At 41.6% G+C, this 71,710-nt stretch overlaps 2 protein-coding genes across 7 annotated transcripts; one reads left to right on the top strand and one right to left on the bottom strand.

Annotated features, from left to right (window-relative positions):
* The first annotated feature begins 24,918 nt into the window (after positions 1-24,918).
* On the top strand, positions 24,919-34,353 carry HNRNPA3 (heterogeneous nuclear ribonucleoprotein A3). 3 transcript variants are annotated; one of them, XM_020871002.2, is made up of 11 exons: positions 24,919-25,063; positions 27,053-27,175; positions 27,267-27,413; positions 27,494-27,704; positions 28,034-28,123; positions 28,206-28,301; positions 28,402-28,482; positions 28,919-29,062; positions 29,651-29,773; positions 29,892-29,961; positions 32,760-34,353. In XM_020871002.2, exons 1-10 carry the CDS (start codon positions 24,992-24,994, stop codon positions 29,942-29,944), a joined length of 1,140 nt encoding a protein of 379 aa, XP_020726661.1. In that variant the 5' UTR covers positions 24,919-24,991; the 3' UTR covers positions 29,945-29,961; positions 32,760-34,353. The 3 variants fall into 3 exon arrangements, with proteins under 3 accessions (XP_020726661.1, XP_020726660.1, XP_020726662.1); XM_020871001.2 differs by having other exon boundaries at positions 30,058-34,353; XM_020871003.2 differs by having other exon boundaries at positions 24,920-25,063; positions 28,919-29,059; positions 30,058-34,353.
* Positions 34,354-38,389: 4,036 nt separating this feature from the next.
* On the bottom strand, positions 38,390-71,410 carry NFE2L2 (NFE2 like bZIP transcription factor 2). 4 transcript variants are annotated; one of them, XM_020870995.2, is made up of 5 exons: positions 71,245-71,409; positions 42,239-42,505; positions 41,562-41,651; positions 40,528-40,719; positions 38,390-40,113 (listed from the first exon to the last, which is right to left on the bottom strand). In XM_020870995.2, the coding sequence occupies exons 1-5, from the start codon at positions 71,287-71,289 to the stop codon at positions 38,884-38,886; spliced, it is 1,824 nt and encodes a 607-aa protein (XP_020726654.1). In that variant the 5' UTR covers positions 71,290-71,409; the 3' UTR covers positions 38,390-38,883. The 4 variants fall into 4 exon arrangements, with proteins under 4 accessions (XP_020726654.1, XP_020726657.1, XP_020726658.1 ...); XM_020870998.2 differs by lacking the exon at positions 71,245-71,409 and adding an exon at positions 70,093-70,186; XM_020870999.2 differs by lacking the exon at positions 71,245-71,409 and adding an exon at positions 57,644-62,892.
* Between the last annotated feature and the right edge of the window lie 300 nt (positions 71,411-71,710).

Genomic DNA, 71,710 nt, shown 5'->3' with positions numbered 1-71,710 from the left:
TATAAGTTTCCAGCCACCTCTGAGCTTTTAAATATAGGTAGAAATGAGAAAGCACCCTGTTCCTACCTTGTTATCTTTATTGCCTAGAAATTTAAGCTCATAGTACAGGAAGTGGAATAGAGTCTAAGGCTGAAACTGAGAGCCAGGAATGGGGGAGACGGTTTTCTTACCTGAGAATTACTTAACTCTAGTGATATAGGTTCTCAAAGAAATGAGCAAAGCTTTTTTAAATTTTAGATATCTATTGTTAATTTTTTTTTTTTTACTATTAGGAATTTGACTTCATGAACACATTTTAAAAACAATCTTTCTCCACACATTAAGGGATACTTCAGTAACACCCTCAGACTTGGCTCATACTATCATGTGAAAAAAATGTGTTGGCTAGAATATGATGTTCTTGGCAACTAAAAATAGCCTGGTGGTTGTCCTTTCCATCACTGTGCTAAAAGACTCTCTTCAGTTCTCAAAGGTGTACCATCACTAAAACATGAAGAAAACTGAAGTATTTAACATGGAACCCTAGCTTGAGGACTTCAGAACACACATTCCTTTTAGCTGAGATGGTGTCTTGTCCATCAGAGAACTGCAGTATTACAAATTATATTATAGAAACATGCTTCTTATTATCAAAGAGCATAAAGAATGTTCAAAAATTATAGTAAGACTTAAGCAAGCTTTTCATATTTATCTCCATAAAGATACTCCAAATCAATGATATATTTAATATCTATGTATATTCAAGGCTCAACCAATTATAGAGGTAAATTTTATTTGCTGCAATAGAAACTATAAGCATAACCATCTTCTTATTTCAGATCTGTGAGTAGTATGATTTGAGTAATACAAATTAAAACAAAACTCTTTCATGTATAAATATTTGGTTAATAATTATGGTGCAAATGAATAAAGTTTGATCAATAAAATGAGGCCTCACTTGAGTTTCATTCCTTCTCCAAAAAATGCCTCATTTTACATAGTCCCTGATTTTTCCTGTTCCTTTTTTGCCACCACCGTAGGATGTTCTATCAATAATCAGAACAAAATATGGTATAAGTTAATACAGGAGTTGGAAATTTTTCTAATATTTTTCCAGACTCAATATTCTAAATTCTACTATAATAAAATTTCATAAATAATAGAGGAGAAAAATTTCATAGCGACAATGAACTAATTGAAACACCTAAGGTATAGAATCTTTTCTATAATCCAATCAGGCAGTTCTTTTTGGGTGGGTTTGAATATACATGGAATTTCATTATTACAAAGTGAATTATAGTAACTCCAAAGAACTGAGGTCCCTAGAGAGTAAGTAATACACTCCTGGCTACATGTGAATCCAATGCAAATTTGTTTAAATCATCAAATATCAAGAGAGAGAAACTCTCTGGTAAAGAATCCACCTGCAATGCAGGAGACCTGGATTTGATCCCTGGGTTGAGAAGGTCCCCTGGAGAAGGGAAAATCCACCCACTCTAGTATTCTAGCCTGGAGAATTCCATAGACTATGAAGCCCATGGCTCACAAAGAGTCGGACACGACTGAGTGACTTTTAATAACATTATTAACATTCAGGTTGCTATGTCAAACACCAGAGACTGGTGAGGCTTAGAGCAGGTTGCCCCAAAATATGCCAATGTGGCATACTGGCTGCACTATTTTTGGCTGCACTAGATCTTACTTTCGGCATGCAGGATCTTCATTGTGGCATGTGGGAATCTTTAACTGTGGCACGTGGGATCTAGTTCCTGACCAGGGATCAAACCTAGGCCCTCTGCATTGAGAGCACAGAGTCTTAACCACTGGACCACCCCATACTGGTTATTTTGAATTAAAGTTACTTAAGCAACAGCCAATACCAGAAGGACATCTTGACTCTCTGAAACTGATAATAAATCTCCCGTGTGAAAGGTTCACTCCCTGCATCTGGAGGTAGAGAGACATCCTTATCACCAGAGACAGGGAATTCAGGCCAAGAAGCCTGTATAAACAAACCTTGTATCTTCTTTACTAATTTACTACCCCAAGCCCAAACTCAAATTCTTCACTAATTAAACATTCAGCCTACATCTCTTTGACTTGTCAATTCTTTACAAATTTATTGCCTCTTTACTGAATAAGCTGCCTGTTTTTATACTTTTTGGGGATCCTATTTCTATGAGACCTCCATACATACACATTAATTTTTTTTCCTCCTGTCAATCAGTCTTGTGTCAATTTAATTATTAGACCAGCCAAAAAAACTCAAGAAGGGTAAGGCTGAGGATAAAATCACCGGGAATATACCCCAATGACTTTCTGTAGGGCTGGCTTGATCTATGACAGGAGGTCAGTAGGACTGACCCCCAGGACCAGTCCAGCAGGACTGGAAAGGACTTCATGGGCCACCCAAGGTCTTGGTTTACAAGGCTCTAGGGTGCAAGTTTACTGGAAACAATGAATAAGTACCTAGCCTGGTGTTAATTAACCCAAAGTGCTTCCTAAAAGCAGACTGGAGACCCAGGGAGACTGGGGGTCTGATTCAGTGGAGCAGGGAGCACCCACCAGAGAGATGTGATTACCAACCCCCATCAGCTCTACCATATAACACTGTTTTATCTGTCAGTAAATAGCAAAACTCACTGAAGGAGAGTCAGTTTTTTACATTTTAGAAACTTAAGTTAGATTAATTACCTGATAACGATTCTAACTTTAGTACTGATACCAGTATGTGCCCAGTTTGTCTGTTGCTTATTATAAGGTCTAGACTAAGGAATGTATAATTTCAAGATTGAGAAACCAAGGTCATTTTTTAGTCAAAAGGAGAAAATTTCAAAATTATTTCAAATTGGAGGATCAAAATTTGTGATAATTCTTCCTCAGATACATGGAATCAAGTGTTCTGAACATGTTAGCACATTTTGAGGTGTTTAATGCTAAATGATTTTTTTTAATTAGGCTGTTTGAGTCACTGCTTAGGTGTATTTGAACCTTCCCTCCTCCCTTACTCCCAAATATTTTTATTGCTCTATTATTTAAAAACAATACTTTCTACTTTTTAAATTGTCTTATAACTAATAGTATTGGTTAATACTTAAGATAAAATTCAAACTTAAAATAATATTACTGAAGTAATAAATTTTATTTCCAGAACTCATTAAAAACTGCTTTAAAGTTTAATCACAATATGTTATAATTTACAATTATTTATAATTATTCTTATATATTTATAATTATTTATAATTTATAATTATTTATAATTCATTTTATATATGTTTATAATTATAATTATTTATAATTATCCTTTTATAATTTATAATTATTTATAATTATTCTTTTCATATGATTCATATGATATTACCTGATTTAAGGGACATCCCACCAAAACATAATTAACCTGTTGAAAAAACAGAAAATAGGAACATAATTATAACATGTAGATAATTAAAGTAATAAAAATTGAAGAAATCGGAGATAAACATTGAAACAGATTTGGCTTTATTAGTATATCTAACAGATAGTGCTTAAAATACTCTAAATACAACTTCTTAAGATCATGGTAATATTTGGACTGAACAGAATTCACAGTTGGATTTATAAGCATGAAGTAAACACACGGCAAATACTCAGCACACTCTATGAGTAAGTTACAGGAGGTAAACGAGGTCGAAGATGTGCTATCACTGTGGGTTCAAGATGGCTGGCCCCACCCAATGGAGACTGCCTGCATCTTGCAAAAAGCAAACGAGAGAGAGACAGAGATAATTCAGGGTTCCTCTACTTGGTCCCAATAGTTCTTGACATTGTCTCTTTTACTGTGTCAGATTTCTCCTTAGTGGTCTTGCTTTGTTCTCCTACATCTACTCCCAAGAAGAATCTGAAATGCACTTTATCTACTTGTAGTTTTCATGGTTGTCCTAATTGCTGCAATGGACTAACCAAAAGCATAGATCTGTTATATAAACAGCAGAAGAACATTGCTTGGATTTAATATTGCTCAACTGTAAAAAGAATTCATTGACTCAGCTTTCATCCCATTTGTCTGTCATTTTCTATGGCTTTAAGATTGTTTCCTTTGTATGAACTGATAACCACAACTGAAAGTGTATTTATTCGTCAATTAACTTTTGAAAGGACTGTATAAGTTATCACCATCTACATCATGCTACATCAACATCTATGAAGAATCAATAAACACCTATTTTCTATGCCCAATCAGACTCCTTAGATTTTCATTTTTTTCAGCCATTTTCCATTTTGTCCTATGAGTCATAATATATACTAACTTTTTAGTTTTTTCTATATCATGTTTTAATTAATTTAATCCTTATTTTAAAACCTTGGAAAAAAAACACAAAACAAGACTATTAGTAAGAAATCTGACATAATAGGAGACATGTTACTCAAAGCTGTAGGGACAAAGTAGATAGAATCCCAAAAGTCTTCTTTTTTTTTTTTTGTAAGATACAGGCAAACAACTCCATTTGGTAGGACCAACCATACTAAACTTTATAATACAAAATTTATTTCTGGTCTTGTTTACATCCTATCATCATGGAGTATGAGGCAGGTACATATTATTATTTTCTCTTTTCATGTTAAGCGTGATAAAGTAACCTGTCCCAGGTTACAGAGATAGTAAGGGGTTGTGTTAGGGTTCAAATCTGGACAGTCTGACTCACATGTGTCATAAATTGAAGGCCTGAGCAAAGCAGAGTCTCCTCTGAAACTGAAGTCATCAGAAGTAACACATCTCAAAGGACAAACCTTCACCTGCTGCTGCTCCCAAGAGACAGATTGCTCAGCAGGCCACAGGGTCACGTCCTGAATCAGAGGATCTGGTGAAGGCCCTTCTACTCCCTTATTTATCCCTGTCTCCAGGCTCTTCAGGCAGCATGATGAAGAGACATCCATCATGCTCCCTCCTGGGACTCCTTTTCTGAAGGAAGAAGTCATTTTACACATAGTGGTAAAGACAGGATAGGGCCAGTCTTAGCCAAGATTATAAGATCAAGGATACTTCTCTGTTACATTTTCAGCTAGCAAGACCTATTTCCAGCCTCTTTACACACTCAGAACTAACCTTCCTTCTCCTGACATCCAGTAACCCACCATGGAATTGCCCTTGGGCTGTCCAGAGCCCTTAGCTATGACATTCTACTCAGTACTCCCCTCCATCTTAAAGTCTCATTCTTCAAAACACCTCTCTTTCTGTGGTAGAAAGTGCTAATTATCTCAATACCTGAATGTCCCTCTTTCCATAATGACAGAGCTCCCATATTCTGGCCCTCTTGCAGTTAGTTATGTCCATGTGACTAAGTTTTGCCCATGGAATATGAACACACATTGTGTGTGAAACTTATGGGAAGTATCTTGAAAGGAAAGTGATGTATCCTTCTTTCCCCACTTTCTTCCTGCCTGCTGGCTGCAGTGCAGATTTATTTTCTGACATGAAGCATAGAAATGGCTAGACAGAGCAGACTAAGTCTGCATGGAATGCCATGCCAGACTTGCACTGACAGTCTTGTGAACTAAAAAGACTTTGGGAATATTATAAAGAAACAGAATTCTCCCTTGTCTACTATTATCTGAAGTATTTTTGTTAACTTGTGGCAACCCTTAACCTAGCTATTCCCCCTCTTTCAGGTACTGAGCAGCAAGACTTGTGGATTTGTTAATACAAACAGAAGAGTATCCTCTCTATACTCCAGAACTTTGAGCGGGTCCCTTCTGGTTTGGTGAATATTGAAGAAATATGGAAAAATCCTCTCTTAGGATAAAAATTTCAGCTTGCAAATCTACAGACAAGCATAATACTATTTTTGCTTTCAAAGGCTTTAAGAAGTGACTATCATGTTGCTTTTTCTTTATGTGTCCTTTCCATCTCAAACCCTCTCAGTTCTGCCAGCTAGATCAACACCTCTGCCAAGTAGAGCAAAGAATATGTCCTGAGAAAAGCAAAAGAGAAAGTAACAATAATGGTTTTCAAAATATCCCATTAAATTACCTGAAGAAAAAGAGCTAATTCTTCTTCTTGTGCTTCCTTAAGCCATTTCCAATCTACATAGTCACAAAAGTTCATCTTTTTAAAATGACAAATAAATTCATAGAGATAAAAAATAGATTAGAGGTTACCAGGGCTGAGAGGAGAAGGAAGGGGGAGTCATTGTTTGGTTGGTACAGAGTTCTGCCTGCAGTAATAGAAACTTTTTGGAAATAGAGCAGTGACGTACACAACATTGTGAACATAAGTAATGTCACTGACTTGTATTTTGAAAACAGTTAAAATGGCCTATTTTGTGTTATATATACTTTATCACAATAAAAATAAACTAATAAATAAATAAAATGCCATAAAAGTGTCCATTAAGGGAGTAGAGCGTCATCAGTTCAATTCAGTTGCTCAGTCACGTCTGACTCTTTGAGACCTCATGGACTGCAGCATGCCAGGCCTCCCTGTCCATCACCAACCCATAGAGCCTACTCAAACTTAAGTCCATCGCATTGGTGATGCCATCCAACCATCTGATCCTCTGTCGTCCCCTTCTCCTCCCGCCTTTAATCTTTCCCAGCATCAGGGTCTTTTCAAATGAGTCAGTTCTTCACATCAGGTGGCCAAAGTATTGGCATTTCAACTTCAGCAACAGTCCTTCCAATGAATATTCAGGACTGATGTCCTTTAGGATGGACTGGTTGGATCTCCTTGCAGTCCAAGGGACTCCCAAAAGTCTTCTCCAACACTACAGTCCAAAAGCATCAATTCTTCGGTGCTTAGCTTTCTTTATAGTCCAACTCTCACATCCATACATGACTACTGGAAAAAAACCATAGCTTTGACTAGATGGACCTTTGTTGGCAAAGTAATGTCTCTGCTTTGTATTCTGCTGTCTAGGTTGGTCATAGCTTTTCTTCCAAGGAGCAAGCGTATTTTAATTTCATGGCTGCACTCACCATCTGTAGTAATTTGGGAGCCCAAAAAATTAAAGTCTCTCACTGTTTCCATTGTTTCCCCATCTATTTGCCATGAAGTGATGGGACCGGATGCCATGATCTTAGTTTTCTGAAAGTTGAGTTTTCAGTTTTTCTGTCTCCTCTTTCACTTTCATCAAGAGGCTCTGTAGTTCTTCACTTTCTGCCATAAGGGTGGTGTTACCTGCTTATCTGAGGCTAATGATATTTCTCCCAGCAATCTTGATTCCAGCTTGTGCTTCATCCAGCCTGGCATGTCTCATGATGTATGTATTCTGTGTATAAGTTAAATAAGCAGGGTGACAATATACAGCCTTGATGTACTCTTTTTCCTATTTGGAACCAGTCTATTGTTCCATGTCCAGTTCTAACTGTTGCCTCTTGACCTACATACAGATTTCTCAGGAGGCAAATCAGGTGGTCTGGTATTTCCATCTCTTTACGAATTTTCTGTCATACCCACCCCTAAAGCCTCATTTGTCTCTTCTTACACTACTTCTTTTGTTCTCTAATTTTTCAGTATGCTTTTGGAGGTTAAAGAATGTGTCTCAGACATGCTGCAGTGGTAACCAGCATGTTCTGTTTGCTTAGCTGAATAATTGCAAATAAAAGCACTTTTCTTAGTACATGGTTTCTTCCATTTATATTTAATAACCCAGGGGCAGGAGAAGTGACTTAGCCACTCACACCAAGATCCCTTTTACAGAGAGGGACTTTATTTGAGCAGAGCCCTGAGATGAAAGAGAACCTGAGCTGAGAAAGGCACCATTTCAGCAACTCCATACAGCAAAGGAGAGAGAGGGAACACCTGAACTACATTTAAACCTGTCAAACCCACCCCCTTGGTTAATTTACAAAGTATTTTCCTCTAAGATGTATATAATTTTACATAGTTGTAGGATTAGCAGAATCTAATCTTCTTCATATTTTTGTTTCCTGGAAAGACTTATCTCAATCAGGAGACCCAAAGCTCTTTATTTAGGAGAACTAAAGAATGTTTTTTAAAAGTTCATGATGGTGTCGACTATAAAATACAGTCACAACCTGAAAGCAATCACAGTAGGGGGTGGCAACATCCACTGGATCACAGTTTTGGGGGCCCTCATTCACATCTGGAGGCCAGACATCACTTATGGCTGTGATATTTTTTGTCTATTGAAATGGCCAGAGATCTTTTCATTTTACAATGGTAAGCAAATGACAATTATATCCCAAGATATTAACTAAGGCAACGATGGTAGAAGGACCAAGTAAACCAGAAGAAAGGGAAATAATAGGAAATTAAAAGCAACAAATAAAGTAAACATATTCTAAAATCGAAGTGTGGGTCTAAGCAAATAGAATGTAAAGAGGTTGGGGACTATTGAAAAACAACTGCTAATCCTTAACGACTTTTCTATTCTTTAAGTATTCAGAGAGAGTCATTTAAATATCCTAACAACAGTGTCTTGAGCTTTACTATATTCACAGCAACATGAAATTATTTGTCCTTGCTTCTACAAGAAAGGATATTTCATAACTGCCACTCTGGGTAATTGAATATTCTCTACCTTTTACATGTTCAGCACACATAAGTGACAAGTGTAAGACATAAGTGATAAGTGGTAGGACTATAGCCAGGGCGAGAGATAGGTAGCAGGATGCTCAGTAGCTCAGTCGTGTCTGACTCTTTGTAACCCTATAGACTGAAAGCCCACCAGGCTCCTTTGTCCATGGGCCTTTCCCAGCAAGAATGCTGGAGTGGGTTGCCATGCCCTCCTCCAGCGGATCTTCCCGATCCAGGGATTGAACCTGCTTCTCCCAAGTCTCCTGAATAGCAGGCAGATTCTTTTACTGCTGAGCCACTGGGGAATCCTTTTGATACTTGAATGGAGTATAACCTTTAAAAATTGTGAATCACTATATTGCACATCTGTAATGTACATAATATTGTCATCAACCATACTTCAATAAAAAATAAAATAAAAATAAATAAATAAATTGCCCCCAATTTGGCAACTATGTGTTTTTTGTCATGCTCCCATTAGTCTTAAAGAGCTTACTCTCTCTCAAGTACATTTGAATTTTATTAATCAAAGCAAACTCTATAATGGAATTTTAGCCAATAAGTGGAAGAGATTTGGGGAAGAGGAGAGGAAGTGGCCTCTATGTAGGTAGACCAGTAGGATTGTCCTTTAAGTCAGTCAGCCTAGGCTTATCTTGAGCCAGGCAGTCTTCTCTTTCTTACACCAGAGCCCAAGATTCACCAAAAGCTCCACAGTTTTTCAGAATTTATTGGCAGTGAGAGGCCGAAATTACTATATGAATGTTTTGCTTGTTTGTAAATTAAGGGAGAAGTATCATGATATTTGCAATGTATTTCCATACAGATACATAAATAATAAATGACAAATGGTTACCAATTGTGGAACCTAGTTGCTGGGTATAAAGGTGAATCCTGTAAAATTCTTTCAACTTCTCTGTATTTTTCTATTAAAAAAAAAATTGAGGGAAAGTAGCCCTGAGAAAAATTAAAGGTCTTTGTAGTGAAAAGGAAAGAAAGTGAAAGTGGTAGTTACTTAGCCCTGTGTGACTCTTTGCAACCCCATGACTGTAGCCTGCCAGGCTCCTCTCTGTCCAAAAAATTCTCCAGGCAAGAATACTGGAGTGGGTTGCCATTCCCTTCTCCAGGGGATCTTTCTGACCCAGGGATGGAACCCTGGTCTCCTGCATTGCAGACAGATTCTTTACTGTCTGAGACACCAGGGAAGCCCCCTGCTGTTTCAGGGAGGAAGCCAATTCGGACCCCATGTTGGAAACTGTTGGTTGGACTTGCTTTCCGTTGCTCTTGTTATAGTCATACTTACTGTCTTGCCTGGAGGACCCTGCGCCTCTGCTTGACTGTAAACTTAAGTGCCTTTGTTCAGCTCATGCCCACCTGTGAACAGAAGAAAGTAACACACCCCTTTCCAAAGGCTGGCCATTCTCGTGCAGATATTTTACAAGACTGAAGAATTTTCACTTTACTTTCCCACTGCCTCTCCTGCTGTTCTTCCTTTTGACTTTAGTTTCGAATTGCTTCTTTCTCTCTGATCTATAAAAGGACATGGCACCCAGACTCCAATAAGATGGTTATTTTGAGGCATTAGCCTGCCATCTTCTTAGTCAGCTGACTTTCTGAATAAGGTCATTTTCCTTACCTCAACACCTCCTCTCTTGGATTCATTGGCCTGTCATGCGGTGAGCAGAGCAAGAAGCTTGGACTCGGTAACACTGTCAATTAATTTGGGAGTTAATTTCATTTCTTTCAGTCAGATGACTTTCTTACAATAGCTACGACCTACTGTGCTGATGGCAACTCCCACCAAAATTATATTTTTTACAGTCTTATACTTTGTGTTATTTTCATTCTGTGTGCACTGACCTTTCTCAGCCACGTAGAAGCCACGTTGTTGCATGATGTTAAAATTAAAATAAATCAGAATTAGGGTGGTAGGGGTAGTGATGGTATTGGCAAGGTGGAAAAATAAAGATAAAACTGAGGGCTGGCCAGTGATTGCTACCAAGATATCACAGTGAGAAATGCCAGATCCCAACTGTTAACCTGGGGCACACCCAGTCACATGAAAGTAATACTGTGTGTGGAACCTGTTCATCAAAATTAAGTCCGTTTCCTTTCTGGGGTTCCCATCTCCTTCCTCTCACTCCATATGCCCAGTTCCTCCATTTGCCTAGATGTTTTCTCACTTCCTTAGGTTAATTGAAGATGTGGCACAGTTTTCTTATCTACTCTAAGCCCAGCTGTCATCAGGTATAAATCCAATGTCCTTATCCAACTAACCTAACTAACACTATAGTTTCACATTTCCCCAACACCCTCACTCAAGAAGGCATCATCTCCCCTCCAATTCAGCTGCCCACTTCCATGGACTTTGTCATCACAGAAGACTCCTCCACCTCTGATATATATCCCACCTGATCACAACCTTTGATCCTTCTAGCTGTCTTATCCAGTTATGTCCACACTTCTTTTTGATTGCTTAATTTTCTCCCAATGTGTCACAATCTTCAACTCTTTTATCTTGTCTTCATTACCTCTGACCTCAACCACTCTTCAGTCAATATTCTCAACTCCCTTGTTCCCCGAGGCCTCCTATTACACTTCTCAGTCTTGAACCAAACTGACTGGCTGACTGCTTTGTTCCTAGTCACAGTCTACTGAGACCTACTGGAAAAAATTATCCAGCTAAGGAGACTGAAGCCACCCCAGTTCAAACTGGGTTTCTGAAGGCCCTAAGGAGTGCTTTCACAACATCTGTACAGATTTCATTACCCTCTGTTGCAGGGAGGGGGACCCCTTTCAGGGCCCGAAAGTGGGCTCTTACCTAACACTCAGAAATGAATTGCCCAAGGAGACACGTGTGCTGACCAACTGGGAAGGGGCACCCGGACGGAGAGCAGGAGGGTAAGGGAACCCAGGAGAACTGCTCTGCCACCTGGCTCGCAGTCTCCGGTGTTATGGTGATGGGAGTAGTTTCCGGGTTGTCTTTGGCCAACCATCCTGATTCAGAGTCCTTCCTGGTGGCGCACACATCGCTCAGCCAAGATGGATGCCAGTGAGGAGGATTCTGGGAGATGGTTGGACATGTGGTGTCAACTTTCGACCTTTCCTGAACTCTTCAGTTGCTGGTGGCTTATTAGTTCTGTGTTCTTTACCAGAACCTCCTGTCGTGAAACGACTTGTGTGAATGGTAGCTATGGTGTCTGGCCAGGGTGGGCAGTTTCTGTCAGTGTGCTTCCCCTAACGACTCTACCACCCTAACTATTCCAGTAGATAACCTTGCTTCTTACTCATGAGGGAGAGAACTGAGGCCACACTTCAACATCCTGAAGTTCTACCTGCAGTCTTACTTGGTACTGTATCCATCCTTGAGTGGGACTACTGACTCCCTAGGCTAGGCCAAGCCCTCCTTCTGTGTCCCAGAGCCCATCTGCTCCCACCTCTAAGATCTCATTCCATCCATCAATTTTCTTTTCTCTTACATTTTCAAATGCTCTGCTCTGCTGCCTCCTCCTATAAACATGCTCAAGTCCCTGACGGGGACATAATCCATGTTTCTTGTTCTGGATGAAAAGGCTTGGTGCAGGTATAACAGAGTTGGGGAGAGGGCCATTCTCCTAGCCTGTCACCACCAAACCACAGCCGAGTGCCCCCTCAGGGCTGGGGGTGGCCCCTCAGAGGACCGCAGTGCCATGTGGATGACATTCTCGTGGAAGTGGCTGGCAGCAGAGGCAAGGCAAGGTGCCATGGTAAGGAAGATATAGGCAGATTTATTTGAGACACTCCTTAGGGAATCTCTAAGATCACCAGAGGGACTTGGGAAGGGAACTGTCCCGCTGCTCTTTCCTCCCTTCAGCTCCGAAAACTACAATACCCTGTGCCCTTCTACCCACCAGCTTTCAGGTTCTTTGTCTGTCTCGGCTAAAATAAAGAACTCTTCAAATGAAAAGGTAGACTTAAGAAAGGCTTCTGTAGGCCCTGGTGGTCTCTCACCCTTTCTGTCTCAAGGCACTTTGGCACCTGGGGCAGAGGGTGAGGCTCTTTATCCTCTGAGGAGGAGTAAAGCCTCACTGTCTCGATGCTTCACTTTTCACTGGAAAGATATATATCCTTGCTCTATTCCTGGCGTATATTAGTTGGGGCTGTCAACTAAAAAGACGCACAATGTGAGAGTTGCGAATTAAGTTTTATTTGGTTTTATTTGGTGCAAAATGAGGACTGCAGCCCAGGAGACAGCACCTCAGAGAGCTCTGACAGAATGCTCCGTAGAGGTAGTGGGGGAAGATTACATAAGATATATAAGATTTTGGTGAAGGGGGAGTTTAATGCAATCAAGTGCTTACTTTACAAGAGGTTTTCTGCTAGTTATAAGGAGCTGAGGTCATCATGAAGGGATTTAGTGCTTTTCTAGATATGAAGCAATACAAAGATTGAGATCATGGAACCAGTTCCTAAAAATATCTAACCATCTAAAGACCTGCTCAATCAGTTTCTCTGGAGCACTAAGTGCCCCATTCTCCACCCGGAAATTCCTCAGGGCATGTTGAAGGTCAACAGCTGCAATAACACAGGGTTCACTCTCCGCAGAGGCAGATGGCAAACGCCCTGGGCAAGTGCCAGTTTGTAGCTGACAGAGCTCTTTTGCCCCCAAGTAACAGAAACCCAAGCCAACTTGTTTAAGTACAAAAAGAACATGGGCTCTCATAACTGAAATGTTCTGGGCCAGATCCTGCCTTGAGCCTACTTGGATCAAGGAGTGTAAATAAGGTCATTAGGACTTGGTCTTGTGCGTGTCATCTATTGGCTCTGCTTCCCTCCACAGTTGGCTTCATTCATGGGCTGGCATTTTCCTCACGGTGACGTGAGGCAAAAATAAACTACGGACTTCCAGACTTCCTCCCTTCATTTCGGCAGCCACATTGAAAAACAGTCTCCAACTGTCTAAAGATTCAGATTTTAGGCTCATTAACTCTATCTTTCAGTGTATTAACTCATTAACTCACCCTTGACTACCTTCTCTCTTGTGCATGTTCAATCTGACAGGAAATCCTGTTGGCTCTACCATCAAAACATATCAGGAATTTAACCATTTCTCATCAGCTCAGTTCAGTTCAGTCTCTCAGTCGTGTCTGACTCTTTGCAACCCCATGAACCGCAGGACTCCAGGCTTCCTGTCCAGCACCAACTCCCGGAGTCCACCCAAACTTATGTCCATTGAGTCTGTGATGCCATCCAACCATCTCATCCTCTGTCGTCCCCTTCTCCTCCTGCCCTCAATCCTTCCCAGCATCAAGGTCTTTTCAAATGAGTCAGCTCTTCGCATAAGGTGGCCAAAGGACTGGAGCTTCAGCTTCAACATCAGTCCTTTCAATGAACACCCAGGACTGATCTCCTTTAGGATGGACTGGTTGGATCTCCTTGCAGGCCAAGGAACTCTCAAGAGTCTTCTCCAACACCACAGTTCAAAAGCATCAATTCTTCTACACTCAGCTTTCTTTATAGTCCAATTCTCACATCCATACATGCCTACTGGAAAAACCATAGCCTTGACTAGATGGACCTTTGTTGACAAAGGAATGTCTCTGCTTTTTAATATGCTGTCTAGGTCGGTCATAGCTTTCCTTCCAAGGAGCAAGCGTCTTTTAATTTCATGGATACAATCACCATCTGCAGTGATTTTGGAGCCCAAAAAAATAAAGTCTGACACTGTTTCCCCATCTATTTGCCATGAAGTGACGGGATTGGATGCCATGATCTTAGTTTTCCGAATGTTGAGCTTTAAGCCAACTTTTTCACTCTCCTCTTTCACTTTCATCAAGAGGCTCTTTAGTTCTTCCCTCTCTACCATACGGGTGGTGTCATCTGCATAATCTGAGGTTATTGATATTTCTCCCAGCAATCTTGATTCCAGCTTGTGCTTCATCCAGCCCAGAGTTTCTCAAGATGTACTCTGCATATAAGTTAAATAAGCAGGGTGACAATATACAGCCTTGACATACTTCTTTTCCTATTTGGAACCAGTCTGTTGTTCCATGTCCAGTTCTAACTGTTGCTTCCTGACCTTCATACAGGTTTCTCAAGAGGCAGGTCAGGTGGTCTGGTATTCCCATCTCTTTCAGAATTTTCCACAGTTTATTGTGATCCACACAGTCAAAGGTTTTGGCATAGTCAATAAAGCAGAAATAGATGTTTCTCTGGAACTCTCTTGCTTTTTCAATGATCCAGCAGATGTTGGCAATTTGATCTCTGGCTCCTCTGCCTTTTCTAAAACCAGCTTGAACATCTGTAAGTTCACAGTTCACGTATTGCTGAAGCCTGGCTTGGAGAATTTTGAGCGTTACTTTGCTAGCGTGTGAGATGAGTGCAATTGTGTGGTAGTTTGAGCATTCTTTGGCATTGCCTTTCTTTGGGATTGGAATGAAAACTGACCTTTTCCAGTCCCATGGCCACTGTTAAGTTTTCCAAATTTGCTGGCATATTGAGTGCAGCACTTTCACAGCATCATCTTTTAGGATTTGAAATAGCTCAACTGGAATTCTATCACCTCCACTAGCTTTGTTCGTAGTGATGCTTCCTAAGACCCACTTGACTTCACATTCCAGGATGTCTGGCTCTAGGTGAGTGGTCATGATTATCTGGATCGTAAGGATCTTTTTTGTACAGTTCTGTGTATTCTTGCCACCTCTTCTTAATATCTTCTAATTCTGTTAGGACCATACCATTTCTGTCCTTTATTGAGCCCATCTTTGCAGGAAATGTTCCCTTGTATCTCTAATTTTCTTGAATTTCTCATCAACTTCTCAGCTATCCCCCAGTCTAAGACACCATCATATCTAAACCAAATTACTCAGGACTTCCCTTGCAGTCCACTGGCTAAGACATCATGCTCCCAATGCAGAGGCCCTGGTCAAAACTAGATCCCACATGCTCCAACTAAGAGTTTGAAAGCCTCAACTAAGAGTTCAAATGTAGCAACGGAAAATTCTGCCTGTAGCAACTAAGATTCTGTATGCTGCAACTAAAAGATTCCACGTGCCACAACTAATATCCAGTGTGGCCAAATAAATAAAAAAATATTTTAGAAATAAACAAAAATAAACTGAATTACTCTAATAATCTTCTAAGAGTATCCCTACTTCTATTCTTACTTCTTAAGATTCATTCTCAGCTAGCAACTAGAGTGATCCTGGAAAGTGCAACAAACAGTTCTTAACCAGCTATCCTCCCAGGGCTCAGGACAGGAATAAATAGAAATGCCCATTCCCCCACACTTTCCCTGAAAGGGGCTCATGTACATAGCTTTAAGAGCTGCTGCCCATTGGTCAGTCTGCATCTAGGTGATGACTGAGACCCTCCCCTTTGGGACACTGACACCTGGCACACCCAACCACTAAGGACTTCCCTCACAGCTCAGTTGGTAAAGAATCCGCCTGCAATGCAGGAGACCCGAGTTCAATTCCTGGGTTGGGAAGATCCTCTGGAGAAGGAAATGGCAACCCACTCCAGTATTTTCACCTGGAGAATCCCGTGGACAGAGGAGCCTGGCAGGCTACAGTCCATGGGATTTCAAAAGTTGGACATGACTAACATGACTAAACCACCACCAGCCACTAAAAACAAAGAAGCCTACCTGGACAATCACCAAGGTTCACAAGACACCAACAGCCAGGGCAGGCTGAATAATAAGATTGATTTCCTAAACAAGACTACTCCTTCAAGAGCGGGAGAGGTGACTGTTCTATCTAGGACACAGAAACCAACACAGAGAGTCACAGAAAATGAAGCAACAGACAAATATGGTCCAAATGAAAGAATAAACTAAATCCCAGAAACAGACCTTAGTGAAACAGAGATAAGTGATTTATCTGACAAAGAGTTCAGGATGATCCTATAATAATTTAAGGCTCAAAACTATCCAGGAGTTTTTCTGTCACAGTGAAAACCAAAACTCTTGCAAAGAATTTTAAGATCATATCTCCCATTACTTCTTACCTTATTACAATTCTCTTGGATTGTAGAGGTTGGAAAGGTTGGAAATTACAACCTTTCACTCACTCTGCTTCTAGCAAACTGGCTTCCTTGCTCATATATTCCAGATGTGAATCTCTCAGGGCTACTGCACTTGCTGTCTTCTCTTCCTTATTCTTTATTCCCTGTTCCCCCAAATACCCAGTGTTCAATCCCTCATCTCCTTCTAGTCTTTGCTCAAACATCAACCTTCTCAATTAGGCATCTTGGACCATCCAAATGCATTTTCTCCTTCCTCTCCCAGCACTCCCTACCAACTTCCCTATTTTGTTTTGCTCTATGATATCCATCTATCACCTTGTAATATCCTATATTGCTTATTGATTTATCTCCCTCAGTTTGAAGGTAAGTTCCATGAAGGAAAGAACTTTTGTCATTTTTTCCCCCAGTGATGTAGCCCTAGCTATCTAAAACATTACCAGGCATGTGGCTGGTGCTTAGTAAATATTTGCTGAGTGAATAAATGAATCAATGAATAATAAGACACTTGTCAATTTTGAGCCAATTACTGAACTAGAGGACCCAGTGCTGATTGGTTACGTGTAAGTCAAATGCTGCCCCTGTGATCAGGAGTGGAATCAACTCCCCCTGAACCATATAGTCTAAGAATGAGAAGTGGGTGGTTCCATAAGAAAGTCAGAATGCTACTACTAGAAGGAAATTAGATGCTACACAGACAAAATTACAGATATCCATCCCAAAAGGTGTGACAAGACAAATACAGGGAAGTCATTTATAAAAGACTTTTTACAAACATTTTAGCCCTTTCAAATTTCCAAGTTGGGACTTGTCTGAAAGAGAACAGTTACTGTACAATTGTATGATTCATGAAGGACAAGCTAGAATCAAGACTGCCAGAAGAAACATCAGCAACCTCAGATAAGCAGATGATACCACACTTAAGGTAGAAAGCAAAAAGGAACTAAAAAGCCTATTGATGAAATTGAAACAGCAGAGTAAACAAGCTGGCTTAAAGTTCAACATTCAGAAAACTAAGATCATGGCATCCGGTCCCATCACTTCATGGCAAATAGATGGGGAAACAATGGAAACCGAGACAGACTTTATTTTCTTGGACTCCAAAATTACTGAAGATGGTTACTGTAGCCATGAAATTAAAAGATACTTGTTCTTTGGAAGAAAAGCTATGACCAACCTAGACAGCATATTAAAAAGCAGAGATATTACTTTGCCAACAAAGGTCCATCTAATCAAAGCTATGGTTTTTCCAGTAGTCATGTATGGTTGTGAGAGTTGGACCATAAAGAAGACTGAGCAGCAAAGAATTGATGCTTTTGAATTGTGGTGTTGGAGAAGACTCTTGCGAGTCCCTTGTACTGCAAGGAGATCAAACTAGTCATTCCTAAAGGAAATTAGTCCTGAATATTCATTGGAAGGACTGATGCTGAAGCTGAAGATCCAAAACTTTGGCCACCTGATGTGAAGAACTGACTCATTTTCTAATGAAAGAAAAATATTTTCTAAGACCCTGATGCTGGGAAAGATTGAAGGCAGGAGGAGAATGGGATGACAGAGGATGAGATGGTTGGATGTCATTACTGACTCTATGGACAGGAGTTTGAACAAGCTCCAGGAGTTGGTGATGGACAGAGAAGCCTAGTGTGCTGCAGTCCATGGGATCACAAAGAGTCGGACACGACTGAGCAACTGAACTGAACAAAACATTGATACTAGGAAAATTAATTTAATAGCTAGACAGTCATTTGTGACTTTGGAGAAAGAAATTCCATAGCCTGGGGCAGAAATTAGATTATGAACACATAAGAAATGAGTGGCTGATGGGGAAGTGGCGGTAGATCACAAAATGAAATATGAATACTACTGCTACTGCTAAGTCACTTCAGTCATGTCCAACTCTGTGCGACCCCATCCCTGGGATTCTCCAGGCAAGAACACTGGAGTGGGTTGCCATTTCCTTCTCCATATGAATAAATTATCCAAAAAAGACTGATAGCCTGCTTCAGACAGAGTACTACCCTGGGCAACAGAGCCAGCATCAGAGTCCTACAAGGCCCTGTGTTCAGAGGGGCCCTGACTTGGTTTAATGCTCAGATGTCACTGTTTTAAAATTGTTCATAATTTCTGAGCAAGAGGCTCTACATTTTTCATTTTGCACTATGCCCATAAATTATGCCTAGGTTCTGCAGAGCACTGCAAGGAACCCAAAATACGTCATTCATTGTTTAGTCACTTACTTATTCAACAACAAATAAAGAATTCCTTACTATGAGCCATCCAGTCTCTGGAGACATGATGATAAAGGTAGAGCAGGTGACAAATGGATGACAGAAAATCTTTTAACAAAACGTTGTTACTTCCAAGAATAATGAAATGTAAATATAGCTATTACATTACATTCTACCTCAGCTCCCAAGTTGTAGAGGCTATAATTGACCCTGGCCAATTTATTCACCAGCTTAAGTCCTAGTATACTCACTTAAAAAAATGACAATAGGGCACACTCCTAAGGCTGTTAGAGGAATTAAATGCATTCAGGAACATAAGATGCTTACAACAGTGCAAGGTATGTTGTAAGTGTTCAATACTGTGAGGGACTGATGAATTTCCAGCATCAGCACCTAGCACAGAGGAGGAGTTCAATAAATGACTGGTTTAGTAAGCAGGGGGTAAAAAGGAAATTTCAGATCAACCCGGACCGTTTTATATGTTCTTTATAAACGAAACAGATATAGCTATCTGTGTGCTCGCTAAGTCACTTAAGTTGTGTCTGACTCTCCACCACCCTGTGGGCCGTAGCCCGCAAGGTTCCTCTGTCTATTGAATTCTCCAGGGAAGAATACTGGAGTGGGTTGCCATGCCCTCCTCCAGGGGATCTTCCCAACCCAGGTCTCAAACCCGCATCTCTTATGTCTCCTGCATTGGCAGGTTGGTTCTTTACCTCTAGCGCCTCCTGGGAAGCCCATATGGCAATATATGTTGTTGTTTAGTCTCTAAATCATGTCCAACTCATTTGCACCCATAGCCTGCCAGGCTCCTCTGTCCAGGGCATTTCCTAGGTAAGAATACTGGAGTGGGTGGCCCGTTTCCTTCTTCAGGGGATCTTCCTGACTCAGGGATAGAACCTGCATCTCCTGCATTGGCAGGCGGATTCTTTACCACTGAGAAACCTGGGAAGCCTAATCAAATCTTTGAAAGTTAAAGTGTTAGTTGCTCAGTTGTGTCCAATTGTTTGCGACCCCATGGACTGTAGCTCACAAGGCTCCTCTGTCCATGGGATTCTCCAGGCAAGAATATTGGGGTGGGTAGCCATTCCCTTCTCCAGGGGATTTTCCCAACCCAGGGATCGAACCTAGGTCTCCTGCATTGCATGCAGATTCTTTACAATCTGAACCACCAGGAAAGGCCCTTAGTCAAAGCTGTAAGTATATGTAAATGTGTATATATGGCCATAGGGCTTCCCTGGTGACTCAGTGGTAAAGAATCCACCTGTCAGTGCAGGAGATGCTTGGGTCAGTAAGATCCCCGGGAGAAGTCCAATATTCTGGCCTGGAAAATTCCTTGGACAGAGGAGCCTGACAGGCTACAGTCCCTGGGGTCACAAACAGCTGGACACAACAGAGCATGCACACGGCTCAAAGCTTTAATCAGACCTAGAAGGAAATGTGAACGCATATATGCTGAGTGTGGTCAAATCCGTGTAACAGGATTTGGGCAGAGAGATTTTGTTTTGTGTTTTAAACTTCATATACTCATTTAAAATCAAGATTTTAGAAAAATAAAGTTTATTTTTAAAAATAAAAATCATTGGCATATTCTGAATATAATGGCAGATAAGAAAGCTTATATTCTTCCATTATAAGCATTACCTTCCTCTTATCCAAGATATTTGCATTCAATTTCTCTTCTCTTTCAGTTCTGAGTCTGCCATATTTGCTCTTAGTTTTGGGGGGAAAAAATCAGCTCCTTGATCTGTAAAATAGCCTCTTCATTCATAAAATGAGACACACAATACAGACAAAGTTTTCCACCTGGTGGACTTCAGTGTGCTGGTGTCCTGAATATAAGAGAGGAATTGACTCCTCCTACAAGGCGGCAGTCGAGAGGGGTCAGGGGCTGCTGGAGCCCTTTGGGCTAGCACCGCTGGCCATGGGCAGCCTTGTTTGGGTCTCCTCAGACACCTGTGCAAAGCAGTCTGAAGTGTATGCCAAAGAAGCAACCCACACTTACAGTTCTGCTGTTTGCATGTGGCCAAGGAGATGGCTGCCACATTGGCATCTATCTGCCAAGCACCCCTCATGAATCAGGGATCCTGGAGCCAATGCAGGAGACTCATGGGGCACAGCACACAGTCTCAGGGATAATCAGTCAGGGCATAAGAGAGGAGCCTTGGCAGAGTATAGTTTCTAATAGGCTCAGCTTCAGGCAATGCCTTTCATATCTATCTGAACATATATCTCCTTGCAGCAGTGCACTCTTTAAATAGTGCCCAGGCTAGCTCTTGACACGGAGAAGGCAATGGCAACCCACTCTAGTACTCCTGCCTGGAAAATCCCATGGACGGAGCAGTCTGGTGGGCTACAGTCCATGGGGTCGCTAGGAGTTGGACATGACTGAGCGACCTCTTTCATGCATTGGAGAAGGAAATGGCAACCCACTCCAGTGTTCTTGCCTGGAGAATCCCAGGGACGGTGGAGTCTGGTGGGCTACCATCTATGAGGTCACAAAGAGTCGGACACGACTGAAGCAACTTAGCAGCAGCAGCAGCTCTTGACAATGCATGCACGTTCTGAAAACTGGAGTTTCAGATATAAAAATGTACTATTGGGGCTGAAATTCATTTGTATTATCATACGAAATTGCAACATTATATTTGTCAGTGAAAAAAGAGAGTTGTAAGAGTTGTTTTTCTTTACATATAATTATAATTGTACATTTTGTACAATTGCGTAACATGATTTTAAATATTTTATCGCCCAGTTAAGTGATCAGAGTCCCTCACTTATAATTACTACTCAGAATATATGAGTTTATCACTAAAACTTTAGATCAGTAAATTAATAAATCCATTTTAACCATAAAACTTAATATAAAATATATTTACAGAAACAAATTCAAGTCATCTGTTTAAAAATGTGGAAAATTTTTATTTGAAAGTTTTATCCAAATTCAATATTTAATATATCCTCTAATACACTGTATTTTATCATTATTCAACTTAATGAAAATGTTATAAATTTTTTTTTACCATCATTCAGATCCCTCTAAATCTCTTCATTCATGTAACTGAATACGCTGTAGAAAAAATTTAGCATTTTCTCTATGTGTTGTGATATGAAAGACATTGAGCAGTTTGATAAAGATCATTTATAAAGTCAGTCTTCCAACCCATCCAACCCTAGGACACTTGTCCCCTGATCCCTACTCCAAACACACCCTCTCTCTCCCATAGACATTTTAGTGACAACCAGGGCTACAAAGACAGAAAGCAGCCAAGTTTTGAGTCTGTCCAACAGGGTCAAGAACTCCAAAAATGATATTTGTACAAGACACCATGTGGCCCTGGAGTTGGAGGGGAAGCTTAGACAAACGCGTAACAAATAGCTAATGTCTAAAAAAGCCACGGAATCTGGATGAACAACTAAACTGGAAGAAATCCACAATTTACTCTAGGCCAAAAGACCAGAATAAGCAGACTGACATAGCATTTTCTTGGATGGAAGTACTTAATATCGTATCACCGAACATTTCTCAAATTAATATGAAAATTTAATACAATTTAAAGAAAGAATAACACAAGTTATTGATTAGAAATAACTTGGTTAGAAAACACCATGCAAACATATGCCAAAGTGAAGCCAAGTGGTCAGTCTTCTTGATAACCCTGCAGTGTCTCATAGGTAATGAGGTGTGAATGCCATCTCCCTGAGGTCTTTAACTTCAAGTTTTTCTGCACACTCAGAGCTGACGAAGTTATTCTTGACTATTTCATATATAGTTTTATGAAACAGTCTTACTATTTGTAATGAAACTCACAAAGTTTTTATATATTAACAAGACACTAAGGGTATAAAGTGAAGTCACTCAGTAGTGTCTGATTCTGCGACCCCATGGACTGTAGCCTACCAGGTTCCTCCGTCCATGGGATTTTCCAGGCAAGGATACTGGAGTGGATTGCCATTTCCCTCTCCAGGAGCTCTTCCTGACCTAGGGATTGAAGCCCGGTCTCCGGCACTGTAGGCAGAGGCTTCACTGTCAGAGCCACCAGGGAAGTCCATTGGAAGTTCATTGGTTGGTATAAACCCCTGACAGGTTTTCTGCCATAAGCCGGCGAGTCCTTCATTTCACACAAGCACACTACATAGTAAAGTACGGCAGAAAACACGTTTGCTAGGAGAACAAAGAACTAGAGCTCCACCCATCCTTACCTTGTCCTGAAGAATCCCGGAGGAGCCCCCAATATGAAAGGTTGCTGCTGAACTACAAAAGGGGCCAGGATTCTTGGCCTCCCGAGGAGAACTCAATCCCGGGCCAGTGACGAAGCTTTGATCGCTCAGAGCTTTTGTGTAATAAAGTTTTATAAAAACTATAAAAGAGCTAGAGAAAACTTCTGACACAGACATCAGAAGGGGACAGAAAACTTTTCCAATATCTCAAGGACTACTGTTGGCTATCAGGAGTACCTGATAAACAGAATATGTAATCATTTGCTTGTGATAATAGAATCAGAGCAACCAGAGGAGGTTTGAAAGGTTGTTTCATCCAAGTTTCATTAAGGCCTAGAGACTGGTTTCTGCCCCAGAACAGAGTACATTTAGTTCATGTCTCCCAAATCAAACACTGTTCCACTTGGGCAATGCTACATAAACACCAACAGATTGTTATTACTTGTGCCCCATTTTTCCCCAAACTCCAAGCTGGTCATTCCCCATTGGTTAATAAACTGCCTTTCAAACAACTTAGAATATAACTGATTAGATTTCTAATCTTTCTAAGGAAGGGCATGGTCAATTCTAAAGGAGATGTTCATATGGATTGCTACATTAAAATATATGGCATGTTTTAGTATCGTAGGGAGAGTGTCAATCCTGGTCATTTTATCAGCACCTTTGCTTAAATAGGAGTCCACAAATTATTAATTTACAGCTGTCATGGGTGTTGGCGATCACTAAATCTTATCCCCATTTTCATTAAAAAAAAAAAAAAAAAGAAACACCCACGAAACTAAAACTAGAGCTCATTGAGGGCAAATGAGTTAGTCATTTGGTAGGCCAAGAAAGAATTAGACCGACTCTGATTCTGTTTGTATACTTCACAAGTGAAAATAATTAGGTAAAAATCATTCTCCGAGTATCTTATAATCCTACTTTTAGCAATCTTGTAAATCATTACTTAAATCTGGCGTCTCAGCTCTTTGCACAGCAACTAGTAGTTTAAGAAAATAATGCCAACAGATTTCTTGAGATGAGTGAGTACCTAATTAACTGACTTCTACCAACTGGAAGGGAAATGGCAACCCAGTCCAGTATTCTTGCCAGGAAAATTCCATGGACAGAGGAGCCTGGCGGGCTACAGACCATGGGGTAGCACATATATATTATCTTTTTAACACTCTTTTTTAAAATAGTTTTTTTTAAAGCTTTCCTCCTCATTTTCACTTTATTTATTTAATCTTTCGGTCTCACCACTGGGCACGTGGGTGGAATCTTAAGTTCTCCAGCCAAGGATGGACCCCCCCTCCCCCACCCCTTGCGGTGTAAGCACAAAGTCCTAACTACCAGACCACCAGCAAAGTCACCCTCCACCAGTCGTGCTTCTGCTCTTTAAGGGTGAAATTCCAAGGTGTCAACCGCGTTTTGCAGCCTTTCCAAGATGCCCATGATTCACATGCGTTCGTGTGACAAGGATTTTCAGTGCGGGCCCTCACAGTGGGCGTGGTAGTCATGGACTCCAGGCCTTGGCATTTGGAAACGTGCGAGGAGACGCCGAGGGGCAGAGAGGGCTTTCTTACAACTCTAAATTACAATAAGGAAAAACGTGGTTTTATTTAAGCACGGGAATGAAATAAATCCGGTAATAGAGACCTAAAAGGCCCACGTGGGGGAGGGGAAAGGGGCGCGAGAAGAAAGGGAAACAGGCCTTTTTCTCCAGTGACGCGCGGTCACGAGGCGTTCTCCCGACGTGGGCGCATGCCATTGGCCAAACCCCAGCTGACGTCCTCGTAGCCGCCCGGGCGCGAACAGTGGCAAGGGCGGTGCCGCACTGGAAGTTGGCGAGGCGAGCGCGCTCCCGGGGCCTGCCACGCCTCCATCCTCTGCCCGCCAATCCACTCTTCAAGTCCCTCTTCGCGCCCAGGTGGCCACGCCCCTTCCTAATTCGCCCCTCCCCCCACTAAGCCGGCGGCGCGCGGAAAGTGCGTCACGTGACGGCTGGCTCCGCCTCTTCCTCTCGGTCCCATATTGAACTCGAGTTGGAAGAGGCGAGTCCGGTCTCAAAATGGAGGTAAAACCGCCGCCCGGTCGCCCCCAGCCCGACTCCGGCCGTCGCCGTCGCCGCCGGGGGGAGGAGGTATTAGGGGGAGAGCGGGGGGTTGTTGGGTAGTGGCCGGCAAGGTGGGGGGCCGGGCTCGGTGGGAGCGGGGAGGCCGGGTGAACCGGGTCGGCCGTCCCGCGCTCTGCGTGGAGACGGGCGCTGGGGGGGGGGGGGGGAGGGGAGCGGGCCTCGGAGCCCTCCTCGGGGCTTCTCGCCAGCCTTGCCGGCTCCCTGGGCTGCACAAATGGTCCCTTGGAGGCGCGGTGTGGCTGGCGAGATTTCGGGAGGGGACCTGGCCCGCTGGCCGCGCGGCCTCGCATCCGAGGCCGAGGGCGGCATGGCGGGCCTCGGCGAGAGCGGTTGGGAGGAGGCGGTGGGGGAGGGGAGGGGACGAGCAGGCACATCCGGGCGAGCGAGCAGGCGGGCGGCGGCCACACTGACATTGATCCGCCGCCGCGTTACGAAATGGCGCATTGGCACGCAATGGCCGCCGCCTGGCTTCGCCGCGGGAGAGAGCGTGGGATTGGAAGGAAGAGGGAGGAGGCGGCCCAGCAGAGAATGCCGCAAATGGCTTCTAAGCTTGGGGCCTAGTGCTCTCGGTGATGTTCTCCCGACGCATTTCTACGCCTTAGAGATCTCTCGGTGGAGAATTTTATGTTTCGTTCTGTACCTTGCAGCACTCGGTTAAAAACACGACTCTTTTATTTTGAAGTTTACTGTTTTAAAGTACTTACTGAGCTGCCATTTTTGCCAGAGTACTTAATATATTACACGTAACTTCGCGCCATGTGCGTGAAGTGGTCTATCTCGAAATTTTGAGTGTGGTTGTAAAATATGAAATTGAAAATTTTCTCATCTTCATTTTTTTTATTCTCTGATGGGTCGGCCCTGGTTGTAGTTTATTGGAAATTTGTTTTCCAGGCCTGCAACCAGAGTCGAATTTTTCATTTGATATAATTCCGTGTGGGTTCTAGTTGGTTTGTCAAGTTTGTGTTGTCGTCAATGAGATGCATTTAACTGGGCCTTGAAAGGGTGAAATTAAGTGAATTAATGCTTTAGGCTATTAATCGTTTAACATTTTTTCCTAGCATGTGACAGCCTCTTCATATTAAATGCCTTAGCGTCTCTACTTTTAGAAGACACAGGAAGACCTTAGAATGTAATGTATTTAAGCACTTTTGATGAACGGTATCTTAATGCATATGTGTATTAAGTGGCTGTTTTTGTAATTTATTAAAGACCTAGTTGAAGTATAAAACAATTCAGGCCATATGTTGGTTTTCTGTAAATCTCAAATTTTTGTTTTGTTGGGCTCCTTTCTTGTCAACCTATATCGAATACTGTACTTAACATAAGTCCAAAACTGGTGCTTGTGTGACCCGGTGAAGTGTTGGTTTTGATATTTTGGACATGTGGTAGGAGTGCAAATAGGAAATTTTTATGTGGTAGGTTTTTTTCCCCACAGGTTTTTTGGTGAGGGGGAATGCTGGTTTCTTTTCATTGAGAAATATTTATTTCAACATCTTTATTTGCTTGAAAGTGGTAAATTTCCCTTTGTCACTCGTAACGTAACTTGCGCTTCACGGTTTAGTGGTTTAAAATTAAATGCTTTGGGAGGTGTAGAGTCAGGAGGGAAGTTAGGAAAAGAAACGGCATAGATAAAATACTGAAAATACTGAATTCACAACACTAATTTCTTAGAAAGTGGTTTTCTCAGTGGCCACTTCAAAAATAATCTACCCTCAGGAATTTGTAGTTGTAGCTCAAAATTATGGGACTTTTGAATTTGGAATTCTCTTGGGCTTCAGTTTAGTTTTGAAGTGATGTTGGCATTTCAGAGTTTGGCTATAGGTTTTCTTGGTGTTTGGGTCCCTTTAATCGATGTGTATGATTCTACTCTAGTGTCTTAACTGGACAGTGATAATGGTACAGGAATTTGTTATTTGTAGGGGATTAAAAGTCTTGTGCATTTTTCTTTGCATTAAACTACTAAACGAATTAAAATGCATTGGTTTCTTTCCTCAGGGTCATGATCCCAAGGAACCAGAGCAGTTGAGAAAGCTGTTTATCGGTGGTCTGAGCTTTGAAACTACAGATGATAGCTTAAGAGAACATTTTGAGAAATGGGGCACGCTTACAGATTGTGTGGTAAGTTATTAAAGTAACAAAAAGGTTTCTCAGAAGAGGTCAGAGGACCTGCGGAGGTGTGTTTCAGTGCTTTAAAATTTTTATTTTGTAGGTGATGAGAGACCCCCAAACAAAACGTTCCAGGGGCTTTGGCTTTGTGACTTACTCTTGTGTTGAAGAAGTGGATGCAGCAATGTGTGCACGACCACACAAGGTTGATGGGCGTGTAGTGGAGCCAAAGAGAGCTGTTTCTAGAGAGGTATTTTAATAATACCATGTTGTATGACATGAAATTGTAAAAATTTGAGGTTTTTTCACTTACATATTTTTTATTTGTAGGATTCTGTAAAGCCTGGTGCCCATCTAACAGTGAAGAAAATTTTTGTTGGTGGTATTAAAGAAGATACAGAAGAATATAATTTGAGAGACTACTTTGAAAAGTATGGCAAGATTGAAACCATAGAAGTTATGGAAGACAGGCAGAGTGGGAAAAAGAGGGGATTTGCTTTTGTAACTTTTGATGATCATGATACAGTTGATAAAATTGTTGGTAAGTAGCAATTTGAATGGAAGAACTTGAATGAGAAAGCAGAAATGGTTTGCTCTATTCTAAACTTGTTAAATTGCTTAAAGTTTGTATTGTGCATGAAATAGCACGGAAAAGTGTACGCTTCGGTTTTCATGAAGTAGCTACACCTGTAACCAGCATCTGGATCAGTAAATGTAATTCACATCCCAGAACACATCCCCACTCAGAAGTCACTACCCTTTTGATGATGTTCTAATAAGTTGTATAGCAATAAAGGATATCATTTATATGTGCTTTTCCAAAAACATCAAATAACTTTTCTTTGTTTGTTTGATTAAAAAAAATTTTAGTTCAGAAATACCACACTATTAATGGGCATAATTGTGAAGTGAAAAAGGCCCTTTCTAAACAAGAGATGCAGTCTGCTGGATCACAAAGAGGTGGGTAGTATCAGTATGCATATGAAATATACATAAGTTATGATGGTAAGTTTCTTAAAGATCTTTCTTGCTTGTGTTCAAGGTCGTGGAGGTGGATCCGGCAACTTTATGGGTCGTGGAGGAAACTTTGGAGGTGGTGGAGGTAACTTTGGCCGTGGTGGAAACTTTGGTGGAAGAGGTAGGGTGTTGTCTTATTTCTCAGAACGTGTCTACTTAAAATTTACTAGTAAATTGAATATACATTTAATTCACACCTTTTTTAAATTTTTTTTTTTAAGGAGGCTATGGTGGTGGAGGTGGTGGCAGCCGAGGGAGTTATGGAGGAGGTGATGGTGGATACAATGGATTTGGAGGTGATGGTGAGTTTTGTAATGTTTGACGCTTTGACTTTGTTTCTATATTTTTGTGTGATTTTACTATTAAAGTATGCTTCTAAATTAATACTGTAGAAGACTAGACCTTTTTTCTCCTTAAGATTTAATGTTATCTTGTTCTTTTTTGGCTGGTAAGATTTATTGTACCGATAATTGAGGTGGACTTATTTTTCTCAGAGGAGACTGTTTACTGGTTTTCTTAGATTTTTTGTTTTTAAAAATGGAACTGTTTTTTAACATCAAAAGATTTAAGCATTTGTATTAGTAGTTAATACCCCAGACTGTAGCTGTTCTATTAACCAGGTATCACAAAACTTTAATGTGTTAATCAGCCTGTTTTCCTAGGGCTTAAAGTCACAGTAAACTGGCATTCTATAACTGTACATTTGTTTTTGTCTAAAAACCCAATTTGTTTTTCTAGGTGGCAACTATGGCGGTGGTCCTGGTTATAGTAGTAGAGGAGGTTACGGTGGTGGTGGACCAGGATATGGAAACCAAGGTGGTGGATATGGTGGCGGTGGTGGAGGATATGATGGTTACAATGAAGGAGGAAATTTTGGAGGTGGTAGGCTTTCACTTGTTCTAAGTATTCAATACTGTTTATATAGTTCATTAAGGCATTTTAGAAAAATGTTAAAACAGGTCAAATTTCACGTTTTATAATAGAAAATACTCAAATAGTGGAAAGTTAAACTGAATTTTCTCCCACTGCTATGATTTAGTTAAATTTGCAAAATGTATTCACGTGTTCTCCATTTTTAAATGGAACATTTAACAGTAATGTTTGTTGCCTGAATTTTACTTCAGGTGCTTTTAAACTGGACAGATGTTAACTATAAATTGAATATGCAGACATGTTGAATAGTTATCAGGATTTAGGTGATTAAAAATATATGTCAGCAATGTTTCAGACTAAGTTAGTCTGCATCATTACTCCATACTCCATGATGCAATTTTCACTCCTCATTCCTCTCCTGTGTATGTCTGAGGTCTTTCTGGTGGAAAGAGTTTGATAGTTCTGTGAAATCTCAAAGGAATGTGTGTGTCAGGATGGTGCCATGATTGTCGAAAGATAATGCAATGCATGTATATATTAAAAACAAGGAAAATAACTTCTGTAGGTCAGCCACAAATAAAATCTTTGTAATTTCAGGTAACTATGGTGGTGGTGGAAACTATAATGATTTTGGAAATTATAGTGGACAACAGCAATCAAATTATGGACCCATGAAAGGGGGTAGTTTTGGTGGAAGAAGCTCGGGCAGTCCCTATGGTGGTAAGTAATTGTTTTTCCTAGTAAAATTCTATATTGCCTTTTAAGTTTAAAATTATGTATATATATATATATTATATATATGTTATATTCTTTATAATCTTTTTATGTGTATTTCCAGGTGGTTATGGATCTGGTGGTGGAAGTGGTGGATATGGTAGCAGAAGGTTCTAAAAACTCAGAAGAAAAGGGTAGGTATCTTTTTTAAGTTTTTATAATGATGATAAAAGAATATGTGGAATTGTTCACTGAGTGTAATAATTTTTTTATCCTGTATTATTCAACAGGCTACAGTTCTTAGCAGGAGAGAGAGCGAGGAGTTGTCAGGAAAGCTGCAGGTTACTTTGAGACAGTCGTCCCAAATGCGTTAGAGGAACTGTAAAAATCTGCCACAGGAGGAACGATGATCCATAGTCAGAAAAGTTACTGCAGCTTAAACAGGAAACCCTTCTTGTTCAGGACTGTCATAGCCACAGTTTGCAAAAAGTGCAGCTATTGATTAATGCAATGTAGTGTCAATTAGATGTACATTCCTGAGGTCTTTTATCTGTTGTAGCTTTGTCTTTTTCTTTTCTTTTCATTACATCAGGTATATTGCCCTGTAAATTGTGGTAGTGGTACCAGGAATAAAAAATTAAGGAATTTTTAACTTTTCAATATTTGTGTAGTTCAGTTTTTCTACATTTTAGTACAGAAACTTTAACAAAATGCAGTTTTGAAGGTGTTTCCTTGTGAGTTAACAAGTAAAGAAGATCATTGTTAATTACTATTTTGTATGAATTTTGCTAAAGTTAACTGTAAAGAAACACCTGCTGACTTGCAGTTTAAGGGGAATCTATTCTCCCCATTTCCAAACCATGAAATGAATGGCTCTGACATGTGGAGAGAATAGATATTTGTATGTTTGCAATGTGTGTTTTAGATAATAGAATTGGGTATTTAAATTAGCATATTTGTGAATTTAATAGCATTAAGATTTACCTTCAAATGAAAAATCTCAAAATTTCTATTTGGTTTTTGTGCATTTTCTTTCAAAATGTAATCATGATTTTAGTGTATTAGCTTTGCTGAGAGTCCTAGCTGTGTTTAGAACATCTCCATTCTACATTCACCTTGGTCACAAGTGAACTGCTGCCATAGTTTTATTTGGGTGTAAAGAATGTCTACTGCCCTCTGTTTAAATTCTGGGAAGGGGTAGTGAATGTTTCCCCTTTCCTCCTACCTTAGGAAACATTCTTGAAATCTTGAAAATACAAGACCACTAAGCCTGCTGTATCTGAGCAAATTAGTGGCTACCTTTTTTTCCTTTTTAAAGCACAAGAGGCCCGTAAATCTTCAGTTAATTTTCCTTGGTTTAATATATATTTTTTTGATACAAGCTCTCAGAGCAAGGGAATAAAAATCATGCATTGTTGAACCCTTAACTGGCTGGCATGCTTTCCTGTCTGTACCCTCTGCCTTTTACTGGTTGAAAACCAAGGATAGTCTAGATGGAAATCATCCCAGATACTTAACTGCAGTAGACTTGCAGCACAGTTGCTTAGTACAAAAAAGCTTTTCACTTCCCCCAAAACCTGAATTCAAATTTGAATTGTTAGCTTGTACTCACTTAAGATCCCAAAGAACACACTGTTATTCATGTGTATGCTTGAACCTAAATCATGTTGGTATGAGTTTACAATTTGTTTGGAAGATCCTTGTTGAGAAGAGTTTTAGATAATAAGGTCACATATATATATATATATATAAAAATCAATGTCTACTGTTTTGCGCCAGCTAGTGTTTACAATTTCATTCAAGCCCTGAGTATGTGCCCTGTTGTTATTGTTTCTTTGGCAGTTGAACGTTGAATTCGAGATTCTTCTTTTTGTTTTAAGAAGTACTAAGCAAAACAAGCAATAAAGGGGGGATGGGGCGTGCTAGTGTTTGACTATGCTCTCGTTGCTCTAATTCTGTGCCTCTGTGCATTAATATTTGGATGCATGCCAGCATGGAAATTGGTCTTCACAGACACTGCAGTTTTTCAGAAAACACTCACAAACCAATAAATGTAACAGACATTCCATTTGTTAATGGACATATGTGAATAAGCAGTGTAGAAAATAGGCTAATTATTAGCAAATGGTTAAGTCTTTAACAACTTAAAAGTGTGGTTATATAAATGGACACTGTCAATGTTCATAACTTAAATCTGGGTACCTGGTCAAAATAATGCTTGGGAAACATTTTATTAAAATTAAGCTAAATTGTCTCAAGTTTTTTTTATTCATATAATAAAGGTTGAAGGAATGGGGGAGGTTAACATTTCCTGTTTCTATGTTTGTGAAATTGTTTTGACACAACCTTGACAGTATCCTTTAATGACATATGAGGTTAATTGTACTGTTAACAAAACTTTCTGTGTTCTGGAACTAGTTTAATAGTGAAAATACTGTCAGTAAGTTGATGTTTGCAACCTATAAGCAGGTGAAATCTGTGTATGTGACCTGTTTATAAGTTGTATTGTTAGCTTAGTTCTTGTGAACAGTGTGGAAAAGTTAAGCCATGAGGAGAGCGATTTAACCAGCTTTAAAGGACCTAAGATGTGCTTTTTAAGCACTGTGTGGATCAAACGAGACTCACTAAGACAGGACTTCAGCAGCATTTTGAGTATGGACAAGTCAGCATAAATAAAGAATGACAAGGCAGCAGCAAGAGCTTCAACTACAGAGAAGTGAAGGCATAAAATACTATGGTGATAGTGAGCAACTTTCCAAAAGCTAGTTAAATCTGCTTATTACAACTGAAATATCGAAGAAGGTCTAGCAGGAAGGAGCTCTTCGCCTTTTGGAACACCAATGAGAGATAGTTGGCCACAGTCACTAGGTCTAGCATTTAGACCTGCAAGGAAGGGCAATAAGCATTAGGTAAGGTTTGAATTTGAATTTTTTCACTAATTAAAGAGTAATTTTTTGTAAAGCAAGGTAAGAGTAATTTTTTTGATTTGCAGGTTGAATGAGAACCCTACTTGCCTAAATGAGGAATGTCTTTCCTACCATCTTAAATACGAAGGTTTCTGGCTGGGTAAGGTTTGTAGCTCACAGTAAAGCCTGATGACACCATTTGTTTCCCCATAAGTTTACAGTACATTTTTTAAAACTATTAGATACATTGGCAAACTTGTTCAGCTGAAAGCTTTGTCTTGAGGAATCACATCCAGCACATTTTAAACAGTTTTAAGATTTTCTCTGCAAAAACCATGGGTGTTGATCTTGAGTCAGATATGAACAGTTCATTGTTGGTGTCTTTAGTATAAAGTCAATTTTTGGCAAGAGAGTGACCAGATTTTTTAAAGAATTTTTGTAACAAGCATGACTTGTAACAGAAGCATTACACTTCAATCCTCATTCTAGGGAAAAAAAAAAACATCTGGAATGAACTTTCAAAACTGTCAGATCATACAGATCTAAAAATGGTCTTCATTCAAGTGGCCTCATACATAAGTAAGTTCTCTTGCATATGACTTCAGGGAATTACTTGGACTAACAGGATAAACTTTTGGTTCTCTTTTGGTTTTGTTGTTGACCGGTTAACCAGAAGTAGTGGGGCCCTATGTAAACTAAAGCTCCTTTCTAAAAGACAACCTTTCCCAAAGAATAGTTTAAAAATTACTCCATTGCTACACAAAGTCAGATGCTGATTGTTCATAAGGGCTATTATTGCTGCCCCAAAAGGGCTTGTTAAAATTTGAGATTTGGTGTTAATTCACTTTTTAAAATAACACTAGGGGGAGAGGGGATGGACGGTTAAAATAAAACTGGCTTCTAAATTATAAGTCAAGTTCTTAATATAAACAAGAGTAGTTAGTTTGCCACAGATTTATTTTCAGAGAATGGTTGGTTGGGTCTCGGACTAAATCAGGGCTGAGTTTCTACACATAGAAGTGTTAAATAAGGTAAATAGCCTTTTTAATAATTTTTCTTTACAACATGGTTTTTAATGACACAAATTTCCTAAGATAATGAAACATTTTCTTTTTTAAAGGCAAGGCATTGTTCTTTTCCAGTCCATGGATTTTATGAAATAAAGTGATTTTATTTAAATGTAGTTCCATTGTCATTTCTGAAAAATACAATGCTCGTAACTTGTAACACCAGTAAACAACACAAGGGATGGCCAAGGCAAACCTTTTATCAAAACTCCTAGGTTACAGCTTCCCACACTACATTTCTTCAAAAAAAAAAAAATTTACACTGATGTCCTAAAGAAGAAAATTTGGTAAAAAGGACTATTTGTTGAACAGCTGAAATGAAATTGGTTTTAAGGGTTCTGACTATGTAAGTCACAATTTGAAATATTTCTAATGCCAGTATCTCTTGGAATTCCAGTAATTGTCACAAAGTAGTGAGTAAGCATGCTAATGTGCAGGGGTAACGTAAGGATTGTTAGCCTATTTCAAGTATTCAAGATTTCTTTTAAATCTCAATGTTTTACTCTGGTTTATAAGACTTTTAAGAGGTGGTCTGTAATGGATTCAAATGTTTTATTTGTAGTATAATGAAATGTTTACAGAAAGAACTTTTTCATTAAAATATTTTTAGAAATGTGTGTGTTGTTTTGTTACTTCACAATGTTCATGTGACTTCAGTGGTGAATAGGTGGACATTACAAATAAGTAAAAAAGGAAACCTGTAATGAATGAGCCTTCACATTATCAGTTAAAGGTTGTAGATTCTATTCAGTGGAAAACATCACATGGGGAATAGGTGTGGGAAATTTTACTGCCACTTAGGGATTTTTAGGGATAAGCAGCAGGTGACTGGTGAGGAGAAACAACTTTCCTTGGAGAAAAATTGGAGTTAAGCAGTTACGTGAATAAGCAATTTAGAGGAAAGGGGATTCCAGATGTTAGGTACTGTAAGTATTTGGGTTTTTAATTTTTGGCTGTGCCAAGTCTTGGGTAGTGGGCATTCTTTAGTTGTAAGTGGGGCTAGCTACTCTACTGGTGTGAGGGCTTCTAACCTTGAGAAACAGGCTCTTGGGCACAAGGGCTCAGTAGTGGCACACAGGTTTAGTTTCTCTGGCATGGGGGGTCTTCCTCCATCGGGGATCGAACCTGCGTGTCCCTCCTCCCCCCATTACAAGGCGGCTTCTTAACCGCTGGACCACCAGGAAAGCCAAAAGTATTTGGTTTCTTAACCTCGAAAAAGGCAGTTGAGCATTTTTTCATTGAAGGGTTGGGAAAAGATAACACTAATTTCTTTGCGTTGATAGTTATTAACATGTTAAATGCTTTCTGAATTGACACCCTCTTGAGGATTTTTGGCTGTTAACAAGATCTTGACACATTTTGCTTTTATTCAATATTGCTTTCATAGAATAGTTTTGTATTCTGTGAAACTAGGTTATAAATTAGAGTTTAATGCTTGAGTTAAGTAAGCTATTTGCTCAGAATGAAAATGCAAAATGTTAGGACAAATTGGACCCTCCCATGTACTGGAATTAAAAGTGGGATCCAGTTAAAACATTAGGTTAATTGAACTTGGAACAGTATGAAGTACCAAGGGTTGGGGGAAGAGTAAAGTAGTAGGTTTGTAAAATGCCATTTTTGCTTACTGCTTTTTCAGTCAGGTAGGGGCAAGGGTGCATCTGTGTTTGCCTGGCAGCATGACACTGGAAGCTGCTTGGGAAATAATGGCTTTATCTGTCCTGTTTTTAAATTGGTAACGTGAATGATACGAGGATGTGGACAGCTTAATGAGAAATGGTAAAATTTCAGCACATCCATGTATATAGACATTAATAGTTTGGGCTTATCACAAGGATTACATTCTATCAGATGTTATACCTGTATCTGAAAAACAGGATACATGTCATTTTCATTTAAAAAAAGACGTTGAATTAGTCCATTCTGCCAACAAATTTTGAGTTAATTGCATCAGAAGTACTCTTCAACAGGTTATTTGCATTTAACCTCAGTTGTCTTAACACCCTTTATTAAAAGTATTGGAAAATATGCAAACAGGAATTTTCACATAGTTGTGTGACCATGATCAAGTTATTAGGGGTTTCTTTATATGCCATGCTCCCTTAGGTAGTTTGGTGATGGTAGTGGGCCCCTTAGAATATTTTTTATATGCATCAACTATGTAGAATTAAATCTTACTTTGACAATGGTTATCAAGTATTAGGTTTGACTCAGCAGTATGTGCTCTAGGCATCAAATAAGCCTAGTGCTAAATTTAACCTTGAAGTTGTGGATAAGTGGCATTCTGAGAGACAAGTCTACAGTAATCTAGTGATGTAGTAAGTCTAAAGGTTAAATCTGATAATGGATTTAAAGAGCTAAAGCTAGTACCTGTTAGATGGTTCCTAAAGATATTTTTTTTAAGGGTGATGAAGTTAATGCTATCGGGAGGTTTTCCTCTCCATGTAGACTCAAAGTTCTTGTCTAAATTTTTTCCCAGTTCTCAGAGAAAAGCTGGAGTTGACCTGGTAATAGCTTTGGGAATATTTTGTGTATGTTCTGAGACTTAGAAGAATGAGTATGTAAGTTTAAGGTACTTTGAGGGGCCACTCCACAGGCTTCAGGAGAAATCTTGCAAGAATTCTGTACAACAAATGGATTATCATGAAATTAAGATTTCTAATAGAATGCTTGCTATACCTTGATGTGAAAGGCATTGGTACACATTTTGAAATGAGGAACTGAGTTTAAGGCTTAATCGGATAGCCAAGTTTAAAAATCTGAGGAGTTAATGATAAATATATTTCAAATCTTGATCAAGAGATGAAATCTTTTAGTCACGGGTCACTTAGAATTTGTTAGGTTTTAAAATTCTGGTTCTATGTAATGCAGTATGTATAGTACTTCAGAATAATTCTTAGGTACTGAGATGTGATTGGTTGTCTTAAAAGTATTTCTGGATATGACAATGAATGAATGGGAGTGAAAGTATCTGCTGTCATGCTAGTGGAGTGTTCTTCCCCTGTGGGGGTGGGGGGAGGGGATGGTGGTTAGTAGATGCTAAAGTTAATTCCAGGTACTCCAAGTGGTGGCTACTGATAAGATTGTTCACTATCACCCTCACCCAATATTTTATATAAGGGTAATTTATTCAAGATGAGATTGTCTTGAGGTGGGGAAAGGGGTATCTTACAGGGATCTATCTCAGTACCATTGTGGGAAGGAGTTTTTGGTCACTAAGTTGTGTCGACTTTGTGATCCCATGGACTACACCTCACCAGGCTCCTGTTTATAGGTATTCCCAGGCAAGGACACTGGAGTGGGTAGCCAATCCCTTCTCCAGGGGATCTTCATGATTCAGAGATTGAACCCCAAGTGTTTTAAATTGCAAGTGGATTCTTTTATCATCTGGGCTGCCAGGGAAGCCCACAGCAGAGTACATTTGAATGCCTGGATTTACCCTTAGTCGTTTTCCATCTCTGAACTTTCCAGTCATCTGAGTCAAATTCTTAATAAGCTAGTTTGACTTTAATTCCCTTTCTCTTGCTAATGTAGGGCCAAAGAAAATATCATTTATAGAGTGCTTGCTATTAGCTAGGCTCTGTATTTATTTTTTGGAGTAATTCACTGCATGTTTATCCCCAATTTACAGATGAGTAAGCTGCATGCTTTGCCTCACTGGAAGTCATTCTTGGAAAATGGCAGCAGCCCAGGCAACCTGGCTCTAGGGCATGTAGACCTGTCTTGCTCCCAGCGGATTGATAGGACTCTGAATAACCTGCCCGTTGTGTGTTCTAAACATGCTTAACCCTCAGATAACTTCTATTTTCCCACTTGAATTTAAACATGACTTGAGTCAGACATTGATTAGATGAAGTGATGAGTGCTGTGAATGGCTTTGTGTGGGTGGCTTGCAGATTCTCAAAATTTTAAAGGGCTTTAATTTTTACCTGCTATTTATATGTTTAATCATAGAATATGTCCCAAAGTGAACTGATTTTCCCACCTAGACCTCTTAGCCACAGTCTTAGCCATGTCTGGGCAACTCTGTTCTTTCGGATGTTCAAGTACTTGAGTCACCTTCACCCTGCATCCATTCGTTGGAAACTCCTTTTAGTTCTTAGAAACATGCAGAATCCACTGCCTCCTCACTAGTGTAACCCCAGACAGACACCATGCCCATGTGAGCATGTCAGAGCCTCCCCATTGGTCTGCTCCTACCTTTCCTCTTCAGACTATTATGGACACAAGGCAGAGGAAACCTTTTAATTCTGATGTTACTCCTACTTAACACCTCCAGTAGTTCTCTAATAGGCAAAAGCCAAGGTATGAAGGCTTAGCAAGGATCTGTGCCATGTCCTAATGTACCAACCTACCCTTTTCCTCCCACTCCATGTTAAGCCATACAGTTCTTCAGACCCCCAGCCTTACAGCTTCCTGCGTCTGATACTTGTTGCTAATAGAATGCTTCTCCCACACCTTCATGTGTATGGCATCTACCTATTGATACAAATAAAAGAACCAGTGTTTTCATGTCGAGGTATATACAGCATTTTTCTTGATTGAAATATACTTGCTGAATAGAAAAATCTTTCTGATAATACACGTGCCAATTTAGTGTGATGCTAGATATTGTCATGTAAGATTGTGAATGAACTTCAAGGAAATAATAGAACGGTCCTGATATTCCTTTATTAGTACCAGTTTTTCAACTAAATTGTCTTTTGCCAGAGCTAAACAATTTAATATAAAAAAAATGCCATTTTTTTTGTTCATATGGTATTTATAAAAAAAAAAGTACATAGTGGTTAGTTTTGCAACAATTTGCTTTTTAGCCAGATGTATCATATAAATCTATGAAGGTAACAAATGAGATAAGAACAGTATAAATAAGGAGTTTTTGTAGTATTTACAGTATATAGAAACTAGCCCAAATGGTGTTCTAAGAAATTTTAAGTTTACAAAGTTAAAGTGAATCTACTGATTCAGCATACTGATAACTTATTTTAATGCTTCTTAAAAGTTTTATATTTTCTACACTAGTTGAGTATAATTTTGCATAGAATTACTTATAAAGTATATTTCTGCATTTCACATCACAGTAGGAGCTTTTTTAGTATAACAGTACAAAAAAACCCAAAATCACTAGATCAGAAAAGGTCAAAATCTAGTTTTTCTTAATATCTGGCCTCTTGCTTTTGGGAACAAGGAATACATTGCCATCTCTTGTTTGTTGCAAGGAGTATTCACTTGGAGAGTAAGGCTTTCCATCTTCATCACGTAGCATGCTGAAGACTTCAAGATACAAGGTGCTGAGTTGTTTTTTCAGTAGATGGAGGCTTTTGTCATTTTCTCCTCTTTCTTTGAGCAATTTTTCTTTTTCATCTTTTAAATGATCTAAATCTTGCTCCAGTTCCACTATATTTTCCAGTTTTCTTTTTCTGCAATTCTGAGCAGCCACTTTATTCTTACCCCTCCTACGTATATCTCTAATTAACGCAAGTTGAGCCTCATTGAATTGCTCCTTGGACATCATTTCATTGAAGTCCTCAACTGGGAGGTTAATGATCTTTTCTACAGGGAATGGGATATGGAGAGCTTTTGCCCGTAGCTCATCTCTTGTGAGGTGAGCCTCCAGGCGGCTTGAATGTTTGTCTTTTGTGAATGGGGTTTTTCGATGACCAGGACTTACAGGCACTTCTTTCTTTGGTGCATTTGCACACTGGGAATCACGTGCCGGAGCGCTCTTCCCCTGCGATGATGACAGAGGTTGGACAGGGTCCCCAGAAGGCCACACTGACTGTGTTTTGGGACCCTTCTGTTTGACATTTCCAGGGGCACTGTCTGTCTCTTCCATTTCGGAATCACTGAAGCCAAGCAGTGTGTCCCCGTAGACAGAAGACCCCACTGAGTGGTCTGGTGATGCCACGCTTGGACTTGTGTTCAGTGAGATGCCAGAGTCGGAGTCATTGAACTCTGCTGCGGTGCTTTCAGGGTGGGTTTGATTGAAGGCTTTACACAGCGACAGATCTGAGAGATCAATGGGCCCATCCAGAAGTTCAGAGAGTGACTGGCTTAAAGTAGCAGAGGAGGGCATGGCATTGCTGGTACTGGGCTCTGCTACAAAGGCAGAATAAAATTCATCACCAAAATCTGTATTTACTGTGGCACTTGAATTTAATGAGTTCACTGTCAACTGGCTGGAGTCTTCAGTGGAGAGGATGCTGCTGAAGGAATCCTCAAAAGCGTTGAGAAAATGTGGGCTGCAGTTACCTACTTCTTTATCCAGTGAGGGCATTGATGAATAGAAATGATAATTGTCAATTTCTGTCAGTTTGGTTTCTGGACTTGGAACTGTACTAGTCTCAGCCAGCTTGTCATTTTGAATATTAAGACACTGTGGAAAAGAAGTTTATACTATGTAAATCAAGGTTAAGCTGTTTTTAATAGTTGATACTCGGTATCTGATGGTTCTCTCTCCCCACCCTGATTTTTCACCAAGCTCCTCCAGAATTCAGAGATAATTCCCACTTCCAACAGATCGTTACACCTAAGCATATGTAACATTTTCAGAGTTCCCAGATCAGACTTCAGGTTTATAACTTGATCCATCCTCAAGACATCCAGTCCATTTAACTAACAAAAGTTCACTGAAGTGTGCATGGTGCCCAGGCTATCCTGACTAATTTAAAAGCACCTTCCAATTCTTCCTATAAGTAGGTGGCATATAAATAATAACTGGAATGACTAATTTAAAGGAACTGAGTATAAAATAGCATCTTTGGTATTCATTATACTAGATCTTAGTTACCTGTAATTCTGGAATGGATAACAGTTCCTCCCAAACTTGCTCAATCTCCTGCTGCATATCGTCTAAATCTGCAGTGGCTACCTGAACAACCAGAGTTTCAGGTGACTGAGCCTGATGAGGAGCAGTGAAGACTGGGCTCTCGGTGTGGCTGGGAATATCAGGAACAAGTGATTGAAACGCAGCCGAAGAAACCTAAAATTGAGAAGGCATTTGTATATGAATCTGCCACCAACAGTGGGTGGGTGCAGCCCAAAGCCATCACAACATCTGAAGTTGGAACTGGCTGCAGTTCCATATTTGTCATAACTTCTATTTCTATATGATGAAGCAAATCTTTGTCTCGCCCAATTGACTCCCAAGTTTATTCCTTAGCTTAACTGCTTTACCCTGTGCATTTGAAGGTAAACTTTAAAATGCGTAAGAACAATCTTTAGAATTTAATTTGTATCTATGTAACACCTAGTACAGTGATTCAGAAAATAAATTATTAAAATTGTTAACCGAACAAGTCTTGGTTTTACTACCCAGCCTGCTTTCTACTCAAAGAAATCTATTTCTAAGTACCTGTAACAAATGAGTCATTTGCTTCCATGGTTTTGCTGATGCATGTGTGCTTCTGGCTATGCAGGAGTAAACATTTTTTGTGGTTTTGCATTATATGGGCAGAGGAAGGTTGTTTTTTTGGCACCAAATTGTTACCTATAGGCCGAGGTTTCCACGATAAATATTTGCTCCTAAAATGCTGTTTTATCTTTTTAATGGAGACTCATCAAGGCAGGGGTCCCCAACCTCTGGGACCTAATGCTGATGATCTGAGGTAGAACTGATGTAATAATAGAAATAAAGTGCACAATAAATGTAATGCCCTTGAAATCATCTTGGAACCATCCCCACCTCCCCAGTCCTTAGAAGAATTGTCTTCCACAAAACTGATCCCTGCTGCCAAAAAGGCTGGGGACCACTGCACCAAAGGGATCAATGTAGGTTATATTAGACACAGTTGTGGAGGTCTGCTGTTAATCAGATGTTAATACCTCATTGTCATCTACAAACGGGAATGTTTCTGCCAAAAGCTGCATGCAGTCATCAAAGTACAAATCATCTGCTTTGGGAATGTGGGCTACCTGCACAAAAGGGAAAGACACAGAAGAAGAAAAAAATTGTTCAGTGTTCATAAAATGTTTACAATCTAGTTAATCAAATATCTCTCTTACTTCAGAAGTCAATTTAGTAAAAAGAGCACAGAATCAAAGCAGACTATCTGATTTCAAATCGTGGCCCCTTCAATTTGTTGCCCAGTTTCTGGACAAGTTATTTAACCTCTTTGAGCTGCAGTTGCTCATCTGTAAAGCAGGATAATGGTAATTCACATAATTGTTTTGTTGATTAAATCAATCAATATTAAAACAGTACTTGTCCCAGTACCATGAGTAATCCCTACTACAACAGTTCTACTACTGTCAGTACTGTTGCAGCTAGCTGCTTGATCCTTTCAATGTTTTTTATAGCTTATAAAGCTCTTCCCTGTAATATATATGTCCTAATTGTTATACTCTGAGGTAAGTCAGTCAGGCATTGAACTCATCAGGAGGCTGAGGTTGGGAAGTTTACTTAATAAGTAAAAGGCAAAGCTGGAACTCAGATTAACCCCTGGGTCCATGTTCTTTGGGTCCTGCCCCACACTTTCCCGAGAACTGAGTGCCCCCTGTACCTGGGAGTAGTTGGCTGACCCACTGGTTTCTGATGGTATGTGTTGTGCTGGCTGAATGGGGAGGAATTCACCGGTCTCTTCATCTAGTTGTAACTGAGCAAAAAAGGCTTTCTCTTGCTCCTTTTGGAGTTGTTCTTGTCTTTCCTTTTCAAGCTTTTTCTGTTTTTCCAGCTCATGCTCCTTCTGTCGTTGACTGAAGTCAAATACTTCTCGACTTACCCCGAGATCTATATCTTGCCTCCAAAGTATGTCAATCAAATCCATGTCCTATGTTTAAAACAAAAAAGGAAGGAGAGAGACCATGGTTAAAATGGTTTTAAAATAATAGATAACTCATAATTTATACCACTGCTGATAGTAGGGGGTAGGGAGATTACAAACAAAATCTGAAGAGGAACATAAGTCCAGTGTTCTGGAAGGACACAGTAATTCTATCCAGTGTTTGCATGTATTCATTTAAAAAAAAAATCACCTTCAAACACAGCTATCCATTCTTAACATTTATTACTTGGATTATTAATGAATTGGGAGATGGTAGAGGTCACTAAAAGTAAAGTCACAGATGTTGCACGTTAATGTTCTTGAATCAAAAGAAACCCCACACTTGCCTAATGGAACAGAAAAGTTAGAGCAAGCACCCTGAGCCAGTGGTTTATCATGAGAAATGGAGTTTGAAGAACATGACTGAATATGTGAAATTTCCTCCTAAACTTGCTTGCCAGTTTACAGAGGGGGGAAGGACTGCAAGTTAAACTCTTGCAGTTGTGAGAAACCACTTTTGGTCTTTGCCTAACAGTGGATTATCTTCTGCTTAGCATTTCTTGCTACATTTGTCTCCGTGGTTACTTATTAAAAACAATTTCCTCTTGATCTGAGTTTTAACTCCTGAGGTATGACCATGTTGGTAAGGTCAAGTCCTAGCAACTGGTAATCTTGTGACTGTGGTAAAGCAAGAGGCTGTCAGGAGAACTGCCAAAGGGGTGTTGCCAACTAGGCTCACTCCTGATAAATAACCCTCTGAATAACACAAGCCAAAAAAAAACAGGGCTCCAGGGAACGATGGACGGTAACGCATTCTAACACAAGGGGAGAATCTTACAATGAGGGATTGGTTATTCTGATTTATATAACAAGGCTAGGCTTAGGTACCATGGCCAAATTTTCTAACTATAAATGTGTCAAAAACAATTTTTTTCTGATTTAAAATTTAAGTTTTTGTTAAATTCTGAATAGGAAATTTAAATCTTTCTATTTAATAGATCATTTACATTGAAAACAATGAGATGGAGATTGGAAAAATCAAGACAGAGAAAGGGAATTGGGGCTGAAGGCCAGCAGACTCAGTGTGCAAACATCGAACTATGTGTGTACTGCAGTTCAGACAACGGCTGGCAGCACTGGGCTGCCCAGCGCACTTACAGCTCTATTGTCTTCAGCCGCCAAAGGACAGGAAAAACATGGTGGTTCCTTAGCTGAGCGATCAGGCTATTTCACCCAACCAAATCCAAGCACAGATCACCCAACCTAGAGGAAGCCCAGCTACTGGAGAGTAGAAGCCACCTCTAGCTGTGACTGAAAGTTGGCGTTCAAAGCTGTGAAACCCCACCCATGAGATAAGTTATCCTAGCTTTAAACAGTATAACTTAAGAGTACAAAGTTCACACAGCAGGTAGAGTTAAAGCAGTGTCTGTAGCCCTTGAGAACTGGCTAGGGTATACCTATTTTTAAGGCAACATCTATTAAGATCTTTCTATCTATGCCAGGCGATGTTTTAAGTACTTCAGATACATACAAACCAAGTCTCAAAACCACATGAAGAAAACATGTATCCCTATTTTACAGGTAAGTATATTGAGGCTTAGATACTACTGGAAAGTGCCAGAATAGATATGTCAGGGGCTTCCCACGTGGCGATAGTGGTAAAGAACCCACCTGCCAGTGCAGGACATGTAAGAGACATGGGTTCAGTCCCTGAATCGGGAAGATCCCCTGCAGGAGGAAATGGCAAGCCACTCCAGTGTTGCCTGGAGAATCCCATGGGCAGGAGAGCTTGGTGGGCTACAGTCCATGGGGTCGCAAAGAGTTGGACACGACTGAGCCACTCTTTCTTTTCACCTGGCCACAAGCAACAAAATAGAAATTGTGTAGCATTCAGTCATACATGACTTTTCTCAGGAGGATCCCCACTAAAACAATAATTTTCATTTTAAAAATTGTTTTGCCTTCAATGGACATGTCTACACGAAGGCCATGTGAAAGAGAAAGGCCCAAGGTATAGAGAAACCTACACTAAAGTCGTAATTAGGTTGGGCCGTATCTTCTTGGGGAAATCTAAATACAGCTGAGTATCCTGTCTGGGCCATTCTCCAAACCGGAGCTAACAAGGTGCTAAGGAGATGTTTGGCACGTTCACACCTACTGAAGGCTCGTACTAAAAATTAAAGAACTGTGTGCTCATACAGTTTCAATTGAACTCTATGGTTTCCTGCCCTTCTCAAGAACGGAACATGGAAAGCACATTGAACTCTTCAGAAGATTCACAACAGAGAAACCCCAATACTTGTCTCTGCATCCAGGGGCCACGGACCACGTCCTGCCCTCACGTTCCTCAGCCTGCCTGGGCCTGGGGCTTCTTGTTAAGAGGTCCCAGGATAAAAACCAGTACCCAGTTTTGGCTTTCCCATAAAAAGCACTGAAGAATTTATGTTGGAAACACCTCACAAATATGAGTCCAAAGTATCCCTAGAACCCAGAACTATGTGGGAGGAAAATTTCTAATTTATTCTAAAACTATCAGTGGCAATCACACCAAGAGTTGATGTAACTCTTCTTTCCCTTTTCCGGCTCTCCTCATCAGATGAGATGTCTTGAGTGGGTTCAGATAGATAAGCTGTAAATTATTAACTACTCCATCCTACCCCTATAATACAGATTTTGGTGGATCAGATGAAACATGTGGAGGAACTTTCTCTGTAAATGTAAAGCATATGCAAGTACTGATATGCCTCCCAACGGGAATGGGTTCTACTGCTTGCTGTGAGTGACACCAAACTCCAGGCCAAAGGAGAAGAATGGAGTTGCAGACCTAACCGGAGTGGGAGCCTTGAAACAACACTCGGTCTTGAAGCTACTTGGTTCCTTCTCAAAGAAGGCCGGAAATTGGCCACTGGGAATATACAATGGGTGTTGTAAATAAATGTAAATAACACACTTTTATGTAAACTTGTATGTACCCAAGTAACACCCTCTCAATTGCTGCTCAATTTCTGATATGACTGCCCTTCCGTGCACAGCTCGAAACCAGTTCAGTGTTTTAAAACTCCCCATAACAATTAGGCAAGGGCACCTTGCTAATCCTTTATCAACACACAGGAAACATAAAACACAAAATGTCATTTCCAGTGATAACATCAAATTGCTCAATGCAGGTTGGGCAGCCTTCATGGAGATTATCACAGACCAAAACAGGTTTCAAAGTGTTCTCAGAGGTTTTGCTGTGTATTTTTAAGTTTATATGTTTGTTCTTGCCATGAGAGCTCTCTGAAAGAAAACATCTGCTTGGGAAAAAAAAAAAAAAAAGCTGAGTTTTAACCACTTTGAATTCCTAAAACAAGTGTTCTGATCAAATTCAGAACACAGCAACAAAGGGTTGCTTGTCATAGCCTTGATATGTCATACATCATGTTACTCAGATTTTCACCTCAGTTTCAGAAGAAAAAAAATCTGTGGGCATTTGTTATTGTGTGAAGTATTCAAATGATTAAGAACAGCAGAAGTTTGTCCACACACGGCTCACTGGCAGGGAGCCCCGCAGCCCCAGGACGGTAGTAAGCTGTCCTGAGGGAGCCCTGTGACGGCTCGTGACTGACTCCACAAACGACCGATCTCTCTGCAAAGCTCAAACTATCTAAGGGGAAATAGTGGGGATGGTGCCTGTAACAGACGAGGGCGTGGCAATGCACAGGGTGGAAGGAAAATGGCCAAGGAAGAAGAAACTGCTCTTGCACACTTCACCCTGAGGCACTGAGGAAGCATGGCTGTCCCGCAACGGCGGAGAAGGAGGGTCTGGGGAGGGAGGGGGGTGTATGGCTTTTCAACAGGCGTCTCCTTAAGCTTCCAGGTGTTCCCGAGGGTGCTGTGCACTGGGTGTAGCCTTCACGTGCCATAGGGAGCAAATGCCATGCACCACACTTGGGGTCTGAATTTTTGTTGCTGTTTTTCTTTCGTGATCCCTGAGTTATGTTGCTAGCTTGGCTTCGACAAAATAAGACAATGTATTAATACTAAGAAATGTTTGACAGCTCACATTAAATCGCCATCTGGCCCAGTGGAAATAGTCATACTGGAAAATGTATATATATCATCATCTGCCATCTGGGTGATCTGTTACTAGTTTTATGGGAAATCTGAAGTTGGACTATTAACTTGGGCCACTTTAAAATGAACATCTTTGTTCCAGGATAAACAAAGAAGAAAGCCCTTGAACATAGAATCCCAGAATAATGTCCTTTGCAAGCTAATTGTAGTGCTCTGAATAAACTAGCATTTTATCATGCTCAGATGATTCCCCCCAAATCAGAAAAGATAAAGCAAAGGTATTATGAACTCCTAAATTAAAGCAATTCAGTAAACCAAGGCTTTAGAAAAGTATCTAAAATGAAATGGTTTCTATCACATACATTCACACGTATAAATGAAACCTGTACCCCCAACCCTCTCCCTCTCTCCCCTCTCCCATTCTCTGTTTTGTCCAGAGGATGAAGGGAAGGTGATGGGAGGTTTCCTTCTAAACATAAGTTTCTCTAATAAAGTGTTTTTTAAAAATTGCAAGGAAAACTCTATAAACAATAAAAACTGACCCTCACTTCCAGTCGCATGGTATAACTGTTAAGACAATGTCCCAGGTGATTCCTTCTTAAAATCATGTAATTCCACTAAGAAAATAGTAAATCTTTTAAAGTTTATTCTCCTGATATTGATCCCTCCACCCAAATATTAACAACTAGCATTCAGAGTCTAAATTACACCCATTAATACTTTTCTTTCAGACATTTCAGTCTTTATATCATACACAGATAGTTATATTATTAACCTAAAAGCCAAATCTGGTTTAATATTTTTTTCCAAAGAAGCTACACAAATATTTTTGGGCAAAACCAGATGGAACATTAATCACATCCTACCATCCCTTAAGAAGAGAGGTCAAATTAACAGCCATAGGAAGGTACAAAAACAAGTGAGGGTGTGCTCAAATCCTGAAGAACTGATTAAACAATATAAAAGGTCTGGATTTACAAGGCTCTACCCTGCAGTATGGATCCTTACCACTAAAGGAAAATAACACCAAGCAGGTGTGTTTTTAAAATACATCTCGTTGATGACTATTCTCTTTCATAATATTTATCTGCCTGTTTACTTCTTTCCTGCTTCATCACAAGAAGATACACACAACGAGGTCAATAGTTTTCTCACAATTCTAGAGGAGGCAGATGACAGGTTATTCTTTATAGTCTGCCCACATTCAGGTACTTTTGATTCTACTGATCTGATTTGCTAATTTCTGAACACATTGCTATAATAATTGTGAAGTAAGTGGTTAAAAACAAAGGTCAAAAAAACACATTTATACAGAATCATAGAATGTTACAGGTGGAAGAGGCCTTACAGACACTGAGGTCAAGTGTAAATGTCACTGGGTTAATTTCTGTGTAACTACAGCTCCATTTAAAAAAATAACTGGCCTTGCAACCAGTTTATATGTCAGCAGAGACCCCTAATAGGTAATAATGGTTACCACTAATCTGAGTTTTCCTTGTAAATTTACTAAGTATTATTTCCTCAGTCTTCAATAACTAGCAGTTTTTAACAGCATTAAAAAAAAAAAATCTCAAACACACCAAAACATGAATTATTCAATGACTTAAAATCCTAGATCACAAATTTGCTAGTCCATGAGTTGCAGACACATCCTCCTACGCTTGTGTCTTTCAGCTAGAAAATGGTCCCATTTCCTCACAGTCCAGCTTGTTACTGTGTACATTTTCATGTGCTCCTTCCTGCTCACAAATTTCTCAGTAGTGACTCAACCTAAGAAACATGATCAAAAAAAAAAAGAAACATGATCAAGCCAGTTTACTGGAACTTTCATCCATTACACTTATCTGTACACTGCAAAGTGTGATGCAAAGATAAAGCAAGGCCTGAAAGTGAACAGAGGAAGAATTTGGACTCTTTATTTTCCTAAGAGTCATATATGTGTTTGGCCAGAAAGAAACCAGAAAGGACAGTTAATTTCTAAAACAGCAGGTGATCCCACTGCTACTGATTCCAAAAGTGAATCTGAGTGTTCTATGGGAAGTCTCACACCTGGATGCCAGCGGAGTTAATTTCTGCTCGTTTGTAGTGGTTTTGCAGGACGCTGCTGTTGGGCCCCAAATGGCCTATGCAAGGGTAAGTCACCATGTCGAGCGGCTTTGTTTGATAATCAAACTTCAGGACCCATTTTTTTCACCTCCATTTTTGAACAAGCCATGAAGGTATTCAGCTCTGGATGCTGCACTCTACACATCAAAGTAATTTTGTGAATAGGTCTGTTATCACTACTAGAATGATTCTACAGGAAAACACACACACCTTTTCTTACCAAGAGAAACTTCAGGAGCACTGGCTCTAACTCTAACTAAACTCAGCATACACGCTGACATTTACCAAGCGTGAACTGACCAGGTCATCAGATACCCACCTTGGGTGCCATCAAGAGCTGCTTGCTCAGCCCCCTGCCCCTGCCCCCACGAGAGGGCAGAGCCCCAGCATGCTCAGACCCCTGGAACTCTTTTAGCTACTCCTGCCACTTCTAAACCCCCTAATGATCCTTCACCCTCTCTGGATCCTGCATTTGTAAACAAATTATTTATTTTAATCTTAAAGCTCCTTTTCAGATTTAACTGCTTACAATTAGCTCTAAAAGGTAAGAACTGGGCCAGGGATTCAGGCCTGCTGTTACTTGCTGCCAGCTCAAGACCTGCATGCCTGTGGAAGTGACAGTGATGAATCTTAGATACGCATATATTGTAATATACAGAGACTATCTAAAACACTTAGCTTTTTTTTTGTACATCCTGTTAAAACAACATTACAAAGGGGGTCTGCTTAATTATTTTTTAGTGTTAAGTTTATTGAGTATGAATTATTTCTCAAAATAATAAGCTACTAGTGGCTAAAATGTCACTTTACCAAAATGGTGATAGTTATAATAAAGGTGGTAGTCAAAATTAATAAGATTAGTGTACATAAATGGATCATTAATCCAGCTACCCACTGAATACAAACACAGCTCACCTCTCAGGTACCTGGAACTACGCTAGGTGCTGGGGACACAGAGGTCAAGAGGACAGTCTCTGATCTCAGTTTAGAGACGTGAGGAGAAAAGCATGTAGGGGCCAAGACAGCACAGAGGAAGTGTCACTAAACTGCAGAGACTTCGCAGAGGAGTCAAAAGCTCACCGGTCACAAGCACATGAACATCCCACCCACTTAAACAAGGGGCAAAGCTGGGTTTTTCCAAACGTCTAGTCTGTATGAATACTGGAAAGCAAAGGAGGTTTTGGAGGTGGAGAAGACAACCCATCTCCACTCACCCTGCCTTTCTGGTCTCCCCTCTTCGTGGCAGCAATCCCGCCCCCACCCCCAGTTTCTCCCCAGAGGCTCAGATTCTCCAGCACAAGGAAAATTCTCAGAGACTTCCTCCTTGCATGTGGACTTTTCAGTCGGCATGACTCATCTCAGATGGCATGGGAATTCCTGCTAATGCCACACTGTCACGGAACGTGGTGATGGGAGGCGCCCAGAGGACGCACATAGCCCCTTTCATTTTTCAAACAGGGAGACTGGTCTAAAGGGTGAAATGACCGTCCCGAGATCAAAGGTCAAGGGTTCCAAAACCATTGTGGTCTACTTTTCTAATTTAACATCTAATTTTATGACTCCTGCCCAGTTATTTGGCAGAGAGGGGGGGAAAGATATATTTTTGCTATATCCAGGTCAGGAAGCAACAGAACTGGACATGGAACAACAGACTGGTTCCAAATAGGAAAAGGAGTACGTCAGGGCTGTATATTGTCACCCTGCTTATTTAACTTATATGCACAGTACATCTTGAGAAACTCTGGGCTGAATGAAACACAAGCTGGAAAAGATTGCTGGGAGAAATATCAATAACGTCAGATATGCAGATGACACCAGCCTTATGGCAGAGAGTGAAGAGGAACTAAAAAGCCTCTTGATGAAAGTGAAAGAGGAGACTGAAAAAGTTGGCTTGAAGCTCAACATTCAGAAAACTAAGATCATGGCATCTGGTCCCATCACTTCATGGGAAATAGACGGGGAAACAGTGTCAGACTTTATTTTTTTGGGCTCCAAAATCACTGCAGATGGTGATTGCAGCCATGAAATTAAAAGACACTTACTCCTTGGAAGGAAAATTATGACCAACCTAGACAGCATATTAAAAAGCAGAGACATTACTTTGCCAACAAAGGTCTGTCTAGTCAAGGCTATGGTTTTTCCAGTGGTCATGTACGGATGTGCGAGTTGGACTATGAAGAAAGCTGAGCGTAGAAGAATTGATGCTTTTGAACTGTGGTGTTGGAGAAGACTCTTGAGAGTCCCTTGGACTGCAAGGAGATCCAACCAGTCCATCCTAAAGGAGATCAGTCCTGGGTGTTCATTGGAGGGACTGATGCTAAAGCTGAAACTCCAATACTTTGGCCACATTATACGAAGAGTTGACTCATTTGAGAAGACCCTGATGTTTGGAGGGGTTGGGGGCGGGAGGAGAAGGGGACGACAGAGGATGAGATGGCTGGATGGCATCACCAACTCAATGGACATGAGTTTGAGTAAACTCCGGAAGTTGGTGATGGACAGGGAGGCCTGGCGTGCTGCGATTCATGGGGTCGTAAAGAGTTGGACACTACTGAGTGACTGAACTGAACTGAATTTTTTAATTTGCACCTCTGGTCCCAGCTTGCCAGTCAGCAGATTCCTCGCAGCTTCTATCTCAGCTAGTGTTTGCAAAGCACTTCATGGTTTGCAGGACTGGCCACTGCACAGCATGAGGAGGTGGTTTATCTTCATCTATGGATGAGCACAATTAGGCTCTGGGTCTCCAGCATCCCTGCCCCAAATCGCAAGTTGGCAAGTGGCAGAGCCAGAACCCCAATCCAGATCTGATGTCCAGCCTATGGGAACACCACCACAGGACAAAAGCTGCAAACTGCTTCAGCCCCATGCCCCCTGCCGGGTGGGATGTTAAGGCTGGTAGCCAGCTAACTGACGCTCAGCCCACCAGTCCTGACAACTAGGCAAGTCCAGTCAACCTGCACAAGCGGAGTTTAGCATTTAGATCTTCCCATAAAGCCAATATTCACCCCCAGTACTTTCTCTGTATATCTCATGTGGGCTTTCTTACAATGGCCCAACTAAACTGCAAACTCCTTCAGGGCATGACAATGTCTTTTTTAATAGACGGCATCTGTATACAGGATAACTTTAAAAGCTACAAAAGTAATCTCCCAGTTATCTTTCCCCAAGGCAACCACTGGCATCAGTTTTTTGTGTCCTTAGGAAGATATTCTATTAAACACACACCCACAGGCACATATTTCCCAGGTGATGCTAGTGGTAAAGAATTTGCCCACAATGAAGGAGACCTGGGTTCGATCCCTGGGTTGGGAAGATCTCCTGGAGAAGGGAAAGGCTACCTGCTCCAGTATTCTTGCCTGGAGAACTCCACAGATAGAGGAGCCTGGTGGGCTACAGTCCATGGGTTGCAAAGAGTTGGACATGACTGAGGGACTAACACATTTCACAGACACACACATAAGTAGTATATAATCATAACATTCTACACTTATTTCTTATTTAATATATGTTAGAGATGGTTCTACATCAGGGCATAAAGTAGTTTCATTATTTTTAATGGCTGAGCAGTATTTTAAGAATAGACTTTTATTATAATAATCTTAATCAGTCCCTCATTGGGCTTTTAAGTTATTCCTCATCTTTTGCTAGGGCAAACAATGCTACCATGGCTATCTTTGTACATAAATCATTTCAACAATGTGTGAGGATCACCTATGAGACAGATACTCAGAACTGCTGGTCAAGGAGTATACACATTTTTATTTATTATACAATGAGAAATGCCAATTTTCCCCACTCTTTTCCCCAGTCATGTGTCCTTCACACCTTGCAGCACATTGGCACATGGTACTCACCCAATAAATACATAGTAATTGTTGATATAAGGTCTCCTATATTAATTTCAAACTCATTTCAAAATCAGCCCTCTCAGTATTTTTAAAGATAAGACAATAAAACTAAGACGAAAGAGAATATACTGTACATAGTCAGTTGTCCAGCCAACATTTCTTTAATCACCAGTCTATGTCCAGCCAAGGTAATCTTGGCTGGTGCCTTTGGAGCTGGTAAAACAATCTGCAGGGGCAAGAAACATAAATTCACGGTACACACAGGTAGAGGTCAGGCGGTCTCAACAGGTGAAATGAGCATAGTTGGCAACCTCAGTCCTTCTACAGACAAGGTGAATTCCCAAGAAAAAACCAAGTCAAATAAAAATGGAACTACCATATGCTCCAGCAATTCCATAGCTGAGTATACATCTGAAGAAAACAAAAACCATTTGAAATAATTTGAAAAGAAAGATATGCACCCCAATGGTCACCATAGCATTGTTTACAATAGCTGAGATATGGAAACAACTGAAATGTCCATGAAGAGATGAAGGGATACAGAAGATATGCTGTAAATATACACAGTGGAATACCACTCAGCCAAAAAAGGAGAAAATCCTGCCATTTGCAACAACATGGATGGACCTGGAAGGTATTATGCTTGGTGAAATAAGTCAAGTAGAGGAAGACAAATTCTGTTTTCACCTCTATACAGACTCTAAAAAATAAAATATACAACTGAACATAACAAAACACAGATACAGAGAACAAACGAGTGGTTTCCAGTGAAAGAGGGTTGGAAGAGAGGGGCAAGATAAGGGAAGAGGATTAAGAGGTACAAGATATTTAACAGCTTTTAGAGACTGTTATCTCATATATAAAATGGACACGTGGCTGTAAGACACCAATATAGAAAATGAGTAGTTATCTATTTTATTTTAAATGCCAATCTACTTTATTGTGAAGAGACAGAGGTTTGAATCAGGACTTTTGAAAACCTGTAGTAAAATACCTTATGTTAACTGTCAGGCGTGGAGTGGGAGTTGCTCAGTGGATTGGTTCTATGTTGTGGACTACTTAAGTCTGCATTTGTTCCTATGCTAATAAACAATATTAAAACAAAACAAAAAAGAAGTACAAACTACTAGTGGTATAAAATAAATAAGATACCAAGATGCAGTGTACAGCACAAGCAACGTCATCAATATTTTATAATAACTTTAAATGGAGTATAATCTATAAAAGAGAAAGCAAGTCCAACCAGGCTGACTATATGTACTAGCTCTTTGAAGCCCAGGAAAAGGTATTCTGTCTAGGGATGTGTCTCTCAAAAACATGTAAGTTGGCTATTAAATTACACTGAACACACAAGTAATTAAGAAGAGCCAATGGTGATCTTGCAGAACACAGACCAAACACCAAATTTATAAATAAGTATCCCAAAGCCCAGAGATACTAAATGGGTAACTGACACTAGGTCTCATCTGACTGAGCTGAACCTAGGAAGGGTCATCTGGTCAACTCACAGAAATTAGATTTCAAACGAGACTTTCCTATTGCAATTTCTAGTTCTTAAATTTCTGAAATGCTAGGAATTACTTTGAAAACAGAAGTATACAAAACTGTCGCGTGGCATTTGACCCTGGAACCAAATAGAACCCTGGCCTATAGAACCATGTTATCTGACCAAAGTTTGACCTGCACTTTTCTGCAGAGAACTTTCCTTTCCCTACTCCTAATCTCTAAATCCTCAGTGGTATCTAAAGATTATGCCCATATTCAACACAATAGGACTAAAGGGCTTCCAGTTCTAACCCTGACATCAGGTAGACCATCTCTGCTACCAAGAGCAAGAAGTGCTTTAAATTAACGTGGAAGCCTGAGAAGTCCCAAATCATGGGGTCAAGGCCATGGGCCCACCAAATGCACATTCCAAACTTGACTGACTCATCCACGGGCTCACCAAGACCAAAGGTGACCCCAGAAATAGTTCTACATCTTCTTGGAGAAAGGAAGCCCTTCGAGACAGCAGCCCTTCGAGACATCAGCCCTTCCATTTGTAATGCTTTCAGAGCACAAACCACTTTCACTTGCATGACTGTGTCAATTAATCCCCACACTACTCTGTGTGAAGATTAGCAAAATGAAGAAATAGTTTCAGAAAGGTTAAATATCAAAGGTCGTCTGACTTGTCAACTGCGTCTGTAGCGGAAGCAGCCCTCGCTAAACCTGATGGACAGACCCATAAATCAAATCACCATTTAGTGACTTATCACGGCTCCCTTTCCTCCTCGATTCCTCAAAATAGACAAAAAATTCTGGTTTGCTCTAAGGGTGTTCATTTTAGTTGTTGGTGGCTTCTTCCTGAAGTCAGTTTTGCCAATAAGAAAACAATACCATAAAACAAGCCTAAACTTTTACCAAAGATCTCAGGCTACCTACCTAAATAACAAACACCTGAAGTCAAGCTCTCAGTCTTTTTCTCAAGGACAAAAGCTGTGGGTCTGGTTTAAAATCTCTGGTTTTGGGAAAAGAACTCCTTAAATGAAAATTATGAAAGCCAGATGTAGAGTTTTCCAAAGTAAGTGCTCACACAAAGTGTGGGAATTATTTGTACCTTATTACTACTATTCCCCATGGATATATCATTATACTGCCCAACAAAAATTTACACGTCAAACATGGAATCGATCATCCTGTCCACAGGAGACACAGTACAAAAATTCTTTCTCTCATTGCCTAAAATAATTGCTTTTTAAATCCTATCGGGAACTGGTGGAAGTTCTTTGCAGCCCTGACGCCCACCATGTTTCCAATGCCAAGGAAGCCCAGGACAGAAAGCAATAGGCTCTAAAGCACATTAAGTTCCACAGCCATCCACGGTCATGTTACAGTAACATGTTACAGCAACTTTGAACCTCAGTCTCTCCATCTGCAGAAGGACAGGGTTGGGTTGGGTGAGTCCAAAGATCCCTTCATCTAAACAACTCTGATTCCATAAAGTCAAAATGTAAGCCCAGAACCTAATTTTGAACTTTAGAACAAGCTAATTTCAGCAACCTGTAATAGAGGCTCTAAGGCAGTACTTTCCAGTATAAATTTAATGCAAGCCATATGTGTGATTTAAACAACTTTAGAGAAAAGGGAAAGTGTTAGTCACTCCGACAAATGTAGTTTAACACTACATTAAAGTGTTAGTCATATCCGACTCTGAGACCCCATGGCCTAGAGCCCTCGAGGCTGCTCTGTCCACAAAATTCTCCACGCAAGAATACTGGAGTGGGTTACCATTCCCTTCTCCAGGGAATCTTCCCAACCCAGGGATCAAACCCAGGTTTGCTAAACTGCAGGAGGGTTCTTCACTGTCTGAGTCAGGGAAGCCCAAAACGATTTTAGCAGCCTTACAAAAAAAGAAAAGTTAATTTGATTTAATCAGTATTATTTATTTCACCCAATATATCAAAACATCATTTTACTTTGTCACCAAAAATTTTAAATTTTTAATGCGCTATTACAAGTGACAAAACACTCAATGAATGTGACCAAGATCAACTGACATGATCACATAAAATGTGGTCCCACCAAAATAGCTATATTCAACAGAAAAATATCTTATCCTACTTCTGTTTAAAATTTTAATTCATAATTCATTAAAATTTAAAAATGCACACCCTCAGTCACACCTGTCCCATTTCAAGTGCTCAAAAGTGACCAGTGGCAAGTGACAGGGCAGCTCTGGGCACCTTACAGGGTGGGCCCCCCCACATTTCTTAGCGGGGGAATTCTAATGAACCAAACTCCTCTGTACTGCAAATTATTTCCTGAGAATACAATGGGAACAGTAACCCTTCCAAGGACACTAGGTCATTGCTCACCATTGTTTGCAAAAAGCTACTTCAACGACCTGAGAGTACAAGTCTGAGTTACTAACTGATCACTGTTATGGTCCAGAGGCCACAGGATTACCAGACTACTGCAAAGGTCATCCAGAAGAATGGGTAGAAATGAGGGGTTTAGGTAATAGGAAAGTACCACTGTTGCCATGAAAAACAGGAAAAAAAAAAAAGAGTTTTTTAATTTCCTTTTCCCAGAGAACAAAGAAGATAAAGAGAACAGTGAGCAGGCCTGATCATTTCTAGCTTTTTTTTTTTTAAAACTGTTCCTAACTCTGCATGTCTGTAACTAAGCTTGCTTTCCTTCCCCCTAACTTTGTAGGAGCTACACTTCCGCACCTATTTTCCTTTAACTCTATATGCTAAATACATCCTGCATCTGGTGTTTACCCTTAGAACAGCCTTCCCCTAGCAGTTACATATCAGAAAGAAGGCAGAGCCACTGAACTGCCAGACTCAATTACTGGGTTACTGATGCCAGCCTATGACTGTTTTTGGACAAGTCCTAACACCTTTGTTCCTCATCACCTACTCCTGACTGCGAGGCCTCATCTTATACAAGCCCCTAGACTCCTCATGGAGGCACAGTTCTTGAGGCATGAGCCTACTGTGTTGCCCTCTCTGCTGGCTGAGAATTAAAACCACCTTTCCATTTCCTCCAAATTCTGTCTCTGTACTTTTTAATTGGCTTTGGTGGACAAAGCAAGCCAACATTTTGGCCAGCAACACTATCTGTTCCAACCAAGGATATGAATTAGTCCTGAGTTTGGAAATTACATTTCAACTGCTTCCAATGTATACATTTGCGCATGCACAAAACCCACTGTTGCTGTCAACTGCCGGGCAGCAGTTTGGGCCTCTTAAAAAGGAAATGATAATTAGTATATATATCCCATTTCATTCTCTTAAAATCAGTACAGGAGTCTTTAACTTTCTTTAAGGTCAATCTTTTCAGTTAAATTGCTAAATAAATACATAAGGACATCGGCTACCTAGAGCGCCTTCACGTTAAGATGTGAGAAGGAAAGATGACAGTGCCAATATTCTAAAGCTGGGTAAAGGAAAGTGTGACACAATCTAATAACAGTAAGTGCATTTACTGTGCGCCTTCTATGTGTTCAGTCCTTTCCAAGCACTCATCTCCATGAGCTCACTTGTACTCAAACCAATTGGCAAGGAAGGTGGTATTAATATCATCTCCTTTTGGGGCAAGGAAACTGAAGCATAGAGACGTTAAGTAATCCCGCCTGAAGACCTACCTCTAGAACCAGTCATGGCGAGATCCACCCCCGGTGTGTGCCTCAGGATCACTCACAGGACAGAGGCCCTCTTCATACCCAAGGCCTCTTCGAGGAGGCCGCACACAGCAGTCCTGCCGGGGCGAACTGTACAAGGGAGCTCTGGCTGCAAGAGAAAACCCAGACCAACACCTGTCCTCACAGAACTGTTTTCCACGTGGGGAAAAGGTGTGTGAGTGCCCCCTGAAAATACAGACATGGCAGGGGTGAAGCAGTAACGCTACCAATACATTCAACTCCTGCTCACGGGTCAGATGAACACGGGCGGGGCTCAGTCGCTCAGTCAAGTCAGGCTGAGACCCTTTAGACTGTAGCCCACCAGGCTCCTGTCCATGGGGTGGGATTTTCCAGGCAAGAATACTGGAGCGGGTTGCCACGCCCTCTTCCAGGGGATCTTCCTGATCTAGGGATCGAACCTGAGCCTCCTGCATTGCGGTGGGATTCTTTACCACTGACCCACCAGAAGTCCCGCAGCTGGGTTTAACCTTCCACTTATGCACTCCTACCCCCCAACTCTTGCCGTTTTTACAAATTGCCTATGGAGACTGCTCCATTTCTAGGCTCAGAACCCCAGAGTAAGAAATTCTGCAACCAGTGAAGGAGTGTGTCTGTGATGGAGTTCACAGAGACGGCTTACCAGCCCCTTAAGCAGGGCATCCAGTGGACAGGCTAGAGGGCCCCATGGAGGCGACAGGGCAGTGTGGGCCCCTCTGTGTCCCAGGGCACACGGAAGGCCTTGCCATGGACTGGTCTTCCGTCTCTGCAACAATCAGGCCCTGACGTGAGGCCAGGACAAGCCATAGGGGAATGAGACGCTTACAGCAAAGAATGACAAGGGGCATGGATTCAGGGAGGGATTTTTCTTCAAGTGGGCCAAGGAAATCTCAGATCCCACACACTTAAACATCCCCAATGAAGATATATACTTATGACAGCAATCTCAGAGCTGCCGTGTGTATACTGTGTGCCGGATCCTCATGCTCAGTTCTCTTCTCACCTAATTCTACACTATACATAGGTTCAGCCACATCTAATGACGATAAAACTGAGGCAACATCCCCCCGTACAATCACTCCAGCTCTCTGGACCCTGGTTCTCTCCCTACAAATCAGGGTTAAGGTTCCTTAACTCACAGGGTGGAGTAAGGAATCCACAGGACAAAATTAGTGTGTGAAAGCACACAGCACCTGGCTGGTGGTGGGAAGAGCCCCAGAGACTGCAGCTGCCTTCGCCAACATTGCAAGATGCCCACCTCTCTTAGCTCAGGGGCGTGCAGAAACAGAGCCCGTGGAAGAGAAAAGACAGGATACTGTCTGTGTGTTCACTCTTGGGTGAATACTGCGAATCCCTGGGGCTGGAAGGCAAGGATGACACTCCTCCCTCTGAATGAAGATGGTGAGAGCAAATGGATCGTGGGAAAGGGCAAAAAGAGAGAAACCCCCCCGTGTTACCAGGGAAGAAAACAATCCATCCTAAAGGCAAACTGGCAACTTCTGACTCCTTCTTCCTCTCCTTGCATCAATGGAGTGATGGATACGTTGGTGATGAGTTTCTGTTAAAACCCAGGAACAGCAGGGTGTGCAAACTTGAGCACAAATGGTTTCATGATGGAGCTAATGGAAAGAGAAAACTCTACTCCCTCCTTTAAAATGGGGGGAGGGGGTTAAAAATTTTTTTCTTAAAAGGCTAACAAAGGAGGCACAAACTGGAGTATTAATTATAGATCCTCAGTGCTGGGCTGATGCCAACGCATCAGCATCTCTCTGCCCCTAACCTGCCCAAGCAGAGGCCATAATAAACTTCCTGCCACACCCAGCTCATGTGTCTTACCCTTTCCAAAACCTCCCGTGATTTCCAGATGCCTCATATAAGTCTGAAACACCACACTTGGGCACCGAAGGCCCTCCGCAGCCAGCCCCACGCTCACCTTTTTAGCCCTAGTGACCCAACACACGGACACAGGCCAGTTCACGCCCTCACGCTTCCTCCGGCTTCCAACGGCAGTTTGAACCAAAACAAATCTTACCAGCTTAAAAAAAAAAAAGCGAAAAACAAACTAGATATACTGCTACCCACTCCAGGATGTCCTCTCTGAGCATCTCAGTTGGAAGTGACATCTTCTCCTCTGTCCTTTCATCTACCCCAGATTAAAAATACCGAGTTCTGAGAGGGCAGTAACAGACACGGCCTCACATTTGTGAGCAGCTACTATTAAATAAGCACCGGGCATGGTGCCAGCCACCAGCGTTACGAAAATGCCTCTGACACAATCCCTACCCTACAGTAGGTCATACCTTAGTCAGGAGAGATAGATTAATTTATACTCATTAAGTACTGAAACATGCCCTGCCCTAAAATCCAGGTGTACAAAGATCAAAGGGACTGATTAATTAAAAGAGGAGAGGCAGTTTGAGAAGCAAATGGCCTTCAAGGAGGACAATATATTTGCTACATTATCTTGGACGATTGAAACAACTTCATGCCCTGAAAGTTCCCTAGGGTGTGTGGCCACCTAATAAATATTTGTGGAATGAGTAAGTTAGAGTTAGGCTTAGAATTCAGTATTTCCATTGTGTATCTAAGGGGTCTGGGGTTAAAGAATTACATAAGGTTTCATATTTAATATCACTCATAACCACAGCTTCTAGTCACAGAAAAATCAACTTCAAATTATTCTTTGGGTACTTGATTAAAAACAAAAATATTATGCCTCAAGAATCTGAAAAACACACTCCTTCAAGTTAACGATAAAACTGAGTTTGAGAGAACAGATACGACAGTATTCTCCAATATGCATTAAGGAATTTTGTAAATTGGATCACATAACAATTCAATATAAATGCAGATTAAGTGTATTTTCTTAGAGGACACTAAGCTGTTTTCCCTCAAGCTGATGGTCAGGAAAAGGATAAGAAAGTGGGCAACCTTGCCTCCCTCCCTATTCTAGACTTTGCTTCTAAACCATCAATCTATCACCACAATAACTCAACCTCTTCAGCTGTTTGATAGCTTCCCTTACTATCTTCCCAAGCTACTTCAAAAAGTACTGGGCAGAAAACACAGTCAAGACCCAGAGAGACATGGCATATGACTTTTAACATCACCTTGGAATTTTTAAAAACGTTTAGCTTATCTTTTAGGACCAGCCCCTGCAGCCATGGGCTGGAGAAAGGGTAAATATCAGTGGTAACCATCAATGGTTCAAATAAAACTGTTCTGTTTTAAAGGAGCTGGTACAGACACTGAGTAAATAAAATATACTTGGTCCCTCTGGTTTCTAGAACTTTCCTTACTTTCTGCGTTCTCTCTCCCACTAACCCCTTCCAGCTCAGAAAAGGAGGAGTGAACAGGCTGCCATCTGAGGAGGCAGTGGGCCTCCCTGCAAAGAACAAGGAATATCCTGAGGTTTCCTGAGAACAAACTAATGAATCTTTGTAGAGAAACCCCTCATGCTTTAGCATCTAACAAAACAGCCAGAATCATGAGACAGGGAAGCAAAGAAAGAAAGGAGGGACGGCAGTGATTACACCTTCTAAATCCCTGTGCTGCCAGCAAGAGTAACATGGCCTTGGACAAGTTACCTTACCTCTTTGAATAGGTTTCCTTGTCTGTAAAAAAGGGGTTAACAGCCCATCCACACAGATTTATCGTCAAGACCCAGTAAGAGAGAACGTGTCCAGGACCTAGTACAGTACTAACAGCTGTTCAGTAAATGTTCATTTTCTTTCCTCCTTTTCTTCCTCCTGAAATTGCCAGTTGCCTGTATTCCGATGTCTTCACACATCTAAAGGCTGGTTCTCTTCACAACGCTGCTAGTGCACTGTGACTTGAAGCGAACTGAAAGACTGCCTCCTCGGTCTCCATTATCATCTTGGCCAGCACCCACACCATCACTGCAGCCTGAATGGAGACCCCAGCTCAGGGCAAGCACCGCGCCCTGCGGGGCCACAGGCTTCCCAGTCCCACGGGGCAGAGGAAAGGGGGATCATATCCACCCACACCTCTCTGGGGAGAAAAGGCTTCATTTATCAGGAGCTATGGAGGAGACGCGAGGTTCCCTCCGCTCTTCTGAGATACTTTCCCTCTTTTCTGAACCTCTTCCCCCCAAGTCCAAGACCCAGAGGCCCAAGTCTCAGCAACACCAAAAACTTGTGTATATAATCAACCCTGCCGGAGGCACCCCATGGGGGCAGGGGCACAGAAATTCCCACAATAGTGGGAATGCTTATCGAGTCTGGGAACTCCCCGACTGGAGCCTCCATCTGTGCTCTTGAGAGGAGTTTCTAACATTCCACTTTTTCGAGTTACTCTGTGGTCACAAGTGGTGCGCTCCACTCACCAGAAGGAACACAGAGCACAAATGCACTGCGGTCTATGGGATGCCCATGCCACTTGCCCCTAAGCAGGTATGACACGGGCCCCAAAGCCAAAGCGCTAGGTCTGGTCTAAGATTTCTGAAAAGAAGATGGTTTGGAGAGAAGTCCAAGGACTTTGACAGCAAAGAGTGCTCCTGTCCCGGCTCCGGTTCTTATCAGCTACGTGACTGCTTGGGTCATTTGCCTGTGGCCTAATGGCAGCCCAATCCAGGATTCTTGCCTGGAGAATTCCATGGACAGAAGAGCCATGGGCTACGATCTATGGGGTCACAAAGAGTAGGACATGACTGAGCGACTAACACTTTCCAGATCCCTTCCCCATCCTGCCCCTGCTCCGTCCCCAGGCTCCGTTCCCAGCGACATCCCACCAAGGCTCTGGGGGAGGGAGAGAGGCTGAGGATGGGAGGCAGAGCCCCTCTCGCCGTGGTCCCAGCTCCTGGAGTTCCACCTGTTCCCTCTGCCCCTCCAGCCCCAGGACTGGCAAGTGGCTTCCTGAGGCTGGCTGGCTGCTTTCTCGGCTCACCTATATAATTGATTTCTTATATAAAATCCTTCTGCTTGAAGTATTTGTGCTGTATAGTTCTTAAACCAAGCTCTGCTTCTTAGCCGCTCCAAAGAATTTTCTCAGAAGCGACAAACCTACCTTAACAGGGTGGTTTCAAGAACTAAAGATAATGAATGTAAACACAGCAGAAGTCAATGTCCCCAGTGCTTTTCCCTTTTCTCTCGTGAAGGACCCAGGCACAAGATGGGCACTGAGGAGCAAATCAGAGTTACAGAAGAGACCAAAAAGCCGCATCCCTCCTGGGTTCACTACGAGGAATCTTTTAAACTAGTTTTCCTCCCCACCTCTCCCCCTTTACTTCCAGAACCTTTTTTCCAACTGAAAGGTAACCTGGGATCTCCACTGCCCCAAGGATTCTCCCAAACATGCAGCTTGGTAAAGAAGTTTCTAGCACATGGTGAACCTTTGTCTCTGCAGGGAAAGAAAGAACCTGAACCCCCAGTTTGGTTCTTACTCTCCGCCTGGTCTCAGCTCGGGAACCAGAGGAGGAAGAACACAGGAGCTGGGGGTAGGAGAGCAGGCAGGCCAGCACTAAACTCACTGCCCTGGCTGGTTCTTGTCCTCTGGAGCTGCTTTCTCAATGTCCATTTTAATCATGTCTCATTGAGAAGCCCCAAGAACAAAATGACATCTTCCAAAACTGACAATTTTTCCTAGTGCAAGAAAAAAAAAATGACAGTTTTGATTTTTGGCGGTTTTCATTACCAGGATTGTAATGATTAAAAAATTTCTTTTTTTGGCTAGGTCAAAGAAATTCAGGGTTCTTCAATACCCTCTAGCCATAGTAGCAAGACTCTCTTGCTCTAGGACAGTAAAAGCAAGCAGCAAAACGCACATGTTCTTAAGCTGACCCTGGGACAAGCACAGTCAGTCCACCAGGGTCACACCTCTTGTTCCTAAGCTGTTCACAGAAGGCCACAGAACCGGATCAGTCCTTGCTCCCTGCAGTCTAATCCCTCAGAATTCCCTGTGGACAGGCTGGGCTCTGCCTCCACGGGCGATACTACAATTCTGTGCTGAGGCAGAGCAGACAAAAGGCTGTCAAATCTGAAGTAAAGCAAGTTTCTATACTGTTTATCAGCAGGCCACCTCCATAGTTAACAGTGTCTGTGCCCCCCACACAAACACGCGGGGTGGAGTGGTATTACCCACCCTGACCATTGGCTCCATCCTGCAAAGGAGGGAAATGGCATTTAATAGGAAGGATCACTCACTGAAATACAAGTATGCACTGCAGACAGCCTAAGTGTTAACACCAAAACTCTTCCATTTTAAGGTATCAATACTTTAAACACATATGTATATCATTCAGCACAAAATAAGTGGAAGAACAGTACTGCTTTTTCAATCTTAAAGCAATAATAGGAGGGACATATTAAAAGAATTTCAAACCACTGATGACTAGAGTTAGAAAAGCAGATAGCTTTCAAAGGAAGACTAAATGTACCCCCCACTGGGTGATGGCCTGGGAGACTGGATCTGGGCCGCACAAAAGAGGGGCCTAAAGACTGAAAGAAATGGGTGCTGGCTTGGAGCTCCCTGCTGGGCCTGTTCCCACGCTGTCCCAAGGCAGGGCTGAGACAGTGTCAGAAGGCCCTGAACCATACCCTCGAGTGTGATGCACAACACACACACGTACACACACACACACACAAACTCGCAAGCAATTCAGAAGTGAGCCCTAGTTTCCAAATGTGTAAACCAGAAACCATCCAGCTAAGTACAAATGGCAGCCACTGTGGTCAGAATATGAAGTTGACTTTACAAAGCATATACAGAGAATCAAAAAGCTGAGTTGCTAAAAGTGGCCTTGTAGATTGAAGTTTTTGTTTTTAAATATTTATTTATTTGGCCACACTGGGTCTTAGTCCTGGCACAGAGAAATCTTTTAGCTGCAGCGTGCAGATTCTTCACTGCGGCAGGTGAGATCTAGCTCCCTGACCAAGGACTGACCCCAGGCCCCCTGCACTGGGAGCTTGAAGCCTTTGCCTCTGGACTGCCAGAGGAGTCCTAGATTGAAGCTTTTGTTTTTTACTGGAGGAAGATAAGGAGGCCCAGGAATGCAGAGCTCGGAGCTTCGTGTGGGGGGAGGCAGTACTGCACCCCAGCTTCCAGGCTCTCGATCCTCGCCAGTGCCTCACACTGGTCCTCACTGTCTTCTCTACATGATTCCCAAATAATCTACTGCAGGTTATCAGTCACCACACTCCTGACCAAACAGAGGAATTCTACTAAAATTATCACCCAAATCTCCATGAGGGATTACAGAGCTCAATTTATACTTACTGAATTTCAAACATTCACCAGGTGCCTTAAACACAGTTCTCAGATGTAGGTTATTAATCTTAAGGCTGTGAAGGTCGGGGATCAAACATAAAAACACTTCCTTTCATGAATGAAGCAACATCCTAACCAGATCTTCTAAATCCCTATAGACACACCTACCACAGGTATCAAGCACCATGCCAACTCCTCCAGAACACTGGTTCTCAATCTACTTACATGATGGAATTCCTTCAGAGGTTTGAAAAAGATACTGATGCCCCACCTGCAGACATTTTAATTTAATGAGACATATGGCCTGGGCATCAGTATTTTAAATATGGGTGGCAACTCTAATACACAGCACATTTTAAGAACCACTGCTATCAGGAGCAAAAATATATATAAAGTAGAAACATCCCAAATGTCTATGAACTGAGGAGGGGACAAATAAAATGCAGTGTATCTATATAATGGAACAGTATTCAGCAATAAAATGTACAAAGTCCTGATATATGATACAATTTGGTCAAGCTATGTAAACATGTGAAGTTAAAGAAGCCAGTCACACAGAACCACCCAGGCTATGAGTCCATTCATATGAAATATCCAGGAGACAAATCCATAGAGATAAGAGTATAATGAGTGGTTACTAGGAACGAAGAGAGCTGATGGGAAGCGGGGGGTGGCTGCTAATGGGTATGAGGTTTCTTCCTGGGGTGATGAAAACGTTCTAGAATTGACTGTGGTGATGGCTTTCCTACTCTGGATACACCCAGTCACCTAACTGTCCACTTTAAATGGGTGGACTGTATAGTATGGGGCTTATATCTCTTAAATCTATTTAAAGAAGAGACAAATATAAATTCTATGCCCAGCTCTCAAGGAACTTATAATTGAATTGTAGAGGAAAAGAACAGATACATAAGACAGGTATTGGAGATTTTAAAAAGTGATTAAGGAGAACTGCCTAATGCAGAAAATAAACTCTTAAGTTTGGAAGAAGGCTTCAAAGCCAGTGACCTGACAGTTTTGTTTTCTTACCCAATTATTCTTCTCTGATTTGAAGAGAAGCAACGGAGAGGCTGGATCTCATCAGTATGCTGTCGGTATCACAGGGCTGGGAGTCTCAATTATCCAAGTTTGTGAGAAAAAGCATGACTAACTTAGCACTGCCAGGGCGTTTTTTTTAATCCCTCAGGATGCAGGCTTTTGGGAATCCCCTGGAGGCCCGAGTGGGTGGTTAGGATTCAGGGCTTTCGCTGCTGGCCTGGGTTCAATCTCTGGTCAGGGAAGATCCCCGCAAGCCATCCAGAGCTCCAAAACACCCAAACAACAACAGCAGCAAAAGCAAATACAGGCTGCTAATGAATGAGGGTGACTTTCAATTATCAACAAGCTCTTCGAAGGATGGATTTGGTACTCTCAGTATCTCTTATGCCCTGGCTTTGTCTTCACTTCTACCACAGTTTGGGCCAAATAAACTTAAATGCTCACGCACAGAGAAAGATTTTCTAAGGCTCTGAAGGTGTCATAGGACATATGCCAGGAAGCTCAGCACGGCGCTCTGGGAAGACCTGGAGTGAGATGGGAGGGAGGCCCAGGAGGGAGGGGGCACATGTATACTTACAGCTGATTCACACTGCTGTTCAGCAGAAACTAACACAATTTTGTAAAGCAATTATACTCCAATTTAACAAAAAGTGCTTCCAACCCTCAGTGTTCCTAAAATTCTTCATAACAATAGTTAAAAAGTGTTTACTGTGGCAGGGGCTGACACAGAGAAAACCCCAACTTTAGGCAAGACAGGATTTTGTTTAGCAATCTTGCTTTGTCTTGGCAGGGAAAGTTAGTGTAAGAACACTTGTATTTTTCCAATAATGCTTTTGGGGGATGTTATACACTTGAATGTATTTTTTGCTTTCATTTCCAGAAAACATACCATTATCAATGAAAGAAGCCTTGGTCTGTATCTTAGAGCCCCTTTAATAAATATCTGTTAGGGCATATTTAAAAGCAGCTGGTAATTACATTTTTAAAACTCACAGAGGTCTTATTACCAAAATGTAAACTCTATTCTCCATTCTCCAGTAAACCTAAACATATAGCCACTGGTGAAGGAAGCTGGTTGAATATCGCCTTTAGCACATTTATCCTCCTATACCCTGCTGTGCGGGCTTCCCTGGTGGCTCAGTGGGAAAGAAGGTGCCTGCCAAGGCAGGAGACAGGGGTTCGATCCCTGGATCAAGAAGATCCCCTGGAGAAGGAAATGGCAACCCACTTCAGTGTTCTTGCCTGGGAAATCCCATGGACAGAGGACCCCGCTGGGCTACAGTCCATGGGGTTGCAAAGTCGGACACAGCTTAGCAACTAAAGAATGACAACCGTGCTGTGCAGCAACAGATTCCAGCAAACTCTCAGAAGTGGCCGGGCCAGGCTTTGAAATATACTGGGAGTTGTCAGATTAATTTTTAGGCAAATTATCCACTGAATCCTAAAAGCCCTGCAGCATCCTTAACTCAGACAAACAAGACAATAATAATTCCAAGAACAATCTGTTTAAAGATAAGGACTAAGAAATAAAGTATTTAATTTTGAAATGTACTATTCACAAAACCCCAGGAAAGCTTCAATTAGACAGATTTGAGCCCTTATGCCTGCTTCAATTCAGAAATGCCAAAACAGGAGATTAGTGTTTAATTTGAACCAACAGGTTTCCACTAGTTGTTTTCAACTTAACTTCTCCCCATTCTCTCCACTTTCCTTCAACCAGGTTTAACCCTCTGTCCCACTCTTCACCATATTCACTACCAAACATCTTCACTACCAAACTTATTTTTGACGACTGTTTCCAAATAAAAAGAGCCAGTGGAACAGGAGAATGTACCAACTAACAAGGCAAATAAAATTAAAGTCACCAGGAGCTAAGAGATTTAATAAAAACAGTCCCTGAAAAATGTAAGGCAGAATCTCAGATAATGCTGAAATATCAGAAATTTTAAAAACTATTATTAAATTAAGAAATGGTCCTGCCTCTCTAAATTAAACCCCACTAGTCTCTTAGTCTTCCTTAAAAGTTTCCCATGGTAGGTCCAATGACAGGTTGTATTTACATTTACTGTATTCAGGGTCGACTTCACCCCTCACAAACACAATTATTAAATTTCTTGGTAACTGGAAAAAGTGCAAAGATTAATCTTTTAAATTCCTACCTGTCCTTCTCGTAGTTTTTCTCGATTTGTCCATTTTTTCAAGTGTAAGTTTCCTTCTGTTTAAAGTTAACTAGTCTTGGTCCACTTCAGAAGTGGGGTCTTTCTACCAGGGTTTGAATCCCACCTCTGCCACTCAATAGTTGAGTCACTCTAACCAGGACCCAGGCTGCTTTACGCCTCTTTCCTCACCTAGAAACTGGAGACGGTATTTCCTACAGGGTGACTGTGAAATTATGCATGTGAAGCAATTATCATACTGCCTGGCACACAAGTGTCCAATAACTCATCTGCGATTATCTTAGTGCCAAACTCCTCCTGAATCCAAGAGTTTGCACTGACGAGTTAACCCCAGATCAAGGAAAAGTCAAAGAGGAAATATTATTTATGCAAAACCCCCTTTAAATGTGTTCCACCAGTAGAGAGGAAATTCCCAGGGGGAAAAAAAGTGCTTCTAGCCCACAGAGGTTTCCTTTTCTCATAAAGCTCTGTAAGTATAATTCATCCTGAATAAAAATAAAGACAAATAATGTATTTGGCTTTCAATTCTTCCTGGTTATCCTAAAGAAAGTCAGATTTTGGGGTTTCCCCTCCTAGCACTGTTTATAAAAACCCAAGCTGACAAGAAAGAGTCCAAAATGACCCAAGTTACTTTTAATGCAGAAAGACTGATGTGAGTTATGTTTTCATCCTCCTACAATCTTTAACAATCTCTCAAGAGGTTTTTTTCCAAATATCTAAAAAGTCAAGTTGTTCTTTGCTCAACCTTCTGGAGCTGAGAGGGATGCCCCATTTTTCTTTAAAAGTTACCTTATCTAGTCCAAGATCAACTTCATTCCTCATATGCAAAAATACTTTCTCCAAGACAGCTTTCAAAAGGGTAATGGATGGTTCCTTCCAGCTAATGAAAATTCAGAATGTAAAACTCTACTGTTCTTCATCAACACCTCCTCTGCACAAAGGGGGAAGAATTTTACCCTTGCACCACCTCTCACCTGGTGTTTCTTTGACAAAAGGTTAGAATCCACTTATGACTTTGTCCAAATCTCCTTGGACTACAAAGATTTAATATGAATCTTTGTTACAGACATGACATTAACTCTAAATTTTATTCCATTTTCTTTTATAGTCTTCACATATGCAAACTGAGGTCTGATTACAAAGGGTGGAAAGGGAGTTACCTTAAAAAACATAATTGGAAAGTTCACATTTAAAAGAAAAAGCAGTAAAGATGCTTTACCCCACTTTTGTATATGTAATGTTAAATTATGTAGTTAAGAAAAAAAAAAACTTCAGTAATATAACACACTCTAGGCTACACTCCTGAATCTAGGAAAACTAAAGTCCATTAGCATCATATATCCTTTGGTCATACAGATTATTAAAGAAATGGCTATAGGTATTGAACAGCAGCTAAATCGGAAAGCACAATTTACTTCTTCATATCGTGGGGAGGAAGGAATACAATCTTAATCATTACTGGGGGAAAGTTCAAGACAAACTGCTTCAAAGGGAAAAAAAGGCACGATCAGTACATTGTCAATAACTCAAAACCTTACCTCAGGATTAGTCTAAAACTTGATGTTCAAGAGCAAAAATATATTTACCGTTCCTATTAGGTTACACATTTCCTTGAACTAAGTATCTTTTCCAAAGAACCCAGTCACACACACAAATTGGAAATAAAACTAGCTACTACACACAAATTGGAAATAAAACTAGCTACTCCTTTAAAAAGTCCCTACAAAATATATACAGAAACTTGTTTTCACATTTGCGACATTTACAGAACTTGTTAGCAAAGCTTTATGAGACACAGCTGTCCCACCCTCTGCCCTCTCAAAAGAAGCAACACAGTAGGAAAGCAATTGAGGCAAATTCTCAAACAGAAAAGGAAAACTACATAAAGCACCCAAAAGAGAAACAATGTATGAAAGCACAACATTCAGTAACAGCCTAAAAACAACACAAATGCTAATCTACACTCGAAATTCTTACCCTTGACAGCAGAGAACAGAATATCCTGCCTTACACATTTTGGAACTGCAATTCCGAAACGCTAAATCCAAAGACAAAGCCGCTCTGGGGAAAATAACAATTGCGCAACAGATCAACAGCTTCAACTTGTCCCTTGGCCCCGGCGCGGCAAGGTTTGCACGCTACAAAGCAGGAAAGGGCCCACTGAGGGCCGCCGTGACAACCAACCGGCCACTGTCACGGCGCCGGGACCCACGCTCGCGGCGTGAGCCAGCGGGAGGCACCGCGCCTGGACCGAGAAGCCGCGGGGAGCTGGGGTGGGGTGGGGGGCGCAGCCGCGTCGGACTTCAGAGTCCACCGCCCCGCCCGTCCTGGCCGGCTTCTTGCTCGGGGCCGACTCAGAGTTCTACGAGCCCGAACCTTTCCCTCGGGGCGAGGCGGCGCGCAGGGCAGGGTTCGATCGCCGTACGTCGAGGAAACCGAGTGCGCTGGGCACTTGGTGACCTCCTCCTGCCCCCACCCTGGGAGCTGGGCATTTTCGCCAAGTGGCCTAAGGGAGATCGCAAGGCTGGACTGATCGATCACTCTGCCTAGGTGGGGTAAGAGCGCCGCGGCTCGCGCCCGCGGAGATCGTGGGCAGAGGGGCAGCGGCAGAGGAGGGGTTCCGGGTCCCAGCCCGGAGACCTCAGTTCCCCCGAGAGCGGCCCCGTGACTAGGCACATTTTTGCCGGCTCCAAGGCGGGGGAGCCGCGCAGCCCCGGAAGGGCCGGGCCGCGCCGGCTCAGACCGCCAGCGTCCGCCCTCTCCTGCCCGCTTGCCTCCCGGCCGCTCAAACTCGGAAAAGGGGGCCGGCGTCTCAGCTCCGGCGGCCGGGGACCCGGTTAGAGACGCCCTTCGCCCACACGCGCGCTGGCGTAGCCCCCCACCCCCAACCCTATCGCCCTCGGGGGCTGCGGGCGCGTTGTCAGTCACACTACTCGGCCGCGCCCCCAGACCCCTCGCAACCCTTCGGGTCGCCACTCCCCCCGCCCCGGGCCCCAGCTCAAGCGCGGCGGCTCCGGCGTGTGCGCGGCCGCTGCAGTCCGAGCTCCGGCCACAGACGGGTAAAGGCCGATGCGGATGTCCCTCCCGGGCCGCGGCTCCCTCGCGCTCCTGCTCCCGTCCTGGCACCACCTGCTGGGACGGCAGTCCCGGCGGCGGCAGCTCCAAGTCCATCATGCTGAGCTGGGGACGGTGCTTTGAGGCTCCCCGACGGCTGCCCTGTTCCGGCTGCCGAGGCTTGGTGCGGACACGGCGGTAGTGGTGGCGGCGGCGGTAGCTCTTTGGGGATCCTAGGAACTCGCTTCTCCCAGACTTGGCCGGAGTCGCCGACCCGGCTCTCGCCCCGCTCCGCCTCCCGCCCCCCGAAGGCGGGGCAAGAGCCCGGGCCCTTCCTTCCCCAGCCGGCCGCGCGGGCAGGGCTTCCGAAAATCCCCCACCCTCTCCGGGGCTGACGCAAGAAGTTGGCCGTCCTGGGGCTGGAAAGAGTTGCGGGCGGGGGTCCCAGGGGGCGGCTGCGGGCGGGCAGAGTGCCGGGAGGAGGGCCCCCGTAGCTCCCCGGTCTCCGCTCTCACTTTGCTCTTCCGGCGAATGCAGCCGT

The sequence above is a fragment of the Odocoileus virginianus genome, chromosome 13 (assembly GCF_023699985.2).
Source record: "Odocoileus virginianus isolate 20LAN1187 ecotype Illinois chromosome 13, Ovbor_1.2, whole genome shotgun sequence".
NCBI lineage: Eukaryota > Metazoa > Chordata > Mammalia > Artiodactyla > Cervidae > Odocoileus > Odocoileus virginianus.
The sequence above is the reverse complement of the archived record's forward strand: the minus strand, read 5'-3'. Positions and strand labels throughout refer to the sequence as shown.

What these genes read in the sequence shown, in the direction of transcription:
- HNRNPA3 (XM_020871002.2), top strand. Translation starts at nt 24,992, where the DNA reads ATGGAGGTAAAACCGCCGCCCGGTCGCCCCCAGCCCGACTCCGGCCGT. An exon ending in GTCGCCGCCGGGGGGAGGAG is followed by an intron (nt 25,064 to 27,052) that starts GTATTAGGGGGA and finishes TTCTTTCCTCAG; the next exon opens with GGTCATGATCCCAAGGAACC. An exon ending in AGGAGGAAATTTTGGAGGTG is followed by an intron (nt 29,063 to 29,650) that starts GTAGGCTTTCAC and finishes TTGTAATTTCAG; the next exon opens with GTAACTATGGTGGTGGTGGA.
- NFE2L2 (XM_020870995.2), bottom strand. Translation starts at nt 71,289, where the DNA reads ATGATGGACTTGGAGCTGCCGCCGCCGGGACTGCCGTCCCAGCAG. An exon ending in GGTCAGCCAACTACTCCCAG is followed by an intron (nt 41,652 to 42,238) that starts GTACAGGGGGCA and finishes CCTTTTGTGCAG; the next exon opens with GTAGCCCACATTCCCAAAGC. An exon ending in TATCCATTCCAGAATTACAG is followed by an intron (nt 40,114 to 40,527) that starts GTAACTAAGATC and finishes TCTTTTCCACAG; the next exon opens with TGTCTTAATATTCAAAATGA.